Consider the following 71,575-nt stretch of genomic DNA (forward strand, 5'->3'; position numbering starts at 1 on the left):
AAAGCATTTTCCACCTGTGCATCTCACCTCTCAGTTGTCTCCTTATTTTATTGCACAGTCCTCGGAGTGTACCTTAGCTCTGCTGCTCCTCAGAGCTCCCATGCAAGTGCAGTGGCCTCGGTGATGTACACGGTGGTCACCCCCATGCTGAACCCCTTCATCTACAGCCTGAGGAACACAGACATGAAAAGGGCTCTGAAAGCAGTCTTTGGGAAGGAAACACTACATGACCAATTGTCAAAGGACTGAACACTTGCTTACAATTGCTTAATCTAAGTTTCCTGAGCAAAATTTTATTGTATAGATGTTTGCATTCATTTCCTGCTACTACGTAAAATGATTATGTTAGTGTTTTAATACACATTTATGTTCTTAGCAGTCAGGGAATAAGGAGTCTGAAATGACACTCATCGGGCTAAAAACATTTGCATTTGCAAGCTTTGGTTCATTCTGGAGGCTACCAGGAAGAATGTACTTTACCATTCCAAGATCATAATACAGTGCAAAATACGTCTAAATGTATTTCTTACTTTTTTAAAAAGATTTTATTTATTTATTCGACAAAGATAGAGACAGCCAGTGAGAGGGAACACAAGCAGGGGGAGTGGGAGAGGAAGAAGCAGGCTCATAGCAGAAGAGCCTGATGTGGGGCTCGATCCCATAACGCCCGGATCACGCCCTGAGCCGAAGGCAGATGCCCAACTGCCGTGCCACCCAGGCGCCCCTGTATTTCTTACTTTAACAAATGCTTCACAGGGAAGGACTAAATGACAGGTCTTAATTTACAAGAATGATATTCCTAATTGTTTGGCAAATGAGTCCTGCAGCTGAAGTAGGTAGCGGTTCAAGGTTCATACCAAATAAACAGTTGTCCTCACTGTTGGAAAGGAAAACAACAATTTATGGTAGATAGCAGGGCAGTGTCTGCACCACAAATCAACATTTTGGAGATCTGAGGGGTCTAATCCAGACAGCTTGCTCAGTCCTAGACTTTGGGGAATAGTTGAAGTCAGGGTTGGGGTAAGGTGCCGGGAGGTCTGAAATCTGGGAGCAGTGGAGTTCCCCAGGAAGGAGTAATTAACTCTGGATTCACTCAGCTATAACTGGTCTGTTGGGCACATAGAATCTCCAGGATACTTTCCTTTGTGTCCACACCAGTGTCCCATGGGGAAATCATGTCCTTAGAGGTTGGGGGAGCAGGAGCAGGAGAGAAACGTGCCTCATGAACAGACAGAGGAAGCTCTAAATATCTCCTGTGTGGCAGTCCCTCTGCCTGTGCCACCTTGGGCTGTACAGGACCTGGTTGTTGCTTCTGGATTCCTAAGCTTGGCTGGGAGACTGACAGCAGCCTCCTTCCTACCATCTTGTGTGGGGACAGAGTTTAGTCACCAACATCCCCACCAAGGAGGAATTCACACAGAGACCCCTCCTTCAGAGTTCCCATTCAGGTGAGTCCAAGAGCCCAGCGGGTCCTGCAGGAAAGGGTAAGAGACAATCCAAGCCAGGGGCATTGACCTGAGGTCACCTGACAATGACCAGCCTAGCCCAGAACCTAGAACTCTCTATGCTCATTTGCTTGCCTGATGAGCTGATTAATGGAGTCATTGATGATGTTAAAGAAAGAAGAGAACATTGAGCTCACCAGCGCATGGGTGATTGTTGACAATGAAGTGAGGGGGCAGGAGGCATAAAGTACATCCAGTAAAATTGAACACAACCCGTGAGTTTTGCAATTAAAGGGAGTAGGAATATTAGGGATGGCGGGATGTCCAATGAAGTCAGGGCATTTCATTTTGTCTTTAAATGTGGCATATTGGACTCTGTTTCCATACTGATGAGAAAGACTTAGACCAATTTATTGCTTGCAGATAGGACCTTGCAACAGTAATTCATGAGACATACATTTTCACAGGGTCCCTGTTACTCTGTGTATTCGCATGAAAACAATAATCTGATGAGATCAGGTGCATTCTGGGTGATATGGCCATAGACAATGTGAAGGAGTTTTGCTTTGCAATGATTTCTTTATCCAGGGAGCTGAATATATTTCTGGATGAGTTATTCATTGCTTTTCTGTAGTGTACATTGTCTCTACCAGGTCTTTCCATTTGTACCGTAGAGTCAGGGTTTTTTTTATTCCCGTATTTTATTGCATTCTTTCAAACAATGAGTTGAGCTGGTTTTTGTTTTTATTTTACCAACTTTGCTGTTTGCATGAAGTTCTATTGTGTATGTATAGACGTAAATGTGGGGAATTGTGTATTAGTAGTGTGGGCTCAAATCAATCACTTGGTTATATGGTGTTTTCTTTATTGCTTTTTTGATTTATTATCAATCCTGAAAAACTGATCTGTCACTAATATTCTTCACTTGTCAATCCTTGCGATAAAAAAATTGAAAATTAATGGTAACTTGTACCCTGAGTGCTAATAAATCACCTTGATATGTATTTCCCATTTGTTTCTGCATCTCTGTCATTCCCCAGGGGTCTTTTTCTCTCTGTGTGTTGAGATCCATTTCTAACAGTTGCGTCATCTTTGACCATCATCTCTTCTTTTCATTTGAATGAAGATACCACCTTTAGTTTCCATATTTTAGTCTTTATATCTTTATGTAAGAAAAAAAAATGATCACTTAGAGAGTGCTTGCTCCCAAGTTGTAAAAGTCATTCTCTCATATTCTTTTTATTCCAAGTCTTTGGACATTAAATCTGGAATTAGTGACCCATCCTGATAGCACACAATTATTCCTTTATGTGTTTATATACATTAGTTATAGATTCTCGTAGAATTTTGTTTCACACAGTTGTTTTGAAAACACTACACTTGACCTAATTTCATTCCTCCTGACAATCTTTTTTAAATAAATTTGTTAATTTTAATTTTTATTTTTTTTCATGTAAATTTTCATGGTTCGTTAGTTGCGTATAACACCCAGTGCACCATGCAATATGTGCCCTCCTTACTACCCATCAGCAGCCTATCCCACTCCCCCTTTATTCCTTAAGTACTTAGTGTCTAAAACTTCTCTTCCTAGACGATGCACACGTACCCATTCATACACTGTACAAATGGATGAGTGGTATCCTGTGCTCATCATAAATGCTCTTTAAGTTTTAGGGAAGTCTTTTTTCCTACCTGTTTCCATTCTTCTCTCTCAATAATATCTCATGGACTTGCCTCCAGTCTGCTAGAGAAGAACTGATTCCTTATTTCAGGATCTGCATAGTATTTCATGATGTGGCCGTGCTACTACTTACAATGTGAAAGCATTTTCTTTCTTAATACATTGCTATTCTAACAATCTACAAAAATATTTAGAGATTATTATGTTAAAAATCTGTTTCTCCTTTGGAGGAAATATTGTTCCCCAGGGGGACACTGAAGAATTCAGAGTCCTATGAGAGCTGTCAGGAGAGGCCAGGGATGCTCTAAACATCCTACAAACCCAGGACACAGGCCACCACAGAGAACAGGCTGGACCAGAATGTCAATAGTGTTGAGACTGCAAATTTCTGAGCTGAAGAACATGTCTCTTTTCATGTTAATAGCTGTCTTTAGGTGTTTTCCCCATTGTAACAGTTCACATTTCTGACAACAGAATTAGAGAAAATTCTTTTGCTACCTGTTTAAAAATTCCAACCAAATCAGTGCTGGAGATCTTTCTGTATCTCACAGGCTGATGAGTGTGCAATAGATTTCTTGTCATTTTCTTATACCATTACTAAACTGGAGAAAATATTTCTGCACTTGACCCCCATGTTCATTATTACATTCCCCTGATTATTATAAATCTACAATCTCTATGTCTATTCTGCAGCTTGCAGCAATTCAAACGCAGTGACAGACTATTGTTTATTGACTTTTGGTTGGATATATTGTCCATAAAAAGTTTTAAATTTTATATAGGTAAATATATCTGTCCATGGGAAGCTTGCAAATTTGAATGTCAGGTAGCATTTTACATTGTTTAGGGGAATGATCAGTGATATGGACAGCCTGAGTTACTGCCACTCCAGGTTCATCTTTGAGGCTGGGGATGAGGAGTCATGGTAGGAACACAGCCTAGGGAGCAATAAATTGGGGTGTGTGTAAGTTTGTGTGTGTGTGCATGTGTGTGGGTGTGTGTGTGCATGTGTGTCTGCCTGTGGAGTGAGAAGAGTCCAAGAGCTCGGGTTCACAGTCTAATATATTCCAAGATGACTCTTATATTACAAAGGTCAGAATTCAATCATCAGATGGTTCTGAGGAGGGGCTCTATTTCAATTTACAGGACACCTTTGCAAGTAGATTATAAAATACAAGAAGTATACAGTGTGGGTGTGTGACTCCTTTTTCTTGAAGTTTAACCAGCAACAAAGTGACCTACATCTTTGAAATTGCCTAACACCATTTCTCATCCCTCTTCTGCTTATTCCCGTTCGAACATTTGGTTCCTTTTTTTGGACTCAGTAGCTCAAAGTCGGTCAAAATAGCTCAATCCTCAGGGTCTCTGCAGACGCCATTCCCTCTGCCAGCACACACATCCCCAGACATGCTTGTGGCTCCTACCCTCTCTTGCCTAGGGTATCTGTTCAAATGTCATCTTGTTTACTGGTCTTGTCTGAACTCCAATTACACAATGACGCTCATATCCCCTCTCTTCTTGATACCTACTCTTCTTCTCTTCATACCAATGACACCTGTGATTTATTATTGTTGTTGTTATTATTATTATTATCTTATGTTAGTCACCATACAGTACTTCATTAGTTTATGATGTAGTGTTCCATGATTCATTTATTGCATATAACACCTAGTGTCCATGTAATGTGTGCCCTCCTTAATACCCATCAGCAGGATAACTCATCCCCCCAATCCCTTCCCCTCTGAAACCCTTAGCTTGTTTCCTAGAGTCCATAATCTCTCATGATTCATCTCCCCCTTTGATCTCCTCCCCTTCATTTTCCCCTTCTTTCTCCTAATGTCCTCTGTGCTATTCTTTATGTTCCACATATGAGTGAAACCATATGATAATTGTCTTTCTCTGCTTGACTTATTTCACTTAGCATAATCTCCTCCAGTTCCATCCATGTTGATGCAAATGTTGGGTAATTATCCTTTCTGATGGCTGTGCAATATTCCTCCATTGTATATATGGACCACATCTGTATCCATTCATCTGCTGAAGGGCATTGCAGCTCCTTTCACAGTTTGGCTATTGTGGATATTGATGTTATGAACATTGGGGTGTATGTGGCCCTTCTTTTCACTACATCTCTATCTTTGGGGTAAATACCCAGTAGTTCAAGTGCTGGGTCATAGGGTAGCTCTATTTTTAAGTTTTCAAGGAACATCCATACTGTTTTCTCCAAACTCGTTCTATGAGGCCAGCATTACCTTGATCCCAAAACCAAGCAATGACCCCATCTAAAAGGAGAATTACAGACCAATATCCCTGATGAATATGGATGCCAAACATCTCAATAGGATCTAACAGTACTTTAAAAGGATTATCCATCCTGACCAGGTAGGATTTATTCCTGGGGTGCAAGGGTGGTTTAACATTCACAAATCAAACAATATGATAGAACACATTAAAAAAGAAAGGATAAGAACCATATGATCCTCTCAATTGATGCAAAAAAAAGCATTTGCAAAATACAGCATTCTTTCCTGATTAAAACTCTTCTGGGTGTAGGGATAGAGGGTACATTCCCCAATTTCATAAAAACCATCTATTAAAAGCCCACAGCGAATATCATTCTCAATGAGGATAAGCTGAGGGCTTTTACCTTAAGATCAGGAACATGACAAGGATGCCCACTCCGGCCACTGTTGTTCAACATAGTACTAGAAGTCGTAGCCTCAGCAATCAGACAACAAAAAGAAATAAAAGGTGTTCAAAATGGCAAAGAAGAAAGAAACTCTCTCTCTTTGCAGATGACATGATACTTTATGTGGAAACCCCAAAAGATTCCACCCCCAAATTACTAGAACTCATACAGCAATTCAGTAATGTGGCAGGATACGAAATTAATACACTGAAATCAGTTGCTTTTCTATACACTAACAATGTAAGTGTAGAAAGAGAAATTAGTGAATCAATTCCATTTACAATAGCACCAAAAACCATAAGATACCTTGGAATAAACCTAACCAAAGACGTAAATGACCTATATTCTAGAAACTACAAAACACTTATGAAAGAAATTGAGGAAGACACCAGAAGACAGAAAAACATTCCATGCTCATGGAGTGGAAGAACAAATATTGTTAAAATGTCTATGCTGCCCAGAGCAATTTGTACTTCCAACGGCATCTTGGTCAAAATATCAATGGCATTTTTCAAAGAGTTGGAACAAACGATACTAAAATTTGTATGGAACCAGAAAAGACTCTGAATCGCCAAGGAAATGTAAAAAAAGAAAAACAAAGCTGGGGGCATCATGTTGCCTGATTTCAAGTTGTATTACAAAGCTGTGCTCACCAAGAAAGCATGGTATTGGCACAAAAGCAAACACATAGACCAATGGAACAGAATAGGGAGACCAAATATGGACCCTGAACTCTATGATTAACTCATCTTAGACAAAGCAGGAAAAAAACATCCAATGGAAAAATGACAGTCTCTTCAATAAATGGTCCTAGGAAAATTGGACAGATATATACAGAAGAATGAAACTCAACCATTCTCTCACATCATACATGAAGATAAACTCTAAATGGATGAAAGATCTCAATGTGAGACAGGAATCCATCAAATTCCTAGAGGAGAATATAGGCAATTACCACTTCAACATTGACCACAAAAACTTCTTTCAAGACATGTCTGCAAAGGCTATGGAAACAAAAGCAAACATGAACTTTGGGACTTCATCAAAATAAAAAGCTTCTGCACAGCAAAGGAAACAGTCAGCAAAACAAAGAGGCAACCCACGGAATGGGAGAAGATACTTGCAAATGACACTACAGATAAAGGGCTGGTATCTAAGATCTCTAAAGAACTTCTCAAACTCAACACCCAAAAAGCAAATAATCAAGTCAAAAAATGGACAGAAGACATGAAAAGACACTTCAAAGAAGACAAATGAATGGCTAACAGACACATGAAAAAATGTTCAACATCGTTAGTCATCAGGGAAATTCAAATCAAAACCACATTGTGATACCACCTTACACCAGTCAGAATGGCAAAAATTGACAAGGCAAGAAACATCAAGTGTTGGAATGGATGTGGAGAAAGGGGAACTCTCTTATACTGTTGATGAGAATGCAATTTGGTACAGCTTCTGATATATTATTAATATTTTTATTTGTCACTGGTTTTCTCTATCATTGAATTATGGTGGCTTCTCATATTCAGGACCCTCTACTCATGGCTAGCCATGGCCTGGCCTGTGTTTGACACTCAGTACATATTCCTCAAATGCATGAAAGATATTCTTAATAAAACAGTAGAATACGTGACCTCTGTGGGAGAAGGCGGGAAATGAGACAGAAAGCTTAATCAGAGATGGAACGGGAGGGAATCTCTTCAAAGGGGACAGTCCCTACACAAGATACTGAAATTAAGTTCTTGATTCTAAAATATAAATTGTTGCATTTCAACCATGTGAGCAATGCTATTCATGAAAAATTGATGTTGTCTTTTTCCTCTTTCCTGATAGTCACTGCAACCACATGCAATCAGGCAATGATACAAGGATGTCAGAATTCCTTCTTCTGGGATTATCAGAGGAACCAGAACTGCAGCCCCTCATATTCGGGCTTTTCCTCTCCATGTACCTGATCACTGTGTTTGGAAACCTGCTCCTCATCCTGATTGTTGTCTCTGACTCCTATCTCCACACCCCCATGTACTTCTTCCTTAACAACCTGTCCTTTGTAGACATCTGTTTCACTTCCACCACCGTCCCCAAGATGCTGTGGAACATCCAGACTCAGAGCAAAGTCATAACCTACAAAGGCTGCATCACCCAGATGTATTTTTTCATAATCTTTTCAGGGTTGGACATCTATCTTCTGGCTGTGATGGCCTATGACCGGTTTGTGGCCATCTGTCACCCCCTACAGTACATGGTCATCATGAATCCCCAGCTCTGTGGACTACTGGTTCTGATGTCCTGGATCACGAGTGTTTCTCATTCCTTGTTACAGACTTTAATGGTGTTGCGGCTGTCCTTCTGTACAGAGATGGAAATCCCCCACTTTTTCTGTGAACTCAATCAGATGATCCAACTTGCCTGTTCTGATACCTTCCTTAATAACGTGGTGATGTATTTTGCAGCTATGCTGCTGGCTGGTGCTCCCCTCTCTGGGATCCTTTACTCTTATTCTAAAATTGTTTCCTCCATTCTTAGAATCTCCTCAGCTCAGGGCAAGTACAAAGCATTTTCCACCTGTGCATCTCACCTCTCTGTTGTCTCCTTATTTTTTTGTACCAGCCTAGGAGTGTACCTTAGCTCTGCTGCTACCCAGAGCTCCCATGCAAGTGCAGTGGCCTCGGTGATGTACACAGTGGTCACTCCCATGCTGAACCCCTTCATCTACAGCCTGAGGAACAGAGACATAAAGGAGGCTCTGAAAAGAATCATCGGGATTCCAGTGATGTGAGGGCCCATCATCCTGGGGTTGAAGAAGTGCCCATGATTGCAGGGCTCCCAGCCTCAGAGCCAGGAACTGCTATTCTTTGATCAGGCTGTGGAAGTAGAATCTGCTCCTTCTATTTATTTTCCGGAAATTCCATGTGTTTGAATTGAACTTCTTCATATGTTTAAGTACCTGGCTTTGTTAAGCTTCTGCTCTGTCTGATAAACTTCAATAGTAGAGAAATCATGAATTCTGTCCCCATATATCAGTGCAAATGCTTAGAATGGGAAAAAGTTGATTTTTATAATTTCTCTCAGTTCTGGTTGCTTTTATAATTGCATCTCTTTGCTAGGACTGCATAACTAGCAATTCTGAAAACACATGTCTTCATATAACACCTTTATTACTGAATGAGAGTGTCTCTTGGGCAGTTGTTCTGACCTATTCCGCACTACTTATCAGTCTCTACATTGCATTTCTAAAGGTCATACACGATGTTGTGTGGAGTTGTAGTTCCCTTCTTTCTTCAACTAATACATGATATTTATTTCATTTATATATGTAGGTCAATCTTACAGTTTAGGGAAAAAATAATTTACCAAATGTAAATTACCTTAATTGAATTTTGCTACTTCTATGTCCATATGTGATACTTGGCTTTCTTTCCAGTTATAAGACATTTATCCCACCCCTGTCAGGTGGGACTCAGCTATAGGTGCTTTTGATCCAGTATGAGTTGTACACCATTAGAATTTTAAAATTCTCACTAATTTATTGGAGTACAATTATATATAGTAAGGTGCACTTATATTAAATGTACATTTTGCTGAAATAAAGGTGCCATAGTTGAATAAAGCATACCTACTTTATGGGTCTATCTGTAAGAACTCGAGATAAGGTCCAGGAAGTTTTACCTGCATTCTTATGTTATTGTTACAAATGTTATTCACCTGGACATCCATTTCCTTATTTCTGAAGGTAATGTGGAACTTGAAATGAAAGTTGTGAGGAATAAATAAAATGTTGGGTACACTTTCTTGAGTCCATAGAAAAGATCTGAGAGTGAAGAGTGTGTGTGTATGTGAGTGTGTGCACTCATGCACATCTTTCTTTCAAATAAACATGCTCACACACGTGTGCACACATACACTGATTTATAATTCCAACTATTATGTTGAAAGAAAACTTGAGAGAAATTTGCAGAAGATCGAAAGGAATGTTTGCATGAACATGAAATAGAAAGAATGTAGAAATTTTGACACAAAGATTTAAAGTAGAATGAGTGATTAGTGTAAAAAAAAAAATCCTTTAGGATGGGGCGCCTAGGCGGCCCAGTCAGCAGTACATCCGACACCAGGATTCGGCTCAAGTCAAGATCTCCTGCTCGTGGGAAAGAGCCCCACACCAGTCTCCATGCTCAGTGTGGAGTCTGCTTGTTTCTCTCTCCCTCTCTCTGCCACTCCCTTCCCCCACTCTCTCTCGTTCTGTCTCTCAAATAAGTAAACAAATCTAAAAAAAATTTAGGGTGACAATTGTAATAATGGATTGCTTTTTTTATCTTAATGCCTCAAAGTCCTCAAAATTGTGAATAAGATAAATTAATAAAAATTTTTAAAAAGTATCAAAAAAGTAAATTATCAGGCAAAAAAAAAATCTGAACCATATTTACATTTATGCACTGGGAAATTCTCCATACCATCTGCTGGGGCCAAATATCTCCAAATTAACTCCAATTTCTCTATGTAATGTGGGATTTCAACACACAATGCCTTGGCCAAAGGCAAGCTAACTGAATTATTTGAGAGGCTCAAACTCAGTTCCTGCAAACAATATCTTATTGGATAAATATCTGTATTAGATTCCTTTCACTGTTGTTGCAAATTACCTCACTAGTGTCTAAAAACAAATAATTCTCTGAAAGTTTTAGAGATCAGAAGCATGAAAGGGATGCCATTGGGCTAAAATAATGATGTGCGTGGGCCAGAATCCTTCTGGATGCTCTGGAGGAGAACATCCTCTTTCCTGCTCCAGTGTCTAGTGGCCTCCACGTTCCTTGGCTCATGGCCTTTCCTCCACCTGTGAAATCAGCACAACAGTAGTTTCAACTGTCTCTCTGACTCCATTCTTCTTGCTCGCTCTTCCACACTTAGAGGACCATTGTGATTGTGCTAGTCCGATGAAGGCTTATCTTCCTAAGATTATGACTACTAGCTTTATTCCAACTGCTATCTTAATTACCCTGGTATATAAGCTAATATTTTCAAAAGGTCCTCACGATGACATCTTTTGGAGGCCCTTCTTTTGCCTACTACAAAATCTTTTTCGTATATATTAATTGATACCCCTCAAGAGCCCACCTTTCTTCCTTCCTTCCTCCCTCCCTCCCTCCCTCCCTCTCTCCCTCCCTCCCTCCCTCTCTCCCTCCCTCCTTCCCTCCCTTTCTTTCTTTCTTTCTTTCTTTCTTTCTTTCTTTCTTTCTTAACTCTTATTTTTAATTTTTTGTTTTGTTCAGCTAGCCAGCATATAGTATATCATAAGTTTTTGATGTAGTGTTCAACGATTCATTAGTTATGTATAATACCCAGTGCTCATCCCAACATGCGCCTTCCTTAATACCCATCAAGAGCCCTTCTGTTTAAAAAATCGAGCATATGCAACATGGACGGCACTGGAGGAGATAATGCTAAGTGAAATAAGTCAAGCAGAGAAAGACAATTATCATATGATTTCTCTCATCTATGGAACATAAGAACTAGGAAGATCAGTAAGGGAAGAAAGGGATAAAGAAAGGGGGGGTAATCAGAAGAGGAAATGAAGCATGAGAGACTATGGACTCTGAAAAACAAACTGAGGGCTTCAGAGGGGAAGGGGGTGGGGGAATGGGATAGGCTGGTGATGGGTAGTAAGGAGGGCCTGTATTGCATGGTGCACTGGGTGTTATATGCAACTAATGAGTCATCGAAATTTACATCAGAAACCAGGAATGTACTATATGGTGACTAACATAATATAATAAAAAAAAAAAACATTAAAAAAAGAGCAAAGAAAAAAAAACGAGCATAGAATTTTTCGCCACCCAAAGAGTGAGTGAAAAACTATTCATTCAAAAATATGTGCAAGGAAGATTCGTGGTGGAGAAGACCTAAAACTACCTACACGTGACTCTAATACAGGACCACAGCTTTGCTCTCAAACTGTGCTCCTCAGACCAGGACCTGCAGCATCACCACCACCTGGGAGCTATTTAGAAATGCAAAGGCTCTAGGCTGACCTGGATGGCTCAGTCAGTTAAGCAACTGACTCTTGGATTTGGCTCAGATCATGATCTCAGAGTTGTGAGATCGATCCCTGTTTGGGGCTCCATGTTCAGCACAGAGTCTTCTTGACATCCTCTCTATTCCTCTCCCTTTGCCCCTCTCCCTGCTCATTCTCTCTATAAACAAACAAACAAACAAACAAACAAAAACTCTAAAAAAATGCAGTCTCTGGGCCCACTGGAGACCTGATGAGTCAGAATTTGCGTTTGAACTACAAACCTTGGTGATTTGTATGCACATTGAAGGTAGAGAAGAGCTGGTCTAGAATCCTGTTTCACACCTTCTCACTGTGGACACGGGGGCTGGATAATTCCTTTTGCTGGGTGCTGGCCTGTGGGTTACGGGTGTTTGGGAGCAGCCCACAGACATGGCCAAATATCTCCAGTTGAGAACCACCATGCCAAGATTTCAGAACTAAAAGCATTCTGACATAATTCTAATCAAAACTCCATCCCCTCCTTGCTTTATACATTAGAGCAGAACGTAAATCCCCCTGAGCCCCATTTCTACAATAGAGAATGGAGTTCATAAAAGTACTACCGCAGAGAATGAACATTTGTCAAAAATAAGTGTGACACGCCCTATGAAGTGCTAAGCTGGGTCGTGGTGAATGAAATGTAAATGTATCTCTTCCAATTAATAAACACTTCATAATAAGGGGCTGAATGCCAGTTCTTAACCTGTGATCTAACTATGATATTCTTAATTGTTTTGGCTAAACTATCGTGAAGCCAAGGAGTGCAGTAACCAAGATTTTAGAATAAAGGAACAAATGTCTCCCCTTTCTTGAAAAAGGAAATAGTAATTTTCTAAAGATACCAGGGATTGTGTCCCCACCATAATTTCAATGCTTTGAAGATCCAAGGGAAATAGTCAGATGAATTATTCAGTATTAGACTTTTGAGAAAACTTGAAGTCAGTGTTGTGATTAAGTGCTGGGAGGTTTAGACCTCTGGAAACGGGATAATTATTGGAGAAAAGGTAACAAAAACTGAATTCACCTGGCATACAAAGTGGTCTCCTAGGAACAGAGACTCACCCAGAAATAACTCCATTCTGTCCAGACCAGTTTCCCCAGGAGAAATCATGCACTTATAGGTGGGAGCACCAAGAGAGAAATGTGCCTAATGAGCAGAGGTGGGGAGCTGTAAATTCCTTTTCTGCTACAGAACCTCAGTGTGGGCATTTTGGTTGGACAGAACATTGTTGTTGCTTTCAGAGTCCTACATCTGGCTGGGAGACCGATGCTTGATGCCCTCGTGCTGTCTTGTCAGCAGACAGAGTTTGATCTCCATCATCAACTATCCAGAGAGGAATTGTGACTTGCAAAGAGAAAGCTTGCTCTCTGAGTGCTCATGCAGGTGAGTTCAAGAGCCCAGCAGGCACTGCAGGAGAGGATGAGAGGGAACAGAAGCCAAGTCTTCTACCTAATGTCACTGAGAATCCATCCAGCATAGCCAGGATGCCACAGATCACGGTAGTTGTTTGCTGGCTTTACCAATAAATTAACGAATTTATGTAGGATGTTAAAAAGAAAAGTGAACCTTGCAATCAGAAGTGCAAGTAGTAATGTTGATAATTAAATGGTATTAATGGAAGCCAATTAGAAGGAATTGAGAGGCATTAAGATGCTTCCAGTAAAAGTAGAATAGAAGTGCAAAAATCTTATTCATGAATGAGAGTCCACAAATAGGATATTAGCTGTGGAGAGATATACAGTGAAGTGAGGGCATGTCCTCTTATTTTAAGATGGAGGATCTTAGACTATGCTTCCACATGGATGAGAAAGATCTTGACCAAGGGATGATTGCAAACACATCCTTATAATAGTGATGCATGAAACATACACACTTTTTCTTCTTTCATTCTGGGAATTCACATGAAAAAAATAGTATGTAATACATGAAAATGGGTATGCTAATGAGCTTTACTTTGCATTGTTTTAGAACCTGTGAATCTGACTGTATTTGTGGGTTTGTTGGTCATTTGGTAGGTTCTCTGTTAAAAATTGTCTGTGCAAGTCCTTTGCTTTGGGTAGTGTTATAAGTGTGTTTTTATTCCTTTTTAAAAATTTCATCTTTGGAGTGTCTTGCTGGATCAGTTGGTGGAGCACGCGACTCTTGATCTTGGGGTTGTTAGTTTGAGGCCCACATTGGGTGCAGAGATTGCCTGATAGTAAAATCTTTAAAAAATAAAATACAATAACATAAAATGACATAAAATAAAATAAAAAAATATGATCCTTTCTACCAAGGAAGTGGAGTTTTTATATAAACTGACTGTTGGCCATTTAGTTCTTTTATATACGTAAAAATGTATTTCTGGAGAATGTATGAAAGTGTATGAATTTTGTGTGGTCAAATCTACTGGTCATTCATATTGGGCTCTCTCAATTGCTTAATTGTTTTTATTGAGGTACCATTGACACATAACATCCTATTAGTTTCAGGTGTACAACATAACAATTCTGTACTTGTATATCTTCCAAAATGATCACCAGTCCAGGGTGCTGAACATGCTACCGTGCACAGGGAGACCCACAACAGAGAAGCATCTGACCCAGAATGTCAGTCAGCACAGAGATCGAGAAACCCTATTTTAAAGAATATCTGTATTTTTAATATTTATAGTTGCCTTCAAGTTGTTTCCCCATAATTCCACACTTCTCATTTCTGTCCCCCAAATTAGAAAGTGCCCCTTTCACTGCCAGTTAAGAAGTCCAGTCCCAATCAGCAAGGCAGCTCTTCCTGGGCTTTCCCCACTGCTGGGTGTGAGAGAGAAATCTTTCTTGTTGTTTTCTCAAACTATCACTCACCTTGAGCAAAGATTCATGTATTGGATCCTCATTCAGTTGTCCATCATTATAATTTGTCCATACATTTCATGCCTATTTCCCACAGCTAGCTGCATTTCAAATGATTTTTACAAAGTTGTTAATTAACTAATTTTTGGTTGGGAATTTTTGACCTTAAAAATGTTAAGTTGATAGAGTTAAATGTCTTCCTTTTTGCTTCTAATTTTCTCACTTTAATCAAGATGGTTTTGCCTGCCTATAGATTTTATCTGTACTTTTTTATATGTTCATTTGCAAAGCATTATTTACTTTTATGCTAGTGGCTTTAATCCCTTTGATTTTCTTAAAGGTGCGTAAGATCAGAAACCACTTCATTTCCTTCCAGACAGATAGCCATTTGTGCCAACTTTTATTCAACAATCCAGTCTGTTCCAATTGAAATACAACCTCCCCATATGTTAAATGTCTGTGTCTACTGTGACCTAATTCCTGACTCTTTCAGAAAATAATTACAGAACATTTGCTGTGTGTCAGAAAGTTCTAGATACATTTTACGATATATTCTCTTATGTCAAGGTCTTCACTAAATTAACTACTAATTGATGTTGATACTATTCAATGAGTGTGTGGTCTATCATGTTCAGTTCATTTTTAAAATTTTTAAAATTATGTTCAGTAGCCAACATACAGTACGTAATTAGTTTTTGACATAGTGTTCAATGATTAATTATTTGCGTATGACACCCAGTTCTCACCACAACACGTTTTTGATGTTCCTTTTGGTTTTGTTTAATACAGTTAGGTGAAGTCACCCACGTTAACAAGTTTCATCACCTTTGCCATCCTTCTTATTCTATAGGTCTTTGCTTTCTTCAGTGTGTGTTTACATAAAGGCACATATACTCCCATAGCTTGGGAAAAACAAAGGGAACAAGGAACAATGAGCATCAAGTGTCTGCTCACTTAGTCCTGTACATATTGGCAAAGGCAGAGGGCAATAAAATAAATGTGTGTGTGACATAATGTACTCATGGAAAAATCACATGGAGTAGCTATCTTGAGTAAGGATGGATTATTATGGCAGGTGCAGGACATATAGAACAGGATCTGGGGTGAAGATGGGGACCAGGACTAGAGAGTGTCCATTGGATTTGTTGAAAACATCAAAACCCAAAGGACAGGAATAACAAATAAAAGATGTCACATAAGACAAGTGAGGAAGGGACTTGCTTGCCTGCCTCACCCCTCAACAAGCCAAATAAACAGCAATTGGTCAAATAAATGTGGACTGGCCACCAGGAAAGGAAGCCTTCTGCTCCTTGATATTAAAACAGCCCACCTGCTGTTCTACTTTGTATATTTCCTGCTGTGAAGTGTTGGTTTATACCTTTTGCTCATTTTCCTCTCAGAGCATCCCATCTGTAACATGTTTCACATCATGAAAATATCACTATTTTCATCTTTTTGCTCCCTTATTATTTTTGCCAGGCATCAAGGGGATCTAAGGAGAGCAGGAACGTCACTAGAACCAAAGACACTTTTTCTTCCTCCTGGTTGGTCTCTTGAGGGCCTCCTGCACTATTGGATCTGTTTTTCCTCTCATGTCTGTGTCATTCCTCTCTCTTCTCTCTGTCTTTACTATACAGACTGCCCATGTTCCTTTAAATTGATATCAGAAAATGAGCATATCGATAGGCATCCCCAAGTTTATTGCCCATAGGAATTGCTGGGTACCACTTCTGCATTCTTTAGGAGAAAGAAAACGAGATCTGGCGAGCTTGATGTGTGTCTGCAGCTGGCCTAACTAGTGTGCCTGGGGTGAAAAAGACAAGGCAGTCAGTAGCCCAGGAGGCCACAGAGGGTCATGGTGTGTGTGTGTGTGTGTGTGCTATGAACTGAGGGCAGTCCTCAGAGCAGGGCTATTAGGGCTCACATATTCCAAAGTAACTCTTATTGACAGGGGCCAGAACTCAATCAACAGAAGTTACTAACAGGTTGTGCATTTTGCCTCATGGGACATCTCATAACAAAATTAAGAAAGTCTTGCAAAATTAATAAAGTGAGGAATTCCTGTGTCTTGAAGTTGCAGCCATAGCAGGGTGGCTGCTTCGTTCCTCAGTACGCACTGCCACCACCTCTCATCTGTTTCCTTCTTCTCCTTTTCCTTGATGCCCTGGTTTTCTTTTGAGCCTTGGTTTTCTGACTCAAACAGCTTCCTCGGGGCCTTGACACTGGCTGTTACCCCTGCTGGGTGTACACTTCCTGAGATAACCTCAATCTCCCTTCCTATCTCGAGGTCCTGTTCACATGTCACCTTCTTTGCAAGTCTTGTGGACATCCAGTAAAAAAATAACACCCCATCACTTCTCTCCTTTACACCTGCTTTCCCCATCTTCACAGCTTCTGTCACCATCTGACATGTTATTAGATTATTAGTATTTGATTATATTCTCTTCCATCCTAGGGTTATAAGGACATTGCTTATCAGCACCCTATAATCATTGTCCAAACTGTGTCTGGAACACATACGACGCTCAGTATCCATCCCTTAAAGGAGTGAAAAATATTCTCAATGAATCAAGAATCTACATTATGCTGGGGAACAGACTGATTACAGAATTCTTATTTGTGTATAAAAATGTGAATTGGTGCTAGGGATGCCCTAAAGGGGATAAGACCACACACACATATTGAAATTAGTATATTGACTCTGAAATATAAGTGGTATCATATATGTTAGGTTACAAAAATACTAGTTTGTGTGAAATTAATCATTTATTTTTCTATATCCTGGTAGCTACCCCAAACCCATGGAGCCAGGGAACCTTACAGGAGTTTCAGAGTTTCTTCTTCTGGGATTTTCAGAGGACCCAGAACTGCAGCCCCTTATATTTGGGGTTTTCCTTTCCATGTACCTGATCACTGTGTTTGGAAACCTGCTCATCATCCTGGCTGTCAGCTCTGACTCCCACCTCCACACCCCCATGTACTTCCTCCTGGCCAACCTGTCCTTTGTAGACATCTGTTTCACCTCCACCACTGTCCCCAAGATGCTGTGGAACATCCAGACTCAGAGCAAAGTCATAACCTTTGCAGGATGCATCACGCAGATGTATTTTTTCATACTGTTTACAGGATTAGACATGTTCCTCCTGACTGTGATGGCCTATGACCGCTTCATGGCCATCTGTCATCCCCTGCACTACATGGTCATCATGAACCCCTGGTTCTGTGGACTGCTGGTTCTGGTATGCTGGGTCCTGAGTGTCTTGGATTCCTTGTTACACACTTCCATGGTGTTGCGGCTGTCCTTCTGCACAGAGGTGGAACTCTCCCACTTTTTCTGTGAACTCATTCAGGTGATAAAACGTTCCTGTTCTGACACGTTTCTTAATAATATGGTGATATATTTTACAGGTATGTTGCTGGCTGTTGGTCCCTTCATTGGGATCCTTTACTCTTACTGTAAGATAGTTTCCTCCATACTTGGGATCTCATCAGCTCAGGGCAAGTATAAAGCATTTTCCACCTGTGCATCTCACCTCTCCGTTGTCTCCTTATTTTACTGTACGAGCCTAGGTGTGTACCTTAGCTCTGCTGCTCCCCAGAGCTCACACTTGGGTGCATCAGCCTCAGTGATGTACACGGTGGTCACACCCATGCTGAACCCCTTCATCTACAGTCTGAGAAATAAAGACATAAAGAGGGCTCTGAAAAGATTCTTTGGAAAGGAAAGTATAAAAAGGCCCATTGTCCTGGGGCTGAAAAAATACACGTGATAACAGGACGCAAAACCTGAGCCAGCAACGGTAATTCTTTGATCAAATTGTGGACTTAGAATTTACTCTTTCTCTTGATTCCCTGGAATATCCCTTCCTGTAACATCAACTTCTCTGTACAATTTGAGTAACCATCTGTATTAACCTTTCTGCTCTCTGGTATCTTACAGTGCCTTGCTTAGTTGTTTTCTTGCTCTCCTAAATTGATTCCCAATTTTGGACAAAATATTGGAAATTCTCTTGGGGTACCTTGGTGGCTCAGTTGGTTAAACATCTGCCTTTTTCTCTGGTCATGATCCCAGGGTCCTGGGATTGAGCCTGCTTCAGGTTCCTTGCTCAGTGGGAAACCTGCTTCTCCCTCTCCCTCTTCCTGCCACTCCCTCTATTTGTGCTCTCCCTCTCCCCCCTGTCAAATAAATAAATAAATAAGTAAATAAATAAATAAATAAATAAATACACTCTTTAAAAAAAAACACAAAATATTGGAAATCCCCATTAATCCCATGAGATTCTATACATTTCTTAAGAATTATTTTTTTCTGAAAGGAAATATATCATACTGAGGAGGTTTTTCTTTATGTTCCCAATAAACAATCATGAGTTGTACTACTCTTAGGAAAAAAAAACACACCACAATTGGAAGCAAAGCCATTTATAATTTCTTAAGAGAGGAAAGTCTGAGACCACAGGTCACCACTTTTGTGCCCATAATTCTTTTAAATATCTGTTCTTCCTGAAAATTTGACCTTAACATATACTGTGTTTTGTAACAAGTCATTGGGTTTTATTTTTCTCCTTAGGATCCTGTTCTCTTATTCATCTCAGTGTCCACATTGCCTAGTCACTGGCAAAACCAATAATCAAGCACACATCTCCAGCTGTAGTCCACATAGAAACACAAATTTCAATAAATAGTTAACATAATATGGCTGTAGAGTCAGAGATGAAACAAAATTTTAGTCAGACATTTATTAATGTGCAAATAATATTTTCATGCTGCCCATCTGCTTATTGATGATGTGAGGCTGGCATCCATGTGTAAGGGGGTCCATCATTGGGATGAAGAAGAGCTTGCATGATTATGTTTTCTGTTTTGTATTCCTGCTACTGCCTGGAAACTTCCATGTCTCCCTACAAATATGATTCATTGAAGTGTAATTGCATACAACAAGATGCACACATTTAAAGTGTACAGTTTGATGGGGCACCTCGCTCAGTGGGTTGAGCATTTGACTCTTGGTTTTGGCTTGAGTCATGATCTCAGGGTCCTTGGACAGAGCTCCTTGTCAGGCTTGTGCTGAGCTGGGTGGGACTCAGCTTGGAGATTTCTCTCCCTCTCCCTCTGTTCCTCCCCCTGCTCACACTCTCTCTCTCTCTCAAATAAATAAATAAATCTTAAAAAATAAATAAAGTATACAATTTGCTGAATTATGGGAGGCATACAAAAATTAAGACTATAGGGGGATGCATGGGACTCTCGTCTCCAGTATGAGGGACTCACCTCCTACAGCAGACGATGCAGAAGGGGGCCACCCGGGCCTCCAGGCCACTGCTCTCCCTTTGTCCTTACTGCAGATGCCCTCCTGGGAGGGGTCCCATGACCCACTTGGCAAGTGCCAAAGAGGACCAGGAAATGGAACTGGAAACATGACCTTCTGTTTATGCAGGAGAAGAAAGACTCTGGGAAGTAAGTCCAATTTCCTTTCAATACATCGGAGGTGAAAGTGGTGATCCTAGAGCCTTCTTAATAGAGATTTTTTGGACAGAAGCATATCCCCAAAAACTTCCAATCATATCTGTGAAAGCTTTTTTTTTTTTATGACCCTGGTATCATCAGCTGTAAAGCAGAGCGTATTAGCCAAGTTAGGGGAAGCAGTGGGAGGTAATCTCATCTCGTGACCCAAGGACCTACACGTCATTTGAATATGCCAAGGAGAGTAAAGAGCTGTTCATGGAGAATCACCATCCCTTGAATGCTACTACAACCATAAGCAGTATCATCTCCATTGAAACTCCTAATATAGCCCCATCGAGTAAGGAAAAAAAGACAAAACAAAGCAAAACAAAAAACAAGAAACAAAACAAGTTTCAAAAACCCAGAAATGTAAGCCGGCAGAGAAAACAGATCACAAAGGAGAACTTCCCCAAGGATGGAACTGGGTTGATGTGGTGGAGCATTTAAGCAAAACTGGCTCTAAAGGTGATGAATTGTGCTTGGGACTGGACACAAGGGAAGGGCATCCTTTAAACAGTAAACTGGGTTCAAAATCCTTCATTACTCTTTTTTGGGATTGAGGTGTTTTTTTATAAAACATAATTTTTTTGTATGTTTCTTATGTAAAAATGTTTTAGGCTGAAAGTTCATGAAGAAATCTGGTTGTATTAAACCATTTTCACCAACTTGCTTTAAAAGGAGAAATCTTTAAAAAAAGATTCTACATGAATCCATTTATGTAGAATTCAAAAAAGGTATGCAGTGAGTTTTAAGTCCTTCGTTATGTTATTGATAAAATGGGATGAACGTGAGCCTCGATTTCCTTATTTCTAAACCTAATGTTGGGGAAGGAGCCCTAACTTCAGAGAGATGGTGTGAGGAATACATGAAAAGTGTACAAGCACTTTGTTGAGTCCAAAGAGAACATTCAAGGCTAGGAATGTGAGTATGTATATGTGTGTACATCTGTATACACCTTTCTCTCAATAAACACATTCACACACATTTATGTAGAGACACAGAGACTTCGTTACATCCCATCTATTATATTGAAAGGAAACCTGAAACACAAACTGAGGGCTTCAGAGGGGAGGGGGGTGGGGGAATGGGATAGACTGGTGCTGGGTAGTAAGGAGGGCACGTATTGCATGGTGCACTGGGTGTTATACGCAACTAATGAATCATCGAACTTTACATCGGAAACCAGAGATGTACTGTATGGTGAATAACATAATATAATAAAAATACTGTTATGAAAAAAATAAAAAAAATTAATAAAAATTTTAAAAAATGAAAGGAAACCTGAAGTTGGAGGCGATACAAATGAATAAACACTTGAATGAACATTAAAAAAAAGAATGTAGAATTTTGACACAAAGCATTCCTTAGTTTTAATAATGAATTGTTATTTATCTTAAAACTTTAAAGGCATCAGCGTCAAAACCACATTTACATTTATGCAGCGGGAAATCACTGTCCAGCTAATGAGGCAGAATATCTCCAAACTAAAACGGATTTTCTCCTTCCAGTTAAGGAGGGATTTCAATACCAAATGCCTTTACCCAAGGGAAGTTGACTGAATGAGTTGAAAGGCTCAAACTCCATTCCTACAAACAATATTTTGTGAAAAAAGTATGTATTTGATTCCTGCTGTTACAAATGACCACATGAGTGGCTGAAAACAAAGATTTATCTTGTATTTCTAGAAAGTCAGAAGCCTGAAATAGGTCTCACTGGGCTACAACTAAGAGGTCTCATGAGCACTGGGTGTTATATGCTACTAATGAATCATTGAACACTACATCAAATATAATGATGTACCATATGGTGGCTAAGTGAATTAAAAAAAAAAAAGAAAACAAAAAAAGAGGGCTACAGGGCTGTGATCCTTCTGGACACTCCAGAGGGGAATTCACTCCCTTTCTTATTTCACTTTTCAGTGGCTACCTGCCTTTTTTTTTTTCATTTTGAATTTATTTTTATTTTATTATTATGTTCAGTAAGCCAACATATAGCACATCATTAGTTTTTTGGTTTTACTTAATTTTTCTCTTTAATTCTCAGTTTTGTATTTTGTTTATTATTTATTTATTTATTTATTTATTTATTTATTTATTTATTTATTTATTATATTATTATGTTCAGTTAGCCAACATATAGTACATCATTAGTTTTTGATGTAGTGTTCAAGGATTCATTAGTTGCATATAACACCCAGTGTTCATCACAACATGTGCCCCCTAATACCCATCACTGGGCTAACCCATCTGCCCACCCCCCTCCCCTCTGAAGCCCTCAGTTTGTTTCCCAGAGTCCAGAGTCTCTCATGGTTTGTCTGCCTCTCTGATTTCTTCCCATTCAGTTTTCCCTCCTTTCCCTTACGGTCTTCTGCACTATTCCTTATGTTCCACGTATGAGTGAAACTATATGATAATTGTTTTTCTCTGCTTGACTTATTTCTTTTTTTTAATAATAATTTTTATTATATTTTGTTAGTCACTATACAGTACATCCCTGGTTTTTGATATAAAGTTCCATGATTTATAACTTGCGTATAACACCCAGTGCACCATGCAATACGTGCCCTCCTTACTACCCATCACCAGCCTATCCCATTCCCCCATCCCCCTCCCCTCTGAAGCCCTCAGTTAGTTTCCCAGAGTCCATAGTCTCTCATGGTGCATTTCCCCTTCTGTAACCCCCCTTTCTTTTCCTACTGATCTTCCTACTTCTTATGTTCCATAAATGAGTGAAACCATATGATAATTGTCTTCCTCTGCTTGACTTATTTTGCTTAGCATTATCTCCTCCAGTCCTGTCCATGTTGCAGCAAACGTGGAGGAATCGTTCTTTTTGATGGCTGAGTAATATTCCATTGTATATATGGACCACATCTTCTTAATCCAGTCATCTGTTGAAGGGCACCTCGGCTCCTGCCTTTCTTGTCTCCTGGCCCTTTTCCATCTTCAAAGCCTGCAGTCTAGAGTCTGAAAATATCTCTCAGATTCCAATTCTTTGTCCTCCCTCTTCTACTTTTAGAGGACCATTGTGATTACACTAGTCCCATCTGCATAATCTTTGTATATTGAGATCACTGATTAGCGAGCTTATTCCATCTACTAGCAGTACTCTCTATTTGATGTCACCCAATAGCCCTTATATGGGAGACTTGATCAGAGAATTTATCAACACCGATAGAGTTATGTGAAAATCTTTTCTTTCAAAATTACAAACACTGAAGATTCCTGGTGGAGAAGACCAAAAGTTACCTACACATGATTCTAACACAGGAAGGGAGCCTTGCTCTCAAACTGTGCCCCAAGGAACAGGACCTGCAGCATCACCACCACCTGGGAGCCGGTTAGAAATGCTGAGCCATACACAACTAATGAATCATCGAAAACTACGTCAAAAACTAATGATGTGGGGCGCCTGGGTGGCACAGCGGTTAAAGCGTCTGCCTTCGGCTCAGGGCGTGATCCTGGCGTTACGGGATCGAGCCCCACATCAGGCTCTTCTGCTATGAGCCTGCTTCTTTCTCTCCCGCTCCCCCTGCTTGTGTTCCCTCTCTCGCTGGCTGTCTCTATCTCTGTCGAATAAATAAATAAAATCTTAAAAAAAAAAAAAAACAAAACTAATGATGTATGCTATACAGTGGCTACCTGAACGTAATAAAAAATAAAGAAAGAAAGAAATAAAGAAATTCTGAGTCCCTGGGCCCACTGGACACCTAATGATTCAGAATTTGCATTTTAACTACAAACTTTGGTGATTTGTATGCACAATGAAGATAGAGAAGTGCTGGTCTAGAATCATATTTTCACCTTCTCACTGTTGACACTTGGGGCTGGATAAAGATTTGTTTGGGGGATTATAAATGTTCAGCAAGATCCCTTCAGACATGGTCTAAATATCCCCAGGGGCAAAATCATGTCTGGTTGAGAACCACTGTGCCAGAGTTTGAGAACTGGAATCATGGTGACAGAATACCAATCAAGTCTTCTTCCAGTACTACACTTAAAACTGTGGTATTGTGATTTGTACTTAAAAATAATTGAGTCCACAAGATATCAAATCCTGAGTCTTATCCACTTCAAAATGTATGCTAATAATTTGAAAGTAAAATAATTAAGCATATGCAAACTAACTATGAGAAAACACACAAAAGCTGATTATTTTACTAATATTGAGAACTTACACAAATTATTGTATTTTATTATTAAAGGGTCTTTATCACTTTCTTTTTTTTAAAGATTTTATTTATTTATTTGACAGAGAGAGAGACAGCTAGTGAGAGAGGTAACACAGGCAGGTGGAGCAGGAGAGGAAGAAGCAGGCTCCCAGTGGATGAGCCCGATGTGGGGCTTGATCCCAGGACTCTGGGATCACGCCCTGAGCCAAAGGCAGACGCTTAACAACTGAGCCACCCAGGCGCCCCTCTTTATCACTTTTTATAGCATACCGATACAATTTCCCATCACTTAAAAAAATACATATATATACATTTGGTCTTCATCCCCATTTGTGGCACAGAGCTTCTAAAACTTCAAATTTTCTAAGTGATAAGAGCAATAAAGATGTCTTTTTGTAGGTTAATGAGGTGACTTTGGGAAAGTACCTATGGAGAGGGGCTGCTTGCTAGGACCAAACATGTGGTTAGAGGACTGGAACTTTGGGTCCCACCTCCTGACTTCTGGGACAGGAGAGGGGCTGGAGATGGAGTCTAATCACCAACAGACAATGATTTAATCAATTGTGTCCATATAATGAAGCTTCCATAAAACCCAAAAGATGGTTCAGAGAGCTTCCAGGTTGGTGAACACATGGAGATGGTAGAGTGCATACCTGGAGAAGGTATGGAAGCTCCACACCCTTTTCCTATACCTTGCCCTATGCATCTCTTCCATCTGGCTTCATCCCTCCCCTGAGGCAGCACAGCTCAAGAGGGAAATCCTCAAGAGGCAGCCATAAACTTGAACATGTGCAAGCTCACCTACTGAGTCCATCATGTGACCACCTAAGATCAGACCTGAGATGAGCATGAGGATTCTTGGTAAAGAAGGTCTAGAAACAACTATCCCTGACTCAAACACTGAACCATAGCCTTAGTACTCAAAGACTGGTCCACAGACCTGAATTGGTGGCATCAGTATCAACTGGAAACAGTAACCATTATATGATCCCTCAGCTTCACCCACATCCTGCCAAATCAGAATCTGAATATGAACAGGATCCCTAAGTGATTCAAATGCATGTTAATGTTGGAGAAGTTCTGGTCTAGAATAGTGTTTCTCAACCTCTCCACTGCTGACATTTGTGCTAGATAAGTCTTTGTGGTGGGACCATCCTGTGCATTGTAGGAGAGGGAGAGCATCTCTGGCCTCAAGACACTAGGTGCCAGTAGCACCTCCCTAGTTATGACAACCAGAGATTTCTCCATAACTGTCAAGTGTCTACTGGAGGCAAAATCGCCCCTGGTTGAGAATTAATAATTTAAAGGACGAGAACTGGAAATATCTTGGTGGATTTCCAGTCAAAACTCCTACTCCCTCAGCTCATAACTTGGGACAGCTCATTTCACATCTGAGCCCCACTTTTGCACGTTTGGAGTAAGGTTCATTATTGTCCAGACCTTACAGAGTGGACTTTTGTAAAAATGAAATGAAACAATCCACATAGGATTCTCAGCTCATTATATGGGGCATAAAATGATGTAAATACCTCATAATAACACACTTTTTAAAATACAGCACTAAGTGGCAGCTCTTCATTGGTATTACTGGCATGAATCACCTGGATGGTTAGTCAAAAGCATCATGAAGACAACGGCACAGTATCCATATGTTTAGAGCAAATTAACATACCCATCTCTTGTTGAAGAGGGGAGTAGTATTTTTCTAGAGATATCAGGAGATCTTCTGTGTCATAAGACAAACCTTTGGAGGTCGATGGAACCTGATTAAGTAGGTCCCTCAGTCTTAGATTTGGACAAAACTCTGGAAGCCAGGCAAGATCATGGAGAAGAAAAACTGGATTCACCTGACTTCTCACCTGGTCTCCTGGGAATAGAGAATTGGCTGGAAAAAAAAATTTCCTTTCTGGAAATTTGCAGACCAGTGGTCCATGGGGAAATAATATGCTCAGAGGTGGGAGTGACAAAAGAAACAGTGCCTAATGACCAGACACAGGGAGCTGTAAATATCTCCCCCACTGTAGTCCCTTTCCATGGTGCATCCTTGTGCAGAACAGGACATGGTTGCTGCTTTTGGGTTCCTAAGTCTGGCTGGGGGACTCATGCTTTACTGTTTCCTGCTGTCCTCTCTGGGAACAGAGCTTGGGTCTCCATCATCAACCACCTACAGAGGAATTCAGAACTCCACTTGGTGACATTCATCTTACAGACCTCACCTAGGTGAGTCTGAGAGTTCAACAGGTGTTTCAGAAATGGATCAGAGAGAATGGAACCTGAGAACATTTCCCTGAAGTTACCTGAGAGCCTAACCAGCCTGTCCCAGAGCCAAGAGATTGTATGTTTGTTTGCTGGGTTGATTACAAAGGTTAAAAATAATTCATTTAAGAAATGAAACATGAGAGACTACAGACTCTGGGAATCAAACTGAGGGTTTTAGAGGGGGGTGGGGGATGGGCTAGCCCAGTGAAGGGTAGTAAGGAGGGCACATATTGCATGGAGCACTGGGTGTTACACGCAAACAATGAATCATGGAACACTACAAAAACTAAGATGTACTGTAGCAGTTCCATAAAATCTCAAAGGATTTAGAAAAAAAGGTGGTGGCTGATGTTGGCAGCTTTACAAAGACATGCTGTGACACTGGTAAGTAAATAAACTTACATAATCCATAAAAAATAATTCATTTAATATATTTTAAAAAGAAGTGTTCATTGGACTCAGCAATACAGGGATCACAGTACGTGGTGGGAATGGAAGTCCAGTTGGATGGGACAGAGGAAGGACTGGGGGACATAAAGTTGTTCCAGTGAAATTAGAACATATTCAAAGAGTTTTGCAGGTAAGAGGAGTAGGAAAAGAGAGCATTAGGCTTGGAAGCGTGAGCACTGGAGCGAGGGTATTTAAAAAATTTTCAGGTGGGGTGCACTTAGCTTACTCTGTATTTATTAGAAGGATCCAGGTCCGTGGAGGTAAATAGTACCTTGTGACAGCAGTTTTTGAGACGTATATATCACAGTCGTCTCTCCCATTGGTATCCACCGGGGGGAAACTGTACTTAAGATGAATGAAGGGATATGCCAAGGAGCATTACTTTGCAACTATTTTAATACTAAGGAGGCTGAATATATTTTTGACTTCGTTAGCCTTTTACTTCAGATATGCAAATTGTTTTTGCAAGTGCCTTGCTTTCATGCACTGGGATCTGTGTGTTTTTGTGTGTGTTTTGATTGTATTCTCATAAGCAAAGAATGGTGATTTTTTTCACCAGGTTTGCTGTTGGCCAGTTTTTCCATGTATTGTGTATAGATGTATGTGTAGGATCGAGCAAAAGCCTACGTGGTTTGAGTGGTTGAAATGATCAGTTGATGACATCATGTCCCCCTCATTACTTTGAAACACTGGAATTCTTCTGCATCCTTAGTAGTAAGAATTGCTTTTTACACATACTGCCATCTTATTGCACATCTAATTGTCCTTATTTCTACCATTTTGTATTCTGAAATGAGATTTCTTTTTTTTAATAATTTTATTATTTTTATATTGTATTATTACTATAGCATTACTTGAACTCCATGGGAATGAAGAGAAACAAAACCCACCGATCATACTACTCGTTATTCGTTAAAAAGTCCATTTTTCCTTCAAGTTTTTACATAACTAGTATTTTTGTAAAATAGTTAATTGTCACGATAGCACAGAAACAATTTGCATTCTGTGTTTACTTCCATTTCAATGGCTGTGTAATACTCCATTAAGTGGCTCAATGATATCATAGTTTACTTCAATATTGCCTCTTTGTAGGACATTTAAGTTGTTACAATCTTTTGATACTATGAACAACCCAGGTAACATATTTGGGCATGTGAGTTTTTCCTCCTCTGGGACTCACCTATTGCAAAGTATGACTCTTTTTTTTATTCATAATAATATTTTTATTATATTATGTTATTCACCATACAGTACATCTCCTGAGATTTCTTTAAGTAGCAATCACCTCCTGTTGTTATGTGAAACATGTTCTTTCCTATTCAACTAAAGATCCCCTGCATCTTTTCATAAACATGATTGAGTCCATTTGTGGTCACATACGATCAAATTATAATGAGCTACTGCTTCCTGCACTCTGTATTAAAAAGTATATTTTCCTGTTCTTTTATTCCCAAGCTTTTAGCCATTTCTTCCTGAATTAGAGACCCATGTTGATGTGATTGTTGCTATTGTATATCTTTTCTATAAAGTGTTAGTATTAGATTATGGTTCAGTTTTGTTGACGACAGTTATTTGAATCCACCACATTTAACATGAGTTTATTTTCCCCACCATTCTTTCTATGTAATGGATTTTCTTTTCCTTAAAACTTGTTTCTATAAAAATGCACACCTTTGTGAACATAAAGATGAGAACAAAGCAGATGAGGGAAATAACTGCTCATATGACACCAGGTCTTCAAGGATAAATCATATACAGGAGGAGATAATGCTAAGTGAAATAAGTCAAGCAGAGAAAGATAATTATCATATGGTTTCACTCATTTATGGAACATAAGAAGTAGGAAGATCGGTAGGAGAAGAAAGGGAAGAATGAAGGGTGGTAAACAGAAGGGGGAATGAACCATGAGAGACTGTGGACTCTGGGAAACAAACTGAGGGCTTCAGAGGGGAGAGGGTGGGGGAATGGGATAGGCCGGTGATGGGTATTAAGGAGGGCACGTATTGCATGGAGCGCTGGGTGTTATATGCAAATAATGAATCATCGAACTTTACATAAAAAACTAGGGATGTACTGTACGGTGACTAACATAACATAATAAAAAATATTATTAAAAAAGAAAGAAAGAAAGAGGATAGACCATCATGCAACATGTAAGATTTTACAGAGTATGATTTGGGAAGGTTTCTGCATGTCAGACAAGGAACAGAGAAGCAGGACTGGTGTATATCCCTGGATTTTGTGTCAAACAAAGAGCAAACCCCAAAGCCCAAGGCAACAAAGGAATGAATGCCACCAAGGAAAGTCAGAGGAGAGCCAGCCTCATCCACTCTCTGGCCACATAAAAACAAGTGTGGTCAAATAAACAGGGCATAGGGACAGGAATGACACTTAGATCAGGGGCCTGAGGTGGACCCCATGAGGAGGCCAGTGGAGCAGTCAGTACAGGCTCCTTGGATTCTGATGTAACATCAGCACCCACTCACTGCCTTTTCCCTCTGCAACTTGGTCTTCTGATGGACTCTTCATTCATACTGTTTTTCCACATGAACAGGCACTGGCTTCTGTTAAAACCACTTTTTCCCCCCCTTTACTGCAGTAGATTCCAATTTTTTTATTGTCCACAGTAAGCATGTGTTTATATTATGATCAAGCATGTGTGCACCTGCAAACACACAAATCTGCATGTATGTACACACACACATACAAAGATGACTGAACAAAGAGAACAACCATTCATATACTAACAGGAAGGAACTATGCTCAACTTTTTACACATATGGACGCAATCTGTCAACCACCTGAGGAGGATGGTACCACTACCTCCACTACTCCAGCGAGAATAACATTTTAAAATGAATTGGTTGTCTCCCCAAATTCAAACAGCTAAGGTGTGGTAGATCTAAGGTTCAAAACTCATTCACTGATTCAAAAATTTTGCATTTAATATCATTTAGAAAAGTCTTTTACAATTTCATCTTGATAAATCCCCCCTATATTTGTGTGTTGTATATTTTCTGGGGTCAACTGTGGATTTGTTCCTTTTGCTCATATTTCTAGTGGATGTTCATACATTAAGGTGTCTTATAAACATAGCACTCCTTTCTCTTTTGGAGAAATTCCTTTTTGCTGTTTTATTAGTTATTCTCGGCATCAAGGGCATATACCTAGGGTTGAAATGCAGCCAGAAGCAGGGAAGCTTTCTCATCATCACGATATCTTGGGGCCCACCTGGGCTTATTTGTCCTTTCTTCCCCCTCTTCCTTTTCTCTGTCTCCTTTTAGGGTTGTTTTGTTTTGTTTTGTTTTTTGTTTTACTTCTCTAAATACAAGACAAAATGGTCACATTAAAATTGAGCACCAAATTATGTGTTCATGGGATTCTTACCACCTGGAATTTGGGTACTTTTCTATATCATGAGGGTAATGATAATTTGATGTTGAGAGCTTAACTAGTATCACTTCTTTCCTAATAATAATTATTATTATTATTATTATTATTATTATTATTATTTTATAATATTTTTTTATTTTGTTATATTAGTCACCATACAGTACATCCTTAGTTTTTGATGTAGGGTTCCGTGATTCATTACTTGCCTATAACACCCAGTGCACCATGCAATATGTGCCCTCCTTAATACCCATCACCAGCCTATCCCATCCCCCCCCCCTCTGAAGCCCTCAGTTTGTTTCCCAGAGTCCATAGTCTCTCATGGTTCATTCCCCCTTCTGTTTACCCACCTTCATTCTTCCCTTCCTTCTCCTAATGATCTCCCTGCTATTTCTTATGTTCCATAAATGAATGAAACCATATGATAATTGTCTTTCTTTCCTAAATATTATAGCTGGGGGCGAGAAGTTCCTGGTAGGCAATGGTCCCAGAAGTCTGCAGTGTGCCAATATGGGACCATTAAAATAGATTCCAGGATGTAAACTAACACTTGGAAATAAGGAAGGGATCCATTTTTATTGATGTGCAAGGAACATGATGTGAATGAAGGATTCCTTGTGTATTGAAGTCTCAGCTGCAATGGGGAGGCCAACTCGTTCCTTGCCCCCCCCCAAGTTGTAACTATAGCATTTCTGCCATGATACTAATGCCTAATTGTGTTAAAAAAAATCATTTTCCCCTAATTTCTAGTCATCATAACAACCACATGGGACCAGGCAATGACACCTGCATTTCAGAATTTCTTCTTCTGGGATTATCAAATGATTCAGAACTGCAGCCCCTCATATTTGGGCTTTTCCTCTCCATGTATGTGATCACAGTGTTTGGAAACCTGCTCATCATCCTGGCCATCATCTCTGACTCCCACCTCCACACCCCCATGTACTTCTTCCTCACAAACCTGTCCTTTGTAGACATTTGTTTCACCTCTGCAATCATCCCAAAGATGCTGGTGAATGTACAGACACGGAGCAAAGTTATAACCTATACAGGATGCATCAGCCAAATCTGTTTTTCCACACTCTTTGCAGGCTGGGACAACTTTCTTCTGGCTGTGATGGCCTATGACCGCTTTGTGGCCATCTGTCACCCCCTGCACTACACGGTCATCATGAACCCCTGGCTCTGTGGACTGCTGGTTCTGGTGTCCTGGATCATGAGTGTCCTGAATTCCTTGTTACAAAGCTTAATGGTGTTGCAGCTTTCCTTCTGTACAGAGGTGGAAATCCCCCACTTTTTCTGTGAACTCCATCAGATGATCCAACTTGCCTGTTCTGACACCTTTCTTAATGACACAGTGATGTACATTTCAGCTGTGCTGCTCGCTGGTGGTCCTCTTGCTGGGATCCTTTACTCTTACTCTAAGATCGTTTCCTCCATATGCAGAATATCATCAGCTCAGGGCAAGTATAAAGCATTTTCCACCTGTGCATCTCACCTCTCAGTTGTCTCCTTGTTTTATTGCACAGTCCTGGGAGTGTACCTTAGCTCTGCTGCTACCCAGAGCTCCCATGCAGGTGCAGTGGCCTCGGTGATGTACACGGTGGTCTCACCCATGCTGAACCCCTTCATCTACAGCCTGAGGAACAGAGACATAAAGGAGGCTCTAATGAGATTCTTCAGGATGGCATCTATAAAAATGACAAGTGTCCTGGTGGTGAAGAAGTGCCCTTGACTGCAGGGCTCAAAGTCACGAATTTTGATCATTGTGAAATAGAATTTTCTCCTATGAATTTCCAAAAATTTCCATTTCTTAGAATTCAACTTCTATTTACAGTTTCAGAAAACTCTGTTTTCTAAGTTTTCTTCTCTGTCTGATATACATACAGTTTTTCCATTTATCCATTTTCATACATTTCCACAGGTCTTCCCAACCTTGGAACAGAAATATTTGAAAATCTTCCTATCATTTACAGGACCACCTTGATTTCTCAAATATGATTTATTCTCAAAAGACATATATCATGCCATGTAAAATTTCCCTAGACTTCCTGAAGGAATAACCGTAGTTGTATTAGTCAGATTAATAAAACTGTACTTGGCGTCTAAGGACATTTATATAATTTCATCATACAGGAAAATACAAAACCACAATTTTCACTTGGGTCTGTTGACATTCTTTTTTACTCCTTAATTGCTCTTCTGGATGATGTAGACTTAATCATCGTCGCCTTTAAGCCTCAGCCAATGGATAGCCATGCTATAGGCTAAGAATGCCTGCAACCCTCACCTGGGCCCACAATAGTTGGGACTGAGCCCTGAGCCAATATTATGGATGAACTGTCCCTTGTCATTAAATTGTTTTTGTTGATGCTGTTAACATATAATTGATGTCACGTTGTATTAATTTCAAGTGTATAATGGAATGATTCGATATTTGTATGTATTGCAAAGTGATCAAAACAAGTCCAGTTAACACGTCACAATAAACAGTTACAAACTTTCTTTCATGATGACAGTTGTCAAGATCCCCTCTCCTAGCTCCTTTCAAATCTACACTACAGTTCTGTTAGCTAGAGTCATCATGCTAGACGTCACATCTCCATGACTTACTCATTTTATAACTGGAAATTTGTACCTTTGGATACTTTTGCCCATTTCACCCACTCCACACCCCCTAGCTCAAGCTACTACCAATATGTTCTGGATATCTACATTTTTGGTTTGATTTTGTTCTTGTTTTTAAGATTCCACACAGAAGTGGGATCATATTGTATTTATCTTCCTATGTCTCACTTATTTCACTGAACTTAATGCCCTCAAGTTTCATCCATGCTATCACAAATGCCCCAAGTATTCATTTTTATGCCGAGTACATTCCATTCTCTATCTATCTATCTATCTATCTATCTATCTATCTATCTATCTATTATCTATCTATCTATCTATCTATCTATCTACTATCTATCATCTATCATCATCTATCGAGAGACTAGAATGATTTCCCTAGACTTCCTATCCCAAGACTTCCTATATGGATATATGACAATTTCTGGTTTATTTGAATTCCAGCATAGTTAAGATCTGGTGTTACATTATTTTCAGGTGTACAATATGGTGATTCAACACTGCCATGCATCAGCTGGTACAGCACACTTTCTTTATCCATTTGACCATTGATGAGCATCTAGGTTGTTTCCATGTCTTGGCTTTTGTAATGATGCTGCAATGAAATGGAGGTGTTTACATCTTTTCAAATTTGTGTTTTTGTTTTATTCAGATAAATGCTCAGAAATGGAATTGCTAGATCATAGAGCATTTCTATTTTTAATGTCTCAAGGAACCCCACACTGTTCCACAGTGGTTGCCCCAATTTATATCCCTACCAACAGTGCACAGGGTTCCCTTTTCTCCACATCCCACCAACACTTGATTCTTGCGTTTTCAATACTGACCATTCCAAGATTCATGAGGTGATATCTCATTGTAGTTCTGATTTGCATTTCACCAGTGAATAGCAATGTTGAGCACCTTTTCATGGACTCGTTGGCCATCTGTATGTCTTCATTGGAAAAATTCAGACCCTCTGTCCATTGTTTATTCAGATCGTTTGTTTGTTTGTTGCTATTGAATTGTATGAGTTGTTTATATATTTGGGATATTTACCCCTTACCAGATACATGATTTGTAAATGTTTTTTGTTTTGTTTTTGACATTTTTTTTGACTTAGACAATCGTCTAAATTTATTTTTTAATAATAATTTTTTATTATGTTATGTTAGTCACCATACAGTACATCCTTAGTTTTTGATATAGTGTTCCATGATTCATTATTTGCATATAACACCCAGTGCTCCATGCAATATGTGCCCTCGTTAATAACTATCACTGGCCTATCCCAATTCCCACCCCCCTTCCCCGAAGCCCTCAGTTTGTTTCCCAGAGTCCATAGTCTTTCGTGGTTCATTCTCCCTTCTGTTTACCCCCCCCTTCGTTCTTCCCTTCCTTCTCCTACCGATCTTCCTGCTATTTCTTATGTTCCATAAATGAGTGAAACCATATGATAATTGTCTTTCTCTGCTCGACTTATTTCACTTAGCATAATCTCCTCCAGTCCTGTCCATGTTGCTGCAAATGTTGGGTAATCATTCTTTCTAATTGTCGAGTAATATTCCATTGTATATATGGACCATGTCTTCTTAATCCAGTCATCTGTTGAAGGGCATCTTGGCTCCTTCCACAACTTTGCTATTGTGGACAATGCTGCTAGGAACATTGGGGTGCATATGGCCCTTCTCTTCACTATGTCTGTATCTTTGGGGTAAATACCCAGTAGTGCAATTGCTGTATCATAGGGTAGCTCAATTTTTAGCTTTTTAAGGGACCTCCACACTGTTTTCCAGAGTGGCTCTACCAACTTGCATTCCCACCAACAGTGTAAGAGGGATCCCCTTTCTCCACATCCTCTCCAAAATTTGTTGTTTCTTGTCTTGTCAATTTTTGCCATTCTAATTGTTTTCTGCCTTTCAGGAGGTGGCCTTTTCATTTTATTGATGTCTTCCTTTGCCAGGCAGAAATTTTTAGTTTGAAGTGACCCTGTGTATTTTTGCTTTTGTTCCCTTGCTTTTGGTGCAAATACTAAAAATCATTGTCAAGACCAATATATTTCTTCTAGGAGTTTTATGGCTTCAGGTCTTACATTCATGTCTGTAATCCATTTTGAGTTAATTTTTGCCTATGGTTTAAGATAATGTCTGATTTCATTCCTTTGTATGTGGCTGTCCAGTTTACCCAACACCATTTATTGAAGATACTGTTCTTTCCTTATTGCATATCTTGCCTTCTTTGTCATAAGCTAATTTTTAAATTGGCTTAATATAATAAAATTAAATTTTATTGCATGGAGCACTGGGTGTTATAGGCAAACAATGAATCATGGAACACTACATAAAAAAATTAAGGATGTACTGTATGGTGACTAACATACCATAATAAAAAAAATTTAAAGATTTTATTTATTTATTTGATAGAAGGACAGTGAGAGAAGGAACACGAGCAGGGAGAGCGGAAGAGGGAGAAGCAGGTTTCCCACTGAGCAGGGAGCCCAATACGGGGATCAATCCCAGGGACCCTGGGATCGTGACCTGAGCTGAAGGCAGACACTTAATGACTGAGCCACCCAGGTGCCCCAGTTTGTCATAAGCTAATTAAGCACATATCTGAATTTATTTCTGGGCTCTCTACTCTGTTCCACTGATCTGTGTGTGTGTGTGTGTGTGTGTGTGTGTGTGTGTGTGTGTGTGTATACGTGTGTGTGTGTGTGTGTGCGCGCGCGCACGGGTATGTGTGTGTGTGTTTATGCCAATATCATGATGTTTTGGTTACCATGATTTTGTAATATAAACTGCCTGCATTTTTGCTCTCCTTTTTCATGATTACTTTGGCAATTTGGCATCTTTGTGATTCCATAAAATTTGTAGGAGTGTCTGTTCTATTTTTGTAAAAAAAATGCCATTGGAATTTTGACAGAGATTACACTGAATTCACAGATTGCTTTTTGTAGTATGGACATTTTAGCAGTATTAATTCTTCCGATCAATGAACATGGAATATATGTCCATGCATTTGTGACAACTTCAATTTCTTTCAGCTGTGTCTTATAGTTTTCAGTGTATGGGTGTTTTTCCTCCTTGTTCAAAAATATTCTTAGGTGTTTTATTCTTATTGATACAGTTCTAAATTGAATTGTTTTCTTTTCTTTTTTTTATTTTATTTTTTTAAAGATTTTATTTATTTGACAGAGATAGAGACAGCCAGAGAGAGAGGGAACACAAGCAGGGGGAGTGGGAGAAGAAGAAGCAGGCTCATAGCAGAAGAGCCTGATGTGGGGCTCAATCCCAGATCGCCGGGATCACGCCCTGAGCCGAAGGCAGACACTTAACTGCTGTGCCACCCAGGCGCCCCTCTTTTCTTTTTTTTTTAATTTTTTTTTACAAATCTTTGCACATTAAAAAACCATTGTATATAATAGAATAACCGACTTTAGAACCTAGAGATATTAGATATCATTAGTTCAGTCTTCTCATGACTAAATAATATTGTGAGATTTCTTTCCCTGGAGATATTTTTGAATGTCTTTTACAATCGCAGGAAGTCAGAGTTGGAAGAGAACTGAGAACTGTGTGAGGCCAGAAATCTCATTCTACAGATGAGGAGCCTGAGACCCTGAGGACGCAAGTGGCTGGATCACGGTGCTGTGATAAGACCCCGGGTCTCTAGACTCTGCAATCTGGGGGTCTCCGCTTGTATAGCCAAGGCTGCTTCTTACTTTCAATTTTGCTTCAGTATTGTTACCCTGGGACAGCTGGGAATTTCTCATAGAATCTGTGAATGTGCTTGTCATGAGACATTAATCTGTGCCAGAATTTAAGATAACATAGAAATAGCCAAAATGTACTTTGGGCAAGAGCCATGAATCCCAGTGGGAGTGGGCTGGGATAAGTAGTTATGTTATTAAAACCTTTCCACATCAAAAGTGTGAGTCAGATTCAATATATGAATACCATCAAGAAGCTACACACAGAGGGAGTTTAATTTTAGTACAAATAAATCACCTGTTTGCACCTCTCTTCAGAAATAAAGGGGGTGGAAGTTGTTATGTCTTTCAAATTAGATTGATTACTAAAAAAGGGAAAACAATCTGGAGGACAGTTGTTTTCCTTGTGGACTCCTGTCCTGTGTACCATCTATTTTTAGTGAAGCTTGAACTTCCAGTTTAAAAGCAGGTGGAAATGGAGACTGTGCCTTTACTCTCCTTTACCTTAGCTGCATTCAGGAAATTCCATGCCTGCCCCTTTCCCCTGCAGGCACCTGCCACAGCTCTTTTCTGAGGCATATTTCTCTGGGCTGGTCTACAGTCCACCAAGGATGGTGGTGGATGTGGGGCCAGAGGAAGCTTCCCGTGATGGTGTACAAAGCTTTTCTTAAGGAGAATGGAAGCCAAAGGAGTCAGCCATCCTCCTGATACTTTGAGCTCCCCTCTTCTGCTCATATTTCTCTAAGAAGCCCTAAGGGAAGAAAAGAGGCTAAGAGATGTACCTTGTGGAGTTCAGAAATTATTCTGCCCACCGTATTCTGGTTTGCTCCTGCCCCTTCCATGTCACCTCCACCTCTCCCTCTGATCCTTAAGGTCCCAAGCAGGGGAGTTTGTGGGTGAATGGAGAGGAGGGAGTGGGTGGGGGTTTGTTACAACCTCCCCTGGACTTTCTGTCTAACAACAGTAAGGACCCTGTCAGAGGGAGTCTTATGGGGAGGGCACATTCCATTCTTGGGAAGCTCCCCATCTAAGCAGAGACACTTCCGAGAGTTTGTGATTTGAGTATACAAATGCAACCGATTTTTGTCTCTTGACTTTATATCCTGCTGAATACGTTGAGGAAGTTATAACGTTTTTTTTTTCTTTAAAACACTTTCTTGATATATAATGACATTGAAGAAGAAGCAGAAGAGTAGGGGACCTTGTTTCAGTTGGTCCCTTAAATTTAGCTAGATAACTCGAATCATTCTGAACACCCATGAATTCAACCAGAGATGTAAGAAGATTATCTGGAACTCTAGACGTAGAAAAGCGAACACTTTCTGCAAGGTAGGATGTGCATAAAAGTGATTCTGAGGGGATATATCAAAAGACAAATGGGGGGGAGGTGCAGTCTAAATTGGATGATCTAACAGCTAGGGTAAATGAGGCAGAAGAGAGAGTAAGTGACATAGAAAACAAGTTGGTGAAAAGGAAAAGAGAGGAAAACAACTAATGGACCATGAGGGGAGGCTTTGAGAAAACAGCAATGTCATAAAATGAAATAATATCAGAATTATTGGAGTGCCTGAGGGAGAAAAAAGAGAGAGAGGGCCAGAAGGAATATTTGAGCAAATCAGAGCTGAGAACTACCTTGGTCTGGATGTCCAAGAGGTAGAGAGGACCACTCTCAAAATCAATAAAAATAGATCAATGTCCCAACATATCATAGTGAAGCTTGCAAATTTCAGAGATAAAGAGAAAATCCTGTCAGCAGCTTGATACAAGAGGTTCCTAACTTACAGGGGTAGGAATATTAGACTGACATCAGAACTATCCACAGAGACTTGGCAGGTTTGAAAGGGCTGGCATGATATAGTCAAGGTACCAAATGAGAAAAAACATGCAGCCAAGGACACTTTATCCAGCAAGGCTGTCATTCCGAATGGCAGGAGAGATAAAGAGCTTCTGGGAGAATCAGAAACTGAAAGAATATGTGACCACCAAGGCAGCCCTGCAAGAAATATTAAGGGGGATTCTGTAAGCAAAGAGAGGCCAAGATTAACATAAACCAGAGGGAAACAGAGACAATCTACAGAAACAGGACTTTACAGGTAATACAATGGTACTAAATTCATATCTTATAGTTACTTCAAATGTAAATGGACTAAATGGTCCAATTGGAAAGTGAGGGGGTGGAGAACCATTTACCATGCTAATGGCACTCAAAAGAAAGCTGGGGTAGCAATCCTCATATCAGACAAATGTGATTTTAAACCAAAGACTGTAGTAAGAGGTGAAGAGGGACACTATCATACTTAAAAGGTCTATCCAACAAGAAGATCTAACAATTATAAATATTCATGCTTCTAATTTGGGAGCAACCAGTTATATGAACCAATTAATAACCAAGTAAAGAAATACATTGATAATACACTAATAGTTGGGAACTTCAACTCGCCACTCACAACATATCATCTAAGCAGAAGAACAACAAGGAAAAAACTGCTTTGAATGAAACACTGGAAAAGATGGACTTCACAGACACATTTAGAGTATTCCATCCTAAAGCAGCAGTATACACATTCTTTTTGAGTGCACACAGAACTTTCTCCAGGATAGATCACATACTGGGTCACAAATCAGGTCATAACCAATACGAAAAGTTTGGGATTATTCCCTGCATATTTTCAGACTTCAATGCTTTCAATCACAAGAGGAAATTTGCAGATAACTCAAACACTTGGCAGTTAAAGATCATCCTACTAAGAATGAATGGGTCAACCAGGACGTTAAAGAATTAACAAAATTAATAGAAAGTAATGGAAATGAAAACACAGCTGTTCAAAACCTTTGGGATACAGCAAAGGCAGTCCTAAGAGGAAGTACATTGCAATATAACCATCTCTCAAAAAATTTTAAAAAATCTCAAATCTCTACCCTAAAATTGCTAGAACTCATACAACAATTCACCAACGTGACAGGATACAAAATCAATGCACAGAAATCAGTTGGATTTCTATACACAAACTATGAGACAGAAGAAAGGGAAATTAAGGAAGTCATCCCATTTACAATTGCACCAAAAACCATAAAATAACTAAAAATAAACCTCACTAAAGAGGTAAATGATCTGTACTCTCAAAACTACAGAACACGTATGAAAAAAAAAACTGAGGAAGATAAAAACAGATGGAAAAGCATCCCATGCTCATGGATTTTAAGAATAAACATTGGCAAAATGTTTGTGCTGCGCAGAGCAATCTACACATTCATTGCATTCCTTATCAAAATACCATCAACATTTTTAGCAAACCTGGAACAAATAATCCTAAAATTTGTATGGAACCAGAAAAGACCACGAACAGCCATAAGAAAGTTGAAAAAGAAAACCAAAGCTAGTGGCATCACCAGACTCAAGCTCTATTACAAAGCTGTGATCATCAAGACAGTATGGTATTGGCACAAAAGCAGGCACACAGACCAATGGAATACACTAGACAACCCAGAAATGGACCCACAACTCTGTGGTCAACTAATCTTCAACAAAGCAGGAAAGGACATCCAATGCAAAAACAGACAGCCTCTTCAATAAATGGTGTTGGGAATATTTAACAGCAGAAGAAGGAAACTGGACCATTCAGTACACCAGACACAAAGATAAACTAATTTTTATGGATGAAAGTCCTAAATATGAAGCAGGAATCCATCAGTATCCTAGAGGAGAACACAGGCAGCAACTCTGTGACCTTGGCTGCAGGAATTTATTGTTAGACATGTCTCTTACAGGAATGGAAACAAAAGCAAATATGAACTACTGGGACTTCATCAAGATAAAAAGCTTCTGCACAACAAAGGAAACAGTCAACAAAACTAAAAGGCAAGCTATGGAATTGTAGAAGATATTTGCAAATGACATATCAGATAAAGGGCTAGTATCCAAGATCTATAAAAACTTCTCAATCTCAACACACAAAAAAACAAAGAATCCAGTCCAGAAATGGCCAGAAGGCATGAACAGACATTCCTTCAAAGAAGACATCCAAATAGCCAACAGACACATAGAAAAATGCACAACATCACTTGTTATCAGGCAAATACAAATCAAAACCACAAAGAAATACCACTTCACACCAGTTAGAATGGCAAAAAATTACAAGACAGGAAACAACAAATGTTCCCAAGGTAAGGAGAAAGGCGAACCTCCAACATTGTTGGTGGGAATGCAAGCTGGTAGAGCCACTCTGGAAAACAGTATGGAGGTTCCTCAAGGAGTTCAAAACAGAGCTACTCTATGACCTACCAATTGCACTACTAAGTATTTACCCCAAAGTTATAAATACAGTGATCTGAAGTGACACCTGCACCCCAATGTTCATAGCAGCAATGTCCACCATAGCCAAACTGTGGAAAGAGCCAAGATGCCCTTCAACAAATGAATGGATAAAGAAGATATGGTTCATATACACAATGGAATATTACTCAGCCATCAGAAAGAATGAATACCTGCCATTTGCATCATCATGGATGGAACTGGAGGGGATTATGCTAAGTGAAATAAATCAAGCAGAGAAAAACAATACTCATATGGTTTCACTCATACTTGGAACATAAGGAATAATGTGGAGGACCACAGTGAAAGGGAAGAAAAACTGAACAGGAAGAAATTAGAGAGGGAGAGAAAATATGAGAGGCTCTGGACTCCAGAAAACAAATTGAGGGTTACAGAAGGGAGGAGGGTGGGGAGATGGGGTAAGTGGTGATGAGTATTAAGGAGGGCACATGTTGTGATGAACACTAGGTGTTATACGCAACTTATGAATTGTTGAACACTACATCAAAAAGAAATTATATATTGGTTAATTGAAAAAAAAAAGAGTCATGCCTTCCCCCCACTGAGCGAGCCATGCACCCTGAGCGGCAACTCTTGATCTCTGGGTCATGAGTTCAAGCTGCACATTGGGCATTGAAATTTCTTAAAACAAAATAGCTTAAGTAAGTAAGTAAGTAAATACATTTAAATACATATATCCATAAAGTCATATTTATATTTTAGCAATGGGGAATTCACTTCTCCCATTCCATTTATGTTCCAGCCATGGAACAGAAGCTCCACACTGACTTTATTTATTTATTTTCTGCTAACAATTAGAGTTGGATTTCACAACAAAATGCCCTTACTCAAGAGAAGAGCAAAGAAGTAATAGACTGACATTCGCTTTCCTCCAAAACAATCATATTGGATAAATGTCTATATCATATTACTATTTCTGCTGTAAGAAATTACCACACTAGAGGCTTCCAAGAAACAAATTTATGCTCTTACTGTTTTGGACGTCAGAACCCTGACGTAAGTCTCAGTGGGGTAAAATCAAGATGTCTGCAGTGTCTGGTTCCTTGTGGATGTTCCAGGAGAGACTATCCTTTCCTTTTGCAGTTTCTTATAGCAAGGAGTTTTTGGCTCATCGTCCCTTATCCACCTTCAAAGTCATTGATGTGGCACCTTCACATCTCTCTCTGATCCAACTACTCTGCCTTCCTCTCCCACATTTAGAGGAACATGGTGATTGTATTAGTTCCCTCTGCATAATCTTGGCCAGTCTTAGTTAAAAGTCAGCTCATTAACAGCCTTATTCCATTTGCTACCTTAAACTCCCTCTTCCTATACACATAACATAGTCAAAGTTTGTAGGTATTAGAATGTGGGCGACTTCAGGAGGCTCTTATTCTGCCTACTAGAAAGTCTTTTCCAAAAGTATTGCATTTAGTGCTACTCAAGGGTCCTTATATAAAAGAAACAAACAGAAATTTATCACAGCCCATAGAATGAGTGCATACACTTGTCTCTCAAAACTTTATGCAAATATATGTGTGTGTGTGTGTGTGTGTGTGTGTGTGTGTGTGTGTGTGTGTGTAGAACCACCTGCACCTTACTCTAACACAGGGCCACAGGCTTGCTACTCAGAGAGTGGTCCACAGACCACGACCTGCAGCATCAACATCACTCAGGAGCTTGTTAGAAACGCTGAACTCCTAGGCCCACCAGCATCTTCTAAAGCAGAATCTGCATCTGAGCCAGAATCCTAGGTGATTCACACGCACTTTGAAGTTAAAGAAGTGCTGGTCTAGAGTGCATTATCTCACACTCTCAATCTGACCTTTGAGGCAGGGTCATTATCTTTGTTGGGAGCTGTCCTGCTCAGTGGAGGTGTTTAGCAGCGTCCCTCAGACATTGCCAGATGTGCCCAGGGGAAAAGAACCACCTCTGGTTGGGACCACTGGCACAGAGATTGAAAACTGGGAGCGTTCTGACAATTCAATCAACACCTATCCCTTTCTGCAATGATAATTTTGAGGATCTCACTAAATTCTTCAAGCCTTCTGTCTCTATAGGGAATGGAGTTCACACTAGTGCTTCCCCACAGAATGGACTTTTATAAAAATTACATCAGAAAATTGCTATAAAGTGCTAAACTTGGATTATGATGAATAAAATATCTAAATATATCTCTTACGATTAACAAAAAATTTATAGTGGCATTTTAATTCCTAGCTCTGAATTTGTGATAGAAAAAGAAAAATAAGTGTGAAATTCCCAATTGTTTTGACAAAATGGTCATGACGCCAAGGAATGTAAGGCCAGAGTTTTATATTAAAAGAACAAACTTATCATCTTTGTTGAAAAAGGGGAAAGTGACAAAGCAGGAAAAAACATCCAGTGGAAAAAAGACAGTCTCTTCAATAAATGGTGCTGGGAAAATTGGGCAGCTACATGCAAAAGAATGAACCTTGACCAATCTCTCACACCATACACAAAGATAAACTCCAAATGGATGAAAGACCTTGATGTGAGACAGGAATCCATCAAAATCCTAGAGGAGAAGATAAGCAGCAACCTCTACGACATCGGCCACAGCAACTTTTTTCATGACACATCTCCATAAGCATGAGAAACAAAAGAAAAAATGAACTTGTGGGACTTCATCAAGGTAAAAACTTCTGCACAGCCAAGGAAACAGTCAGAAAAACTAAGAGGCAGCCCACGGAATGGGAGAAGATATTTGCAAATGACACTACAGATAAAAGACTGGTATCCAAGATCTACAAAGAACTTCTCAAAGTCAATACACAAGAAACAAATAAACAAATCAAAAAATGGGCAGAAGATATGAACAGACACTTTTCCAATGAAGACATACAAATGGCTAACAGACACATGAAAAAATGTTCAACATCATTAGCCATCAGGGAAATTCAAATCAAAACCACACTGAGATACCACCTTAAGCCAGTTAGAATGGCAAAAATTGACAAGGCAGGAAACAACAATTGTTGGAGAGGATGTGGAGAAAGGGGATCCCTCCTACATTGTTGGTGGGAATGCAAGTTGGTACAGCCACTCTGGAAAACAGTGTGGAGGTCCCTTAAAAAGTTAAAAATAGAGCTACCCTATGATCCAGCAATTGCACTACTGGTTATTTACCCTATAGATACAGACATAGTGAAGAGAAGGGCCATATGCACCCCAATGCTCATAGCAGCATTGTCCACAATAGCTAAATCATGGAAGGAGCCGAGATGCCCTTCAAGAGATGACCGGATTAAGAAGATGTGGTCCATATATACAATGGAATATTACTCACCCATCAAAAAGAACGATGTCTCAAAATTTGCTGCAGCATGGACGGCACTGGAGGAGATAATGCAAAGGGAAATAAGTCAAGCAGAGAAAGACAATTATCATATGGTTTCACTCATTTATGGAACATAAGAAGTAGGAAGATCGGTAGAAGAAGAAAGGGAAGAAGAAAGGGGGGTACACAGAAGGGGGAATGAAGCATGAGGACTATGGACTCTGGGAAACAAACTGAGGGCTTCAGGGGGGGTATCGGATAGGCTGGTGATGGGTATTATGGAGGGCACGTATTGCATGGTGCACTGGGTGTTAATGCAAGTAATGAATCATGGAACTTTACATCAAAAACTAGGGAGGTACTCTATGGTGACTAACATAATATAATAAAAAATATTATTATTAAAAAAAAGAGAAAAAGGGGGAAGTACCTTCCTAGAGATATCAGGGGTGTTTCTCCAGCCCAAGTCAATTCTTTGAAGGACTAAAGGGACCTAGTCAGGATCAATTCCTCAGTCTTAAACAGGAAAAAGTGTTCACTCAAAAATGAGATAAAGTTCTGGAAGTTTAGAACTCTGTAAGGCAGAAGTCATAGAAAAAGAGTAAGAAAAACTGGCTTAACCTGGTCTATCACCCGGTCTCCTGTGAGCAGTAATTCAACAGGAAAATTTTCCTTTCTGTCCACACTAGCGTCCCACAGGGAAATCATGTGCCTACAGGTGGGAGGAACAGAGGGAAATGTGCCTAATGAGCAGACCGAACCAGCTGTAAATACTCCTCTGTTGCAGTCCCGCAGCACAGGCAACCTCGGGCTGGACAAGACCTGGTCATCTCTTGTGCAGTCCTGAGTCTGGATGGGGCACTGAAGTCTGAATCATTCCTGCTCTCTTGTCTGGGGACAGAGCTCCATCCTCCATCATCTTACCAACCAGACAGGTAGTTTGATGTCCATGTAGAGACCTTCCTCCGTGAGACCCCATGTAGATGAGTTTTACTGCCCAGTAGGGAACGCAGGAGAAGGTCAAGAGAATGAAAGTCAAGAGCATTTAGCTGAGGTCATCTGAGGACCAATCCAGCTCAATCCAGAGCATAGAGTTTGCTGTGGCTGTTTGCTGGCTTGATTAAGAAATGCATTGATGGATTCATTTATGCATTTCTGAAGCTAAAAACAGAAGTGAATATTGAACTCAGAAATGCAAGGTTCAAACTTAACTACTGAGTGCTAATAACGGAAACCCAATCAGACAGTGGATAGGATGCATAAAAGTAGGACATGAAACCAGGGATCATTGCAGTTAACCAGAGTAGAAAAGTCAAGTATGAACTGTGGAGGGTTATACAGTGAAGTGAGTATAAGTCTTTTCTCTTTTAAGATGGGACATATTAGACTACGTTTCCATACTGAGCAGAAAAATCCAGAGGCAAGAATTTTCGCAGGTACTTCCTCGCAAGAGCAGTACATGAAACCTACATATCACAGTACCTCCTCTCTCTCGAGTATTCAAATGTAATGTCTTACGTGGATTATGTGAAAAAGAGTATGCTAATGAGCTTCCTTTACAATTACCTCATTACCTGTGAGCCTGAATATGGTCTGGGTTAGCTAGCCACTCATTTTTTGGTTGAAAATTATCTGTGGGAGTCCTTGGTGTTTGCATAGTGGGGTCAGAGTAGTTTTATTCCTGTTTTTTATTACATTATTTTGAGCAAAGAACTGCTGTTTATTTAATCAATTTAACTACTTGCCATTTTGTTTTTTTATGTACGTGTAGATGTATTTTTCAGAATGTGTGAGAGTGTATAAACTTTGGTAAAGTCTGGGTTAATCATATATTCACTCCACTGCTTTTTCTAGGATTTTTTTTTCTGAAAAAGTTGATCTGTCACATTAATATTCTTCACTTGTGAATACCGTGTTTCCAAAAAATGAAAGTGAATGTCCTTCTGCATACTTACTGCTCACAAATCACCCATTTTACATATTTCCAGCTAGTGTTCACATCTCTATAGTCCTTATTGTTCCTTGTGGCCTTTATTATTGGATCTATTTGTAAAATAAAATGCCATCACTTGGAGGGGATTCTTCTTGTTATGTTTGACCATGAATCACAGTTCCCTTCCATAAGCACACTTGTCCCATGTCTCTTTATGTGAGATGAAACTAAAACTTTAGATACTGTTTTCTCTCCACATTAAAAGACTTTTTCGTATTCTTCTATTCCTGAGTCATTCACAACCTAACTTATATTTGGACCCATGTGAAATTCACTAAATTATTACTCTTCTATTTTTTATACTTATTTCATGTAAATTCAATCAGTAAACAAATAGTGCATCATTAGTTTCAGACGTAGAGTTCAGTGATTCATCAGTTGCGTACAACACCCAGTACTCATCACATCACGTGTCCTCCTTAATGCCCATCACCCAGTTACCCCATCACCCACGCACCTCTTTTAAATCTTTTTGTTCAGAAGCTGGTTTTGGGTCTCCCTTTAATTTCATTTCAGATGGCTGTTTTGAGCCACTCTGCTTCACCTAAGTACATTTTCGCTGTTCTTCTTTCTTCAAAAGGACTTAATTTCTCTTAAAACTATTTTGTGCTAAGCACACATACACATTCACAAACTTTCAATACAAATGCATACAAAGACATCTATGTGTGTCCTGAGTACTCGTTATGTTCTGGCACAATCTTTTTTCTAGCTTTTCTCCCTCAGTCCTTCTGACTCAGGAGTACTTGCTACAGGACTGTCTAGTCAGCCAGTGTAATGCTGATTCCTTATTTCAAAGTCTCCATGACATTTCAAGGTGTGGCTCTGCCACTTACATTTTTGGTGGTCTTTCATATTTCCCCCCACAAAATTATGATTATATCAATGCTACAAAATAGTTTTAAATAGATAAAACTATGTTTCTCAACCAAAGGTGATTTTGTCTCCCAGGGAACATTAAGCAATGTTCCAAGACATTTTGGGCTGTCACATTGGGGAGGGATGTGTGGAGGGCAGGGACGCCGTAAACACCCTACAATGCACAGGACACAGCCCACCACAGAGAAGGATCTGGCCCAGAATGTCCGCAGTGTGCAGACTGAGAAATCCTGAGTTAAAGCATATCTGTATTTTTATTATTATTTTTTTATTATGATATGTTAGTTAGTATACAGTAGGTCATTAGTTTTTGATGTAGTGTTCCATGATTCATTGTTTGTGTATAACACCCAGTGTTCTCTGCATATATGTATTTTTAAAAAATATTTAACTTTTTACGTAATCTCTACCCCCAACATGGGTCTTGGACTTATAACCCTAAGCTTAAAAGCCCCATGCTATACTGAATGAGTCAGCCAGGCACCCCAAAGGGCATTTGTATTTTTAATATTTATAACTGTCTTCAGAGCCTCCCCAAGGTGCTGTAACACTTTACAATTCTGACAGCAAAATAGAACATACCCCATTGCCACCTGTTTAAAAATTACGACCCAATCATTGTGACAGCCCTTTGAGTGTTTTCTTGGGATGATGGGTGTGAAAGAGCTTTCTTGTTGATTTTTTAAACTATTAGTGATCTCAAGCAAAGATTCTTGTATTTGATTAATTTGTGTGTTATTATTGTATGTGCACATATTATATGCCTATTTATCTGTACTTATCAGCATTTCAAATAATTGTTGTAAATCAGTTTCTCTATTGAGTTTTAGATAAATATTTTTGGACCTAAAATAGTTTATTTTTACTCAGTAAAATATGTCTATCCTAGTTCTGAGTTTCTCACCTTAATTAGGATGGTTTGCCCAACTGTGGGTTTTATATGTATTTTCTAGATGTGCATATAACATGAAATGATTCCTCTTATGCTGAGGGTTTATTCCTTCTGATTTTTGTGAGATGTGTGAGACCAGGAGCCACTGCGCTTCCTTCCATGTAGAAAGCGCTTTGTGCCAACTTCCATCAACAATCCAGTGTTTTCCAACTAAATTGAAATGCAGCTTTGTCACATTTTAAATGTCCATATATAATGAGACCTAACTCCTGATTCAGTCAACACACACTAAAAGAGCATCAGCCATGTCCAGAAATTTCTAAATACGTTTTTATTTCAAGGTCTTGGGACATTTTATCATTTGTCCATGTTGATTTTGTGGAATTCCTGCTCCTGTAGATCCTGTTTCCTGTTTCGTTCTCTAAACTCCCTTCACGGTGTTCAATATGGTGGTACTGAGTCTGCTCCTTTTAACCCCATTTTAGCTCCTCTGTCATTCTTTGTATTTCATAATGTTTCATTTTCTTAAATTTGTTTCCTTACAAGTGCATATAGATTCATACCCACAAGGAAAAAGATGAATAGTGCAGGGGAAGTCCCTGCTCCTTTGGTCCTTACATCAGAGTGACAGACAAGAGCGCGATGAGATAATGTGAGTCCGAAATAATGTCTACAGATAAGTCACATGAAGAGTATTCAGAGTTAGAGGAGAGACTGTCACAGTATGTCTAAGATTTTAGAGTCTGAGGAGGCCTTTGCATGGTGGACAAGGAACAGAACCATGAGTACTTGTGCTCCTGAATTTCTCAAGAAAGTGACTAAAACCCAAAGCCTAAGAATAAGAAATAAACCAAAAAAAAAAAGATGTCACATGAACAGTGTTAAAAGGGCTCACCTCATCCTCTATTGGACCAAATAAAAACCAATTGTTCATGTAAATATGGAAAAGGCACAGGAAAAACAAGTCTAAGGTATCTGCTACCTGATAATAAAAATGCCCAAATATTTGGTGTGTTGGCTTATTCTCTTTACTCATTATTCTCTTGTAATGTTCAATCTGTAAGGTGTTTCATGCCATAAAGATGTCACTACTTTGTGTTTTGGACAAATTTATTTATTTATTTATTTTAAAGATTATTTATTTATTTATTTATTTATCTATCTATCTATCTATTTGACAAAGAGAGAGCAAAGGAGGCAGAAAGGCAGGCAGAGGGAGAGGAGAGGCAGGCTCCCCGCTGAGCAGAGAGCCGGACTTGGTGCTTGATCCCAGGACCCTGGGATTATATCCTGTGCCGAAGGCAGAAACATAACTGACTGAGACACCCAGGCACCCCAAGAACAAATTTGTTTTTGCTCTTTTATTATTTTTGCTGGGTATAAATGGGATGAAACCATGATGGGATGCCAGCAGCACAAAAGAAGACTTCCTTCCTCACAGTCTCTCAGGACAACTGAGCTTATTAGTTCATTTTACTCTCAAGTCCATCTCATTTCTCTCCCACCTGCTCTCTCTGTTTATTGAACACAATGATTTATATTTCTTTACAGACAGGTCAGAAAGTGGCCATTCCAAAATGGAGCCCCAAGATGATTTGTCCCTGGGTTGCTACAAATAGGAATTTCTGGGTACTATGTCTACATTCCTTATGGGAAAGGTAATATGATGTGTATGCATTCATTTCTTAAACAGTGTGTTGAAGCGAGTAGAGGGGAAGTGAGAAAGACATAGAAGTAACACACACCAGGAGGATGTGGTGTGCTGTGTTGTGTGTATGTGACAGTGTGTATGTGTGTATATGTGTCTGTGCACATACAAGTGGGCACCTTGGTGAGTGACAACAGTCCTCAGAGCAGGGATACTTGGCTCCTCTATTACAAGCTGACCCTTATAATTCGTCGGCCAAACTCAATCAACAGATGATATTAAGGAGGGATGTACGATTGACAGGACACTATTGCAATAAGATCATAAAGTGGAAGAAGTACATAGTGTGGACGAGGAAGTCCCTGTGTGTTGAATTTTAGGCAGCTATGAGGCCACATGTTTCTAGGAATTTCACTGCCACCACCTCTTATCAATCTCCCTCTTATCCATTCCCCTCAACACACTGACTTCTTTCTGAGCCTTGATTTTCTGACAGAAGCAGGTCCTCAGGGACTTTGCATTGGCCTTTCCCTCTGCCAATTAGACCTCCTGTCTTCCACGCTCTATTCCTTGAGGTCTCTGTTCAAATGTCACCTTCTTACCCAATCTTGACTGAACACCTAACCTAACACCTCACCCACTCTATAACCACCAGAGAATTGTAGGGGCTTTTGCTATTTGACACCCTCTATTTTATGACTAGGAATCCTGAAACATGGGTGACACTCTATATATTTCTCAGATGCATGAATAATTCCTTATCAAACTGTATAGTACCTGACCTATGGGGAAATCTGATAGTGGGATGGAAATTCCCAAACAGAAGAAGTGGGAAAACCCTCAAGAGGCCCAGATCCATTCAAAAATATTGAAATTAGTTCCTCAACAGGAAAATATATATTGTAGCATTTCCAGAATTTGAGCATTGTGCATTTGTGTGAAAATTAGTCATGTTATTTTCTCCTGTGCTGGTAGTCACCTCCACCACATGGACGCAGGAAACAATACAGGAATTTCAGAGTTCCAGCTTCTGGGATTTTCAGAAAAACCAGAACTGCAGCCCCTCCTATTTGGGCTTTTCCTCTCCATGTACCTGATCACTGTGTTTGGAAACCTGCTCCTCATCCTGGCCGTCAGCTCTGACTCCCACCTCCACACCCCCATGTACTTCTTCCTGGCCAACCTGTCCTTTGTAGACATCTGTTTCACCTCCACCACCCTCCCCAAGATGCTGTGGAACATCCAGACTCAGAGCAAAGTGATCACTTACAAAGGCTGCCTCAGCCAGATGTATTTTTTCATACTGTTTGCAGGATTAGATGTCTTTCTCCTGACTGTGATGGCCTATGACCGCTTTGTGGCCATCTGTCACCCCCTGCACTACACGGTCATCATGAACCCACGGCTGTGTGGACTGCTGGTTCTGGTGTCCTGGATCATAAGTGTCCTGCATTCCCTGTTACAAACCTCAATGGTGTTGAGGCTGTCCTTCTGTACAGAGATGGAAATCCCCCACTTTTTCTGTGAACTCAACCAGATGATCCAACATGCATGTTCTGACAACTCTCTCAATAACATGGTGCTATATTTTGCAGCTATGTTGCTGGTTGGTAGTCCCTTTTTGGGGATCCTTTACACTTACTCTAAGATAGTTTCCACCATACTAGGAATATCATCAGCTCAGGGCAAGTATAAAGCATTTTCCACCTGTGCATCTCACCTCTCAGTTGTCTCCTTATTTTATTGTACCAGCCTAGGAGTGTACCTGAGCTCTGCTGCTCCCCAGAGCTCCCAGGCAAGTGCAGTGGCCTCGGTGATGTACACAGTGGTCACGCCCATGCTGAACCCCTTCATCTACAGCCTGAGGAACAGAGACATAAAGAGGGCTCTGATGAGATTCTCTGGGATGGCAGCTCTGAAAGGGACAATCATCCTGGAGCTGAAGAAGTGCCCATGATGGCAGGGCCCAAAGCCTCAGCCAAATTTTGAGGTTCTTTGTTCAGATTGTGGAATTAGAACATGCCTCTTCTATTTTTTACCTGGAATTTTAATTTTTTTTATTTCAACCTCTCTGCATAGTTTACATAATTCACTTTATTAAGCTTTGTGATAACGCTGATACCCAAGAGATCTTTCCTTTGTCATTTTCCTACTCTCTCAATGTCATTCCTAACCTCAGATGTGAAATATTTGGACATTCTCACTTATTCAAAAGATGACATGAATCTGATAATAATAATTTCTTCTTGAACAAAGTATATCAGAGTGAGTATTATGGCTTTAGTTTGAATACTGAATACTGAATACTACTTCTGTGGAAAATCTACTCTTGGCCACCACAGCTGTTTATGTAAGTTCATAACAGAGAAAAAACTGAGACCATGTGCTTCACTCTGTGAAGCATTCCTTTGTATCTCACTACCTTCCCTGCTCTTTCTGGGAATGCAGACTTTGACGTACTGGTGGTTTTAGCTGATCACGGGGATATGTCTACACATGAGGATCCTGTTATTACACAGCTAATGTCCACCATGCCTCCCATAGTCATTGGAAAAATAAATGATAATAAAAAACACATCTCCAAGTGGAATCTGCACAGAAAGACAATTATGGACAGAATAGATTGATAGAACATGGCCTTAGAATCACACTTGACTTCAAGGATGATGAAGCAAAATTTTAAAGCATACATTTATTGTTATGCAAAATATCTTTTTCAGGCACTTCATCTACCTATTGAATTATGGAATATCAGATTCCATCTGGAAGGTGTATTCCTTACCATGAAAGACTGGTGGCATGTTGGGGGTTTTATTAAATTATTTTCTGGATTCTGGTTGAAAATTTCCAGTGCTCCATATAAATATGATTCCTTCTATTTCCCTAAATGTATTATCTCCCACTCATTTGAAATTTTGCCGTAACCTCTAAATGGGCAGCAAGTGAACACAGTATCATCCACTGTATACATATCATCCTCATAACCACAGGATGACTCACCCACAGGCTTGGATTCCTGTGCAGGTGTGTGATTCAGAGGCACAAAGTTTGGACACACATGCATGTCCTTCCACACCTTCCATGTTACCTCAAAGGGGCCTCAATGGAGTCATTTTTTAATACAGTTTCATGAGATAAACTTGAGTAACAGAGTAATCATGAAGCCTACCCTCAAGTACCAGAACAAATGCTTAGAATAAAAAAATCAGATTATTACAAATGCCAGGAGTTCTGCCTGATTTGATTGTTATGCCAGTTAGCTATTGCTGCATACAAAGCAACCTAAGATAAGATGGCTTATTATAACATCTTTATTATGCAAGGGGATTGCAGGGTAAGGAGTTGTTCCGATCTCTGCAGGGCTCCTCATGAGTCCTTAATCAGGTGTGAATGTATAGATTATATTTCTTTTTGTTTTTGTTTCTGTTTTTTAAAGATTTTATTTATTTGCCAAAGACACAGAGACAGAAAGAGACCACAAGCAGGGGGACCAGAAGGCAGAGGGAGAAGCAGGCTCCCCACTGAGCAGGGAGCCTGATGTGGGACTCTATCCCAGGACCCTGGGATCACGAACTGAGTGGAAGGCAGATGCTTAACCGACTGAGTCACTCCGGTGCCCCTACAGAGTATGTTTCTAAGGCTCATCCATGAGGTGTGTGGCTGAAGTGGTCTTCTGTCTTGAACCAATTTACGACACTTTACTCCTTTACTCCTTTTATATATGTAAGCCAATCTCCTAGTTTACCAAAAAATGAGTTTATCAGATGTGAATTATCTTAAATTAATTCCACTATTTTAACATCCTTTGCTTTTTCACAGTTGGGAGAGAACTCTCCCATTCCATTAGGTATTACTCAGCTAACTGGGCTCCATACCTGACCCCAAGTCATGCACCACTAGAATTTCAAATTTTAATTAATTTATCGGAGCACTATTACATGTGATAAACTGTGCATATTTGAAGTGTACAACTTTAAGAATTGAAAGAGTTATTGAAAAATCATGGGTACATACTGCATGGCTTCATTTCCACAGAACTCCAGAAAGTGCACAGTAAACTATACCAGCTCCTTATGCAATTGTTAGGGTGTAATCCCTCAGCCTTCATTTTCTTCTGAAGGCAAGAATCATAAACATAACTTCAAGGGATGTTGTAAGGCTAGATGAAATGTGTGGAAATAATTTGTTGGGTCCAAAGGATGTTCAACACTAAGGGTTGGGGCGCCTGGGGGGCACAGCAGTTAAGCGTCTGCCTTCGGCTCAGGGCGTGATCCTGGCATTCTGGGATCGAGCCCCCCATCAGGCTCCTCCGCTATGAGCCTGCTTCTTCCTCTCCCACTCCCCCTGCTTGTGTTCCCTCTCTCGCTGGCTTTCTCTATCTCTGTCAAATAAATAAATAAAATCTTAAAAAAAAAAAACACTAAGGGTTGTGTGTATGTAAATGTACGTATATTCATGTACACTTTATTTCAAGAAAATATACTCACATGCATATTTGTACGTGCACAAGAATCATAACCTTCTCTGTAATCCATTATAAACTATCTACTTTATTGAAAGAAAGCTTGAGAGAAACTCTTGAAGAAGTGAAAAGATTGAATGTTCGCATTCACATGAAATTTTAGGAATGTAGATATTTAGATAAACAATTTAGAGTACAACAGCTGGCCTTAATGCTCACAATGAATCGATTTTCCTATCTGAATGCCCAGAGTCCTCATTACAGAACCACACACACATTTATGCAAGGAGCACTTCTCTGTACCAGCTAATAGGGCTGAAATGACTCCAAAATGACTTTAGATTTTTCTTCTACGTAAGGTAGGGTTTCAACACAAAATGCCATTACCCAAGGAAGCTAAGTGAATGAATCGAGGGGTGTAATTCAGTTTCTTCAAAGAAATTTTATTGGAGAAACGTCTCTGTTACTTTCTTTTGCTGCTATCAGCAATTACCACACTGAAGGTTTAAAAGAAACAAATTGGCGCTCTTCCAGTTCTGGAGGTCAAAGCGAAAATGAATATATTGGGCTAAAATCAAGATGACTGTGCCGGGCACATAGTAAACTCCCACCTAGTTACATGATTCTGGGTGACCAATTTTTCTTCAGAAAAACGCAAGTCATTATCTACTTGGCTCCCCAAAATGATCCTCATTAGAGTCACTTTTTAACAGTTATCCATGATAAACTTGAATAACAGAATAATCAAGAATGTCGCTGCATAGCAAGCCAACTGGAAAGTGAATGGCCTGCTGTAATGTCTTTATTATCAAGTGGAATTGTATGGTGATGAGTTGTTTAAATACCTCTTGGTCTCCTTAAGAGTCTTGAGTCAGCTGTGTATCAGCCGAGGGCGCTTTGAGATCTTGCCAGGGCATTCTAATGTACTTGGGGGCTGGCTAGCTAGCTGTGGCTGATCCAGGGTGGCCTTGGCTTGGACAGCTGGCCTCTGCTCCACATGTCCTCACCTCCTTTGGCAGTCTACCTGGCTTAATTCACTTTTTGGAGACAGAGTTCCAAGGCAGAGCAGAGAAATGCACCAAGGCTGTAAGGTCACTCCCATCATACCCTGCTGGCCATAGCACATAAATATCCTAATCCAGCCCAAATGAAAGGTGGAATAATAGTCTCAACCACCTGATGGGGAGTGCTGCACACATTGCCAAAGACATGGCTACAGAGAAAGATGGGGATCTGGGGCCATCGCAGCAAACAGTCTCTCATTGGTGTAAATTTCAATTTGAAGGATTTCATTTCCCCTTCTACCTTCAGCAGTGGAATGATCTCTGAGAAGACAGTGAGACTGAATCATGTGTCCACTGGACAGTTATGGAAATTCTACTTCAAAAGGCCAGGCTTTCCTTCAAATGTAAGTATTTCCTCTCTGGGCCTTGCCTCTAGATCACCATTAATAATCTAGGAAAAGATCAAAGAAATAAAAGTTTTTCTTTCCAGATTCCTCAGAGAGACCAGGGAACTTGTATCTAACTCACTGATTCATGGAGCTAAGAACTGTTGTATCACTGATGATATCTTCCTGGAATCCTTATGTAGGTACTGTTTTCCTATTGATTGATCTTCCCAGTGACATATTGAAAATAGTTTTCATCCTGGTAACTGTGTTTTATTTTTTATAGGGAGGGTTCTGCTGGAAGGAGGTGACATTTGAAACACAAATAGAAGACAGAGACAATGGAATATTTTTTCTTAATTTATCCAGTTTTATTGAGATATAATTGACATATAAAATTGTGATTGGTGATTTCATATACATATGCACTGTGAAATGATTTCAATAGGTCAGTGAATACATCCATCACTTCACAGGGTTACCATTTCTTTTTGTTGTAAGAACATTTACTATGCACTCTGCTAGCAACATGCAAGTTACAACAGATTTAGTTAACCATTATGACCATGTTGTATATTACGTTCCCTGAACTTATTCATATTATCACAGAAGGTTTGTAGGTTTTCACCAGCATCTTCTCTTTTCCCCAAACCCCAGCCACCAGCAAATATCAAACTACTCTCTGTGTTTTCTATGAGTTCAGGTTTTTGTATTTCACATGTAAGTGAGATCATATAGTATTTGTCTTTCTCTGTCTGATTATTTCATTGACCCTAATGCCTTCAAGGTCCATCCTTGTTTTAACAGAAAAAAGGTGGTCTTTTTTTTTTTTTTTGGTAGAATTCCATTGTACGAATATGCCTACATTATTAACTCACCTGTCAATGGATACCGGGCTGTTTCCATATGTTGACTATTGTGAATAACGCTGCCCTGAATATAAGGGTAGAGAAATCTGAGATATTCACAAATATATGGGGATTAAATCACACTGATTGTGGATGGCTGATGGGTTAAAGAAGAAACCATAAAAGACATTTAAAAAATTGAATCAAATGCAAATTGAAACACAGCCTATCAGAGCTAATGGGATGTTGAAAAGGCAGCTCTAAAAGGGAAGTTTACAGCAATAAATGGCTGTGTTAAAAAAATAAAAGATCTTAAGTCAATAATCTCACTTTATGTTTCAAAGAGCTAGAAAAAGAAGAGCAAACTAAGTCCAAAGCAGCAGAGGGAAAGAAATAATAAATATCAGAGCATACAGAAATGATATATATACCAGAAAACCATTAGAAAATATTAACAAATATAAGAGCCAAGTTTTTGAAAAGCTAAGCAAAATTGAGAAAACTTTAGTTAGACCAAAAAAAAGGGGGTAAGGGAGAAGATGCAAACTATAAAAGCAACAGCAGGATGCCTGGCTGGCTCAGTTAATTCTGAGTTAAGTCTGTAAGTCAGTTAGGTCTGACTCTTGGTTTCCACTCAGGCCATGATCTCAGGGTCCTGAGATGGAGCCCCACATCCAGCTCCATGCTCAGTATGGAATCTGTTTCTTTCTTTCCCTCTGCTCTCCCACTGCATTCATAAATAAATAAATAAATAAATAATCTTTAAAAATTATTAAATATTTTTTTTAAAATCAGCAGCAAAAATATGACTTACAGTGGATACCATAGAAATAAAAAGAATCATAGGAGACCATTGTGAAAAATTTCACTCCACCAAATTGGACACCCTGAAAACATGAAAAAATACCTAGAAATGTATAACCCACCAAGACAAAATCAGGTAGAAGTAGGAAACATGAAAAAATGAATAATGATTAAGACAATTAAATCAGTAAGCAAAAATCTCCCAGGAAAGCAAAGCCCAGGACCAGGGAGCTTCACAGGTGAATTCTACTAATCATATCAAGAGGAATTAATAACAATCCTTCTCAAATCTTTCAGATACTAACAGAGGAGGCATATTCCCAACCTCATTTTACAAAGCCAGGATTACCCTGATACCAAAGACAGGAAAGTTCAGTACAAAAAAGGAAACCATAGGAGCACCTGGGTGGCTTAGATGGTTAAGCAACTGCCTTCAACTCAGGTCATGATCTCCAGGTCCTGGGATGGATCCCCATGTCTGGCTCCCAGCTCAGCGGGAGGTCTGCTTCTACCTCTCCTTCTGCCTCTCCCCCTGCTTGTGCTCTCTCTGCCTCTCTCTCTCTTTCAAATGAAAAAATAAAATCTTAATAAAAAAGAAAATCATAGACAAATATCCCTGATGAACAGGGATATTTTTGAAAAAAAATTATTAGCAAACTTAATTTAAACATCATATTGAAGAGAATATATACACCACAATCAAATGGTGCTTACCCCTGGGATAGAAGGATGGTTCAAATAAAGCAAGTCAGTAATTGTGCTATACCCCATTAATATAATGAAATATAACAATCATATGATCATCTCAACACATGTGGAAAAGGTTTTGACAAAAACAACATCCTTTCGTGAGTTAAAAAAAAAAAAAAACTTCAACAAACAGGGTATAGGAACCATATATGACAAACCTACAATAACATTGTACTCAAATGTTTAATGGTTAGAAAACTTTTACTCTGAGATCAATAACAAGACAAGGGTGTCCACTATCACCACTCCTATCTAAGGTAATACTGGAGGTCCAAGCTAGAGCCACCTGGCAAGATAAATAAATAAAAGGCATCCAAATCAGAAAGAAAGAGAGAGAAAAAAAGAAGAAAGAAAGAAAGAAAGAAAGAAAGAAAGAAAGAAAGAAAGAAAGAAAGAAAGAAAGAAAGAAAGAAAAGAAAGAAGGAAGGAAGGAAGGAAGGAAGGAAAGAAAGAAAGAAAGAAAGAAAGAAAGAAAGAAAGAAAGAAAGAAAGAAAAAGTTTATTGTGTCCAATTTGGTGGAGTGAAATTTTTCACAATGGTCTCCTATATATAATATATATATATATATATATATATATATATATATATATATATATATATATATATATATATATATATAACTAAATATAGAAAATCCTGCTTACTCAACCCTTAAGAACACATTCACCTTGATGAGAACAGAGGTGTGTGTAGAATTGTTGAATCACTATATTATACTGTACTATATTGTTCTGTACATTGACTTTGTGTCCTGTAGCAATAAAACTTTACTAAATTGAAAATTACATCTCTGGAAGACCTTTTGCAGAGGTGGCCCCCATTCACCACTTATCTCTGTATCCTTGTACTTGGCAATGTGACTGTGAAGCTCCTCACATTCAGAGGTGTAGTCTATTTCTTGAGCTTTGGATCTGGACTGAACTAACATTTTATTTGCCTTGACTAATAGTGTATGAAAGTGATAGGGTGCTTCAAGGAGCCTTCGTATGTTTCTGCTGCTCTCTGGAGCCCTGCCTCTGCCATGCATACAAGTCCAGTCTAGCCTGCTGTAGGAGGAGAAAACATGTGGAGCAGAGCCCAGTTGCTCTAACGATGGCCAACCTAGACCAGCCTACCACCAGCAAGCCCCCAAATGTGAGAACACATCCAGGATTAGCAGAGCACTTCCAGCTGATCCACAGCTGAAAGCAGCTCATGAGGACACCAGAAGAGACCAGGGGACTTCCCCATCATAGACTCCCATGTGATTTAAAAAAAAACATTATCTTATATTGTTTCCTTTTGGCATGGCTTGTTATACAGCAATAGCTGACTGATACAATAATCAATGTAAACAGAACTGAGAATATTAAAAATAATCTATTGCTTCTTATTTTCAACATTTGTTCTGAAATTTGAAAGAAGTATTCATAATGGCCTGGTTATTCTCATTTATTTCAGATAACTGTACTAAAAAGTGACACCATTGAGATTCCCATCCGATAACAGGTAGAGTTTAGGAAGACCAATATGTTTGTTTTTGCAAGAATAACTTGTGGGACCTCAGTCACAAGTTTCCATACCCAGAGCATTTTTGGGCAATTGCAGCTGTTGTCTGAGTCATCCTTTGATCATAGGATGGAAGAAAGTTTAGAGTATAAAAAAAGATAAAGAAATTAATGATAGAGTGAATGCACTTATCATTCACTCACTCACACTATAACATTTATGACAGCATTTTTAAACATTTTTAAAACAGTAGATACTAAGTTTAGGGCAGTGGAAGGAGAAATGTTTGAAGACAGCACTGGAAATTTTCAAAGAGAAACAGCAAAATCCTCCAATTAAATAATATAAAATCTGCCACTAAATTCTCACTACAATTAATAAAACCCTCTAAACATGGACACCAAAGAACCCACACTTCAGTAGATGAGTAGACGAACATCACCAAAGACACGTTTTCCGCAAAAAAAAAAAAAAAAAAAAATATGGCTTGGTAGAAAATTTTTACTTGATCATGTCTCAGGTCTTCTCTGATACCAAGCCCATATTAAGTCACTTTGTTTATGCAAATTGGTCTTTCTGTAGATTACACATGAATGGTGTTTCGCATAAGCAATTTCTGCCTTACTCTTCTGTGCCAGGATACCACGGCTGCTGAGCTGATAAGAGAACAAGATCGTAATGATGATCAGAAAGCCCCATGACTAGCTACAAAACGAACCAGTAGGCTAAAGTCTCTATTAAAAGGGAGAGCATTTAAAGTAGTAACATAGAAAGGAATGGTAGACACCGAATGAAGAATGTGATCTCACCATTACCTCTAAGAATTCCTACAATAAAATAATAGAAATGGCCTCCGTTGTCAAATGTAGTTTATTTCATAACACTAAGACAGTTCATCACTTCATGAGGCAAATACAAATCCCTAAATTGTTTTTGACCAATGATTGGGACTAAGTTTGGAAATTCAGAAAACAACAGGAAAAATTGTTGGCTATCAGAAGGAGCAGAAAGTTTAATAAAGCAGTTGAATTTTAGAAAAATTGAAACTCCAGGAGGCAAAGAGACAGATTAAGTTCTTCTTTCATGATATGATTAAAGAATCACAATTTCTGGCTATTAAGCATTAAGCCTGAAATCAGAGTTACTTCTTAAAAAAAGTCCTTTAATGGCTTCCCCTTGAAAAATACATTTAGAGCCCTCTTTATGTCTCTGTTCCTCAGGCTGTAGATGAAGGGGTTCAGCATGGGGGTGACCACCATGTACATCACCGAGGCCACTGCACTTGCGTGGGAGCTCTGGGGAGCAGCAGAGCTAAGGTACACTCCTAGGCTCGAACAATAAAATAAAGAGACAACCAAGAGATGAGATACACAGGTGGAAAATGCTTTGTACTTCCCCTCAGCTGATGAGATCCGATGTATGGAGGAAACTATCTTAAAGTAAGAGTAAAGAATCCCAGCAATAGGACCACCACCAAGCAGGATAGCTGCAAAGTACATCACCATGTTATTAAGAAAGGTATCAGAACACGCAAGTTGGATCATCTGACAAAGTTCACAGAAGAAGTGGGGGATTTCCACCTCTGTACAGAAGGACAGCTGCAACACCATTAAGGTTTGTAACAAGGAATACAAGACAGTCATGATCCAGGACACCAGAACCAGCAGTCCACAGAACCAAGGGTTCATGGTGACCATGTAATGCAGGGGGTGACAGATGGCCACAAAGCGGTCATAAGCCATCACAGTCAGGAGGAAGTTGTCCAAAACTATGAAAAGTATGAAAAAGTACATCTGCATGATGCAGCTATCATAAGTTATGACTTTTCTCTGTGTTTGTATATTCACCAGCATCTTGGGGATGGTGGTGGAGGTGAAACAGATGTCTACAAAGGACAGGTTGGCCAGGAAGAAGTACATGGGCGTGTGGAGGTGGGAGTCTGAGCTGACGGCCACAATGATGAGCAGGTTCCCAAGTATGGTGACCAGGTACATGGACAGGAACAGCCCAAACAGGAAGGGCTGCAATTCTGATTCCTCAGAAAATCCCAGAAGAAGAAATTCTGAAATTCGTGTATCATTCTCTAGTTCCATGTCATTGACGTGACTACCAAAATAAGAGAGAAAGAGCAGGACACAATTATGCCTTACTAACCTGGAAGATATATTATTGTTTATATTCTACACTCAAGAAATTAATGTTTATATTTGTGTATGGAATATGATAATAACACTACAAACTAGAAGTAGAAGGAAACTATCTCAAGTTAACCCTTTTATGAAAAACCCACAGGAAACATGATACTCGATGGCAAAATAGTGAACATTGTTCCTGTATGATCAAGAACAAGGCAAGTATGCCTGTTTCCTTGACTGGTACTCAACATACCACTGGAAGTTCTAAAGAGCAATTAAAGAAAGAAAAAGAAATGACAGGCATCCAAACTGGAAAGGAAGAAATACATTTATGTGTGCAGACAGTGTGATCTTACATGTAGAAAGCCCTAGTGATGCCACAAAAACATTACTAGAAATAATAAATTAATTCAGCCATGTAACTGGTTACAAGGCCAACCCTCAAAAAATCAGTTGCATTTTTACATATGATCAGTGAACATATGAAAAGGAAATAAAATAATTGTATTTTTGTGACATCTGCAAGAATGAGACTATCACTTCCTGCCGGTCAGAATGGCTGATATAAAAGACAAGAAGTAATAAGTGCTGGTGCAGAGGTGGGGAAGAGGGAACCCCTTACACTGCTGGTGGGAATGTGAACTGGTGTAGCCACTGTGGAAAACAGTATGGAGATTCCTCAAAAATTTAAAAATAGAACCACCCCATGGTCAAGTAATGCTGCTTCTCAAAGAAGACAAAAACTCTAATTTGAAAACATATATTCACCCAATATTCATTGTATCATTGTTTACAATAGTCAAGATATGGAAGCAGCCAAGTGTCCAGTGATAGATGAATGGATAAAGAAGATTGGTATGTGTACACACACACACACCACACTGGAATATTACTCAGCCATAAGAAAGAATGAGATCTTTCCTCCTGCAACAACATGGATGGATCTAGAGGGTGCTATATTAAGTGAAATAAATCAGACAAGGACAAATACTATATGATCTCACTTATATGTATAATCTGAGAAACAGAACAAACAGACAAATGCAGAGAACAAAGTGGTCCTTGTGATGGAGCAGGTGTGGGGGGAGTATTTAAAGGATATTAAGGGGTACAAATGAGATCTTGCCATTTGCAACAACATGGATGGATCTAGAGAGTATAATGCTAAGTGAAATCAGTCAGAGAAAGACACATACCATATGATTTTACTCATATATGGAATTTAAGAAACAAAACAAATGAAGAAAGAGAAAAGAGACAAACAAAAAAATAAACTTTCAACTATAGAGAACTAACTTCTGGTTACAAGAGGGATGGCAGTGGGAGATGGGTGACATAGGTGATGGGGATTAACAGTACACTTATGATGAGCACTGGGTAATGTATAAGATGGTTGAATCAGTATATTGGACACCTGAAACTAATATAATACTGAATGTCAATTATACTGAAATTAAAAAATAAAATTTTAAATTTAAAAAAATCCCAAGTCCTTAAAATTACCCCAAAAAAATCCCCAAAATAATAATTAAAAAAAAAACACATAAAATCTACAGGCAAAACAATCTTAATAAAGCCAAGAAACTGTGAAGGAAGCAGTTATACATTAACTAATAGAACTTAAGACATTTTTATGGCTAAAATATCTCAATAGAATCCAATAGAGGAAGAATCATCTGTGGGGGCACCTGCGTGGATCACTTGGTTAGGCCTGCAAATCTTTATTTCGGCTCAGGTCTGATCTTGGAGTCATGAGATTGAGCCCCAGGTCAGGCTCTGTGCTGGGTGTGGAACCTGCTTAACATTCTCTCCTTCTCCCTCTGACATTGTCCCTCCCCATTTGCGAGCTCTCTCTCTCTCTGTCTCTCTCTCTCTCGAGATTTTTTACAGGTTTCAGCATTTCGAATGATGTTTACAGATTATTCTCTCTCTCTCTCTCTCTCTCTCTCTCTCTCTGTCTCTGTAAACATCATTCGAAATGCTGAAACCTGTAGAAAATGGGCATATAATGTATGGGTATAATAATAATGAGCAAATCAAAATGGTGATCACATAGTGAATTTTGCACACACTCACTAATAGTTTAAGAAAACAACAAGTACATTAGGAACAGGAAGGGACAATGAAGGGGGGAAACAGAGGGGCACAGGAACCATGAGAGACTATGGACTCTGGGAAACAAACTGAGGGCTTCAGAGGGGAGGGGGGTGGGGGATGGGTTAGCCCAATGATGAATATTAAGGAGGGCACATGTTGTGATGAGCACTGGGTGTTATACGCAAACCACGAATCATGGAAAACAACATCAAAAACTGAAGACGTATTGTATGGTGACTAACATAACATAATAATAAAAATTAAATTAAATTAAATTAAATTAAATTAAAATTAAAAAAGGAAAACAAGAAATCCCTTCCACACCCATCAGCCTGTCAAAAAATGTAAAGGACTGTCACATCAACTGGGCTTGGAACTTTTAAACAGGTAGGAAAGTGGTGCTCATTAATTTTCATTGCAGAAATATGACATGCTATAACCTTTAGGGGAAATAATCTGAAAACAACTCTACGTATTGAAAATACAGAAATGTATTATTTATCTCAGAGTTTCTCAATTTCAGCACTATTGATATTGTGGCTCAGACCAGTCTCTGTGCTGGGGTTTGTCCTGGGCATTGTCGGATGTTTAGATAATCTCTGGCCTCTAGTGACACCTCCCCTATCTGAAAACCTAAAATGACTGTGGATATCCCTAAATGGCCCCTGGATGACAATATTGCCCCCAGTGGAGAACCAGCATTTTAACTCATTCTCAAAATATTTTTTGTATAATTGGCATTACAGCAATTTAATGAGAAAGTACATGAAAAATCCTCAGAAGTGTAAATAACACAGCCATAGCCTGAAATATTATGGGATCACTGACATAATGAATTAGCATTATACTGGTTGATGGAGGCAAGTCTGTAAGGTGCTATTGAGAGAGACAAGCTATAAAAACAAAACAAAACAAGACACTGCATCAGAGCATAAAAGACTATTTAAAATGTGCATAGGATTCTCTGCATGAATTTGATTAAAGGGTATGAATATTATGTGTGCATAATACAGAAGCGTCAGTTTCAAAAGAAACTAAGAGGTTAGAACAAAGGATAGTAGTGAAACTGAGAATAGGTTAGGCAGGGAGCTATCTCAACTGACAGTCTGAAACACAATGACAACGTATAACTAATTTACAGACATGCATAAAATAGTGTTAATGTAATGACATCAGCGTGGATCACTAATTCAAGGATTAAAGTGCTAAAGACTTGGAAATGGGGCCCCTGACTGGCTCAATGGTGGAGCCTGTGGCTCTAGATTTTGGGCTTGTGAGTTCGAGTCCCATGTTGGGGTAGAGATTACTTTAGAAAAACATAAAAACTTAGAAATAAAAGAATATAAAAAAAAGCTTCTTAAAGAGTAGGTAAGAAACATTATTTAAGGTTACAATTTCATTTTATACAAGATATTTTAATTAATATTTGTTTAGGAAGCATTATCTAAGGTTATAATTTCATCTTATACATGATATATTAATTCATATTTGTTAGGAAAGTGAATGCTAGTCAAACAATGAAGAAGAATACCCTTCAAATGATGGCTGCAGGTGACGTGACTTTGAGAAATAGATCTAATCACAAAACACTGAAACGGAGAATGAGGAATAACAGAAATGTGAAGACAAGTGGGAAATATGTATATAAGGTGATTTTTTAATTCAAATGATGCAGCACTTTCTACACTTAAGCTAATAAGAGAAGGGAGGAAATATGACCGAATGATAGGTTTGAGCACACAAAATGGATGAACTTTACTGCTACCCTTGAATACACCTCCACACGCGTAAAGGAACTGAAGGTCGAATAGCAAAGGTGATAGAAAAACTCCAATTCTTATGTTTGGAAAAATGGAATAAAAACACAGGAATATAAACACGCCAAACCCACCAAACAAAAGCACAGAACAGACACAGACAATTTGCAACAGTAAAAGCAAATGTCTAAGAAACCCAGAAATATACTCAACCTCTCCAGTAAGGAAATAATTGCAATGTAAGGCTTTATTAGTATATCCCCTTTTCACTTATTACATTTTTTAAATCGATTGGAATACCCAGCATGAAAATGGACACTGTGAAATATATGTCTCTTGATCCATTAGTCTGGGTCTTTCTCATCAATATGGGAACACGCTCAAATATTCCCTGTCTTAAAAAGCATGAAAGGAATGCCCTCACTTGACTGCATAACCCTCCTGGCTAAGACCCTTTATATCTGTTCCCCTTACTTGCAAAGATTCTTGGACTTGTGTTCTGCTCTCATTGGGACCACTTTCTGCCACCCATCACCGCTCTTCCATCACCACGACTTCATCCTCAACAATCTCCCTTGCATGGCTGATTTCAATGTTTACTTTTGTTTTTAGGATAATAAATAAATGTATTCATTAGTTACTCAAGCAAGCCAAAAACCGCAGTGATGTCCTGGTGCTGGGCAGGGATGGCTTGCCTCTCCGGTGGATTCAGGTAAATATTTCTCACCCTTCTATTCTCGCTGGCCCTTTCCAGCAGAACCTGCTGGGTTTTTAGAGTCACCTGCATGAGGGTCTCTGTGAGAAAGTCCAAGTTTCTCCCTCGATGGTGGATGATGGACACTGAAGCTCTGTTCTCAAACAATTCAGCAGGAGTCTCCTACCCAGACCTGGGAACTCCAAAGAAATAACCCTATCCCATTCAGCTCAAGGTTGCACCTGCTGAGAGACAATAGCAGAAGAGATATTTACAGCTCCCTATGCTCCCTAGGCATATTTCCCTCCTGGTACTCCAACCCCTGGGCACATTATCCCCCTCTGGAGAGATGGACTTTTTTTTCCTATAGTTGCCTCTTCCCAAGAGACCAGCTTAGAAGTCAGGTGAATGCACTCATTACTCTTCCCTGAACTCACCTGCCTCCCACAGAGCTAACCTCCTAGCACCTTATCCCAATCCTGAGTTAGAGATTTGTCCACATTTAAAACGAAGAATTTTTCCTTACTAAGCTCCTTGGGTCCCCCAAATATTGACTCACGGTGGGACACAGCACTTATATCTCCAGAAGATTGCTCTTCCCCCTTCAACAAGGTGAAGAACTGTATTCCTTTGACATAAAACCAGGAAGACTACAGTCCTTGGCTTCCATGACACTTTTTCTAAAACTGTTAAGAGTTCAGTGCTTTAGGATAAATTGAGAGCTGTTGTTTCTTCTAAATTTATAAAATATTTTGTAATTAAAAAATAGATATTTAGGTATGGAGCTTCAGGTTAACCAGAAGAAAAGAGTTCTGGAGATGGATGGTGCTGCCAGCTCACAACAACGTGAATGCATGTCGTCCCGCTGAGCTGTGCACTTAAAAATGATCAAGGGGCACCTTGGAGGCTCAGTTGGCCGAGTCTCTGACTCTTGATCTCAGCTAAGGTCTGGATTGCAGGGTGGTGAGTTCAAACCCTGCGTTAGGCTCTGCACTGGGCATAGGACCTAATTAAAACTAAAATGAAATAAAAATAACATAATTTAAAAAATGCTTAAGAGGTGGGTGAAAGAGTTCATTGGCATTGAGGAGAACACTTGTGATGAGAACCAGGTATTTTACAGAAGTGCTGAATCACTACATAGTACACCTGAAACTAATATTTTGCTGTATGTTACTAACTGGAATTCAAATAAAAACTAAATAAAAGAGTATACTGATCTTAATCAGTACGGAGAAATGTATAAAATTGTAGAATCACTATAGTATACCCCTGCAATGAATAAAACACTGTATGTTAAATACAGTTCAATTAAAAAATCAAGAATAAATACACATTTTTAAAAAGACAAAAGATAAAAATATTTACTATGATTATCCAGGTGGGACGAAGATAATGGCAATGGTCCTTCAAATGTGGATGAGGGAGACAAAAGAGTTGGTGTCCTAGAGACACTGAAAATGCTGCCCTGCTGTCTCTGAAGGTGGAGGAAGAGCCAGGAGCCCAGGAATGCAGGCGGCCAGCAAGAGAGCCTGTAACTGGAAAGGAAACAGATTCTCCCTTGAGCTTCTAGAAGGAACTCAACCCTGCAGACATCTTGTTATTAGCCCAATGAGACTCATTGCAAGTTTCTGACTCCCGAACTGTAAGAGCACATGTGTGTTTGTTTTAAGTAATTAGGGTGAGGTTATTTTACCGCGGCAGGAGGAATCTCATTTGGACACAGTCAACACAATTATTTGAGGGAACTGAGTTTAAGCCTCTCAATTTACTCATCAGCTTCCCTTGGTTAAGGGCAATTTGTATTAAAAACCCACAGTAGGTAGAAAGGAAACTTAAATCCTATGGAGGTATTCTGCCGCGTAAGCTAGTACAGTGAGCTCCTTGTGGCATAAATAGGAATGTAGTCTGATTCTGAAGCTTTGAGGCAGTGACATAGGGAAGAAACTTGTGATCAAAACTAAGGTCACTCATTGTAGTTTAGATCTTTGTTTGTATTTCTGCATCCTTTTATTTCACATAAATCGAAAAGTTCCCTCTTCTCAGTGCTATGCTCTCCAGCTTTCTCAAGATTGCTTCAACATGAAAGACGAGATCATAACTGCATCTGTGTGTGTACGCATGTGATGAGCTTATCTGAAAGAAAATGTATGGAAACACACACATACACAAGACACAACCGTTACCCTCAAATGTTTTCTTTGCGATAAAATAGGAAGTTCCACACATTTTATTCATTACTAACAATGTTCTTATAAAGTTATGTTTGTTTGTTTATTTTATTAAGTGTGGGAATTCTCGGTGTCTGGATAGACAAAACCTGACTTGTATATGCCTCCCTGGATGGGACTAATTGAAAAGCAAAGGAGGAGCGCCCAGAACACTGGGCCTCCTTTCAAGTTTCCTGGCTGAAAACAGCCAGATTCTTACTGAGGCTCAATGTTCTCATCTCGAGAGTAAATGTATAAATTTTGAAGAAAAACAGGCACCTGCGGTGGTCACGTACTTCGTGGACTCCTTGCCCCCACCTTATCACACACTACCCCATATATTATTATTATTTTTTTTATAATGATATTTTTTAATTATATTATGTTAGTCACCATACAGTACACCCCTGGTTTTTGATGTATTATTTCGATGATTCATTAGTTGCGTATAACACCCAGTGCACCATGCAATACGTGCCCTCCTTACTACCCATCACCAGCCTATCCCATTCCCTACCCCTTTCCCCTCTGAGGCCCTCAGTTTGTTTCTCAGAGTCCGTAGTCTCTCATGCTTCATTCCCCCTTCTGATCCATATATTATTAACCTGACCATTAAAGTTATACTTTCCTTCTTGCTTTGCACTTGTGTCTGATGTATTACTAAGACGTCAATGAAACTGGAGACAAGGCTTTGCTCAGGGCCTTGTGCCACTAGATCATCTGGTCCCCAGGCCTCTTCTTTCTCCTACTAAGGTGTGTGGAATAATGTTTTCATTCGCCGTCTCGGGGTTTGCTGGCCAAACCCGACAATTAAGTTCCATTAGCCAGCATGTAGTACAGCATTAGTTTCTGACGTAGCGTTCAAGGATTCATCCATTATGGATAACACCCAGAGCTCATCACATCCCGTGCCCTCCTTAATGCCCATCCCCCAGTTACCCCATCCCCCCACCCCTCTCTCTCCCTTCCACAAACCTCAGTTTGTTTCCTGGAGTCTGAAGTTATCCTTAGATTCCCACATTTCCTTCAGAAAGAGGAATATGATGTTCAGGAAGCTTAAATTTTTAGTAATTACCTAACAAAGCTGTTAAAACTTATGTGCGCTCTTAAATTACACATACCACTCGCACTGCAAACTCTTCATTTTTGTGGAGCTCCTTTAATTCACCAATGTACCCTTTACATATACAGGTTAATGTGGATAATTGTACTCCAATGATTGATTCAGTGGAACAGACTTAATGGTGCATGGCTACTGGTAGGATCTAGAACACAGGCAGCTGACTCTCATGTAAGAGGAGTGGGAGACAGCACTTCTAATGGGGAAGAAAGCAAGTGTTAATATGGATGTACCAACAGTGGAATTAAATTTAAGTAACTCACATGATAAACCAAATTTTCTGTGACTAGATTAACAGTGGAAATGCAGTAATGAGAGCCCATAGAGTGGCCGAGACAGAAGAGCATTACAGCCTCACATGACACCATGGGTGAGCCTTAGAAACGTAATGTAGAGATTGGCAGCTGACTCCATATCCACAAGGAGCTCAGCAGAGACCAGAAACCCTTCCCAGCAGATGTCATCTGATGTTAGCGGTATTAATGATATCCCCTAGGACAAGGACAGCCTGTTATCAGCAATAGTTGACTAACGCAATAATCCAAGTGAACAGACAGGAGGCAGTTAGTGAGCACTGGTTTTTATTTGTGGTGTATGATCTGACATTAAGGAGAGCAGTTTGTCGTTATTCAAGTTTCCTTCCAGGGACTCTATGAGCAGTGATGAGGTGTGGGCTCCCCTCTGGGTCACTGGGAGTATTTGAAGGACATGCTTGTTGTGTAGAACTGTGGACCCTGAACCCCAGGACCAGAAGAATATCCAGCTCTCGTGTGAAGCGTCTTCTGATCATGCAAGTGGATGGGATTTCCGAGCAGGAAAGAGGTATGAAATCGATGATACTGATATTGTTCTTTCACCACCCTATACTATTTGTGACACATTTTAGGAAAAAGGAGTTATTTCATGGAACAACAAGAGAGTCATATTAGCAGGTAGCATTAAAAGTTTTCAAGTGGAAACAGGAAAACAAATCTGGAATAAGACATAGATACACTAAGCAATCTGACACCTCAGTGAGTAAACCCCCTCAGTTGTGGACACCAATCATCAATAAATAATATTCAGTAAATAGATGCACAACAAAAAAATAAACATTTTAATTATTAATAAAATGGTGGTTTGAAATGTTGCACCCTGGTAGATCTTAAATATTTTATTTTTTAATTCCAGTATAATTAACATACATTGTACTGTTAGTTTCAGGTGTACAATAGACTGATTCAGCAATTCTATACGTTGCAGTGCTCATAACGATAAGTGTGCTCTTAATCCCCATCTCCTTTTTCACCCAACCCCTCCCCAATTCCCCTCTGGCAACCACCACTTTGTTCCCCATATTGAAGAGCCTAGATTTTTGTTTGTCTCTTTTTTTATTATTTTATTTGTTTTGTTTCCTAAATTCCACATATGAGTGAATTATATGGTATCAGTCTTTCTCTGACTGACTGATTTCCCTTATCACGATACCCTCTAGATACATCCATGTTGTAAATGGCTGCATTGAAATAAAAAGCTTCTGCACAGCAAAGGAAACAGTCATCAAAACAAAAACACAACTACTGAGTGTAAAAGATATTTGCAAATGACATATCCAATAAAGGATTAATATCCAAAATATATAAGGAACTTATAGCAAAAAAATTACCGGTAATTCGATTAAAAGTGACCAGAAACATGACCAGACATTTCTCCAAAGACGTCATCCAGGTGATCAACAGACCCATGGAAAGATGGTCAATGTCACTCATCAGCAGGGAAATGCAAATGAAAATCACAATGAGATATCACCTGACACCTGTCAGACTGGATAAAATTAACAACACAGGAAACAACAGATGTTGGCAAGGATGTGGAGAAAGGCCAACCCTCTCACAATGTTGGTGGGAATGCAAACTGGTGCAGCCACTTGGAAAACAGAGTGGAGTGGCTAAAAAAATTGAAAATAGGACTACCCTACAATCTAGGGATCTCACTACTGGGGTATACCCAAAGAAAATCTATTCTCATATT

At 39.4% G+C, this 71,575-nt stretch overlaps 6 protein-coding genes and 1 pseudogene across 6 annotated transcripts in view; 6 read left to right on the forward strand and 1 right to left on the reverse strand.

Moving 5' to 3' along the window:
- Positions 1–249, forward strand: part of LOC123796648 (olfactory receptor-like protein OLF4) — a 954-nt gene extending 705 nt beyond the window's left edge. The window contains exon 1 of the mRNA XM_045804173.2: positions 1–249. This exon is cut by the window's left edge and continues 705 nt beyond it. Within this exon, the coding sequence (XP_045660129.2) occupies positions 1–249 (249 nt within the window).
- Positions 250–7,661: 7,412 nt separating this feature from the next.
- Positions 7,662–8,594, forward strand: LOC123796649 (olfactory receptor-like protein OLF4). The gene has a single exon (XM_045804174.1). It carries the CDS (start codon positions 7,662–7,664, stop codon positions 8,592–8,594), a length of 933 nt encoding a protein of 310 aa, XP_045660130.1.
- Positions 8,595–17,491: 8,897 nt separating this feature from the next.
- Positions 17,492–18,460, forward strand: LOC123796643 (olfactory receptor-like protein OLF4). Its single transcript, XM_045804168.2, has one exon. It carries the CDS (start codon positions 17,492–17,494, stop codon positions 18,458–18,460), a length of 969 nt encoding a protein of 322 aa, XP_045660124.1.
- Positions 18,461–19,976: 1,516 nt separating this feature from the next.
- Positions 19,977–20,755, forward strand: LOC123796644 (RWD domain-containing protein 4 pseudogene; annotated as a pseudogene).
- Positions 20,756–31,234: 10,479 nt separating this feature from the next.
- LOC123785613 (olfactory receptor 7A10-like) lies at positions 31,235–32,203 on the forward strand. Its single transcript, XM_045787442.2, has one exon. It carries the CDS (start codon positions 31,235–31,237, stop codon positions 32,201–32,203), a length of 969 nt encoding a protein of 322 aa, XP_045643398.2.
- Positions 32,204–50,797: 18,594 nt separating this feature from the next.
- Positions 50,798–51,766, forward strand: LOC123796733 (olfactory receptor-like protein OLF4). The gene has a single exon (XM_087866664.1). The coding sequence runs from the start codon at positions 50,798–50,800 to the stop codon at positions 51,764–51,766; it is 969 nt and encodes a 322-aa protein (XP_087722790.1).
- Positions 51,767–60,700: 8,934 nt separating this feature from the next.
- Positions 60,701–61,699, reverse strand: LOC123796732 (olfactory receptor-like protein OLF4). The gene has a single exon (XM_045804230.2). The coding sequence runs from the start codon at positions 61,643–61,645 to the stop codon at positions 60,701–60,703; it is 945 nt and encodes a 314-aa protein (XP_045660186.2). The 5' UTR covers positions 61,646–61,699.
- Between the last annotated feature and the right edge of the window lie 9,876 nt (positions 61,700–71,575).

The sequence above is a fragment of the Ursus americanus genome, chromosome 14 (genome assembly GCF_024610735.1).
Source record: "Ursus americanus isolate L20-20 chromosome 14, mUrsAme1.1.p, whole genome shotgun sequence".
Lineage (NCBI taxonomy): Eukaryota > Metazoa > Chordata > Mammalia > Carnivora > Ursidae > Ursus > Ursus americanus.

Excerpts from the sequence above, each read along its gene's own strand:
- LOC123796649 (XM_045804174.1), top strand. The coding sequence starts at position 7,662 with ATGCAATCAGGCAATGATACAAGGATGTCAGAATTCCTTCTTCTGGGA.
- LOC123796643 (XM_045804168.2), top strand. The coding sequence starts at position 17,492 with ATGGAGCCAGGGAACCTTACAGGAGTTTCAGAGTTTCTTCTTCTGGGA.
- LOC123785613 (XM_045787442.2), top strand. The coding sequence starts at position 31,235 with ATGGGACCAGGCAATGACACCTGCATTTCAGAATTTCTTCTTCTGGGA.
- LOC123796733 (XM_087866664.1), top strand. The coding sequence starts at position 50,798 with ATGGACGCAGGAAACAATACAGGAATTTCAGAGTTCCAGCTTCTGGGA.
- LOC123796732 (XM_045804230.2), bottom strand. The coding sequence starts at position 61,645 with ATGGAACTAGAGAATGATACACGAATTTCAGAATTTCTTCTTCTGGGA.